Here is a 72,089-nt window from a genome sequence, read left to right as displayed (position 1 = left end):
ATGGCTTTAAACTTCATGTACCATACAATTTCACGATCCTGAAAAGTAGTCTCCAATTGCATTCTTTCTGTTCCATCATCTGCGATTTATTTAACATTCCAAAAAACTTCACATACAAACTAACTTTGCTCTGGATCCTTGGTTTAAGTGTTATGAAATAATGGAAATTGCAATGTAAAATTGATGTCTACCATATTTGGCCTCCTAGTGTCTACCTGTTCAAATTTCATAGTCTTTTTCATAGATAGAATAACCTAAATGATGTTTCCCACAACTTCTCCTACACTTGTACCTATACTTTTTTCTCCCCCTTCGACTTCCCTTATGCCTTTACTTGCAACTTTGTCACCTCCTCGAGCTTTTGTCTCTCCCTCACTACTACTACCATCACTGTCCAAGTGGTCGTGATTTCCTAATACTAAAAATTGAGAAATTTAAACAAACAAATAAGAACTTACCTTTTGCTTGGAAGGTTCATGTGGGGTCATTGTTTCGATCTAGGGGATTGTTGTTTATTAGATGATGGGGTGCAATAGATCCTCTACATTGAGCTATCCTTACTCTCCCTCTATTCCTTCCCTTCCAATACTCAAATGTCACACTTCCCCTTCTTCTTCTCCATCACAACATGCTTCGATTTTATTATAAATGGAGGACCCTCTTCATGGAACTACACTACACTCCCAATGTGATCACTTGTCCTTTACACCCGTGTCTACTCTCTCTTCTTATATGTCTTCACAGTGACCTGAAAGTCCCTCAATCTATATGCTCTAATTATGTGTGACATGTCTCCTTGTTGACCTTCCATCAGAGATTTGTTTTTGTCACAATCCTCTTCCTTGTTTCTAGACCACGAGCATACCTAGTCCCACTGCATAGGAAACCCACTACATTACTCATCTCGCTACTTTCGGTGATGAAAAGAAATCCTCCTCTATTATGGAACTAGCCATCCTAGTGGAACTTCTCCACCTTTTTCGAGATCTCTTCTCCCTCTTCAATTCAACCTTGAGCACTGAATCAACTACATCCCCCAACACTTGTATTTTTCTTGGAATCCATCCCTTATTTTCCTTTAAGTTCTTAGCTCGCGTACCATGCACTTCTCTACATATTTCCACTCCTTGCACCCTTTGTCCTTCTCTCTGTGTCAATCCATCCATGGATCAACCCCTTGGTTTTCCATGTTGTACAAGACTCTAGCCACTCATGATATGAGAGTATGACAACATTATTCCCTTATCACACAATGGTATTTTAATCCATGTTGAAAACACTCTTAGATATTTTCCTCACAGCTCCCTGAAGAAATTGTCCTCAATTGCACTGAAAGATAGTGTGGATTCTACTATAACTTTATATACCCCTCTAATACACTAAATAACTACAAATCAACTACTCTAGAAACAAAATTACTTACAGTGTTCACTCTGTGCAATAGCTCGAGCGTTCAGCGATAAAACTCTAGTTTGGGTCTTAGTCCTCACCACTCTACTTGGAATTATTCCACTTCCACAATATGATAAGGAACTCTATAATGAATATCTCATGAAACTCATAACCCAAATATATCTACAACCAAATTTTTGGAGAAATGTGTCGACCTTTGGTCTACACTATTGTGAACTCGTATCTTTTCTGGTCAAACAATTTTTCAATCTCCTCTTAGATTGGCCTCCACATACCATTTTCTACTACAATCCTTCAAGTCTTGGCAACAAAACTATTTGTTGAAACTTGGTAGGGGAAATGATCCAGGTTTCAAGTTTTTTCCAATAAAACCCCCATGGATATCGATATTATCAATGTCTGGAAGTAGACGAGGTCTCACCTTAGGTATGAAATGGGTTTGCAGAACCTATGTAGGTTATGTAGGGAGACATGGCTATAGGAGGTGGTTCTAGTTCACAAAGTCTCAATCAAGGAAAATTTTAGGGGTTAATATTCATAGGTGGGCTAATTTTCCATGATTTTTCCCAAAAAAGATACGACAATTTCCATTCTTTTCTAAATAATTCACCCAAATTTTATATTACACCATTATTTTACCTTAAAATTGCCAAAATATTATATTGGCTAATATAAAATCATTGGAAATCTAAATATTTCTACAAAAGTATAACCAGAAAATTTACAATTCGCATATTAGGGACTAGTAAGATTCACCAAGGTTTCTAAACTTTAAGATAAAATTCCATCCTTAAATTTTCCGTGGTCCCAATCCCATCTATCACAGTTGCTATCTCCCATAGACAATCCTGTTATCCAGATAGATAACCAAGGAAAATTTTATGGGCTAATATTCGCAATTAGGCTAATTTTGCATGCTTTTTCCAAAAAAATGATTCGTTAATTTCCATTTCTTTCTAAAAATCATTCGCCGAAATTTTATGGTATAAAATTGTTTTGCCTTAAAAATCTACAAAAATTTAAATAGAGACTATATAAAATTATTATAAATTTGAATACTTTTACAAAAATATTGCCAAACATTTTGCAAATTGCATATTGTGTACTAGTAATATTCACCAAGGTTTCTAAACTTTAAAATAAATTTCCATCCTTAAAATTTTCCCTATAGGTAACCCCATAATTACTACACAGATAATAGTGTTCATGGGTTATACATATAGTATTAGGTTTCACTTAATACACAATTATATGGAAAGCTCATTCTTAGATAGTCCCCCATGGAATATGCATTATATTACTTTGACAAGAGAACATAAAACAAAGCTCACTCTTTACATACTAGCATGATTATCTATACAGTAAATACAATAATTACACCAACAAAAACCATAACTTAAAGAAAATCTGAATCCCATCCATTCATTATCAGAACACAACATTATACATCAAAAACATATATTTGAGGGAAAAGCTCCTATTGAGTTATTATATTCATATTAATTAATAATAGGGATTTATACATAAATAAATTAGTCCAATAACAAAACTCAGAAATCAGAAATTTAGTTTATAACTCTAGCCAACACCATAACATTCAGATCCATATAATGTTTACAGAAGACATCATATACGAGCTCCACCATATCTTCTTCATTAGACCCAAAATATACAAAAAAGAGCAAAGCATGCTAGAACATAGTGCTTAAACATAACAAAACAAAAACTTAATAGAAAATCAGGAACTAGAACTATTGATCAAAAGAAATTATCCTTTTTATAACATAGTTTCACCAAAATTTGGCTTGGGGAATATACTTCCAACTCAACTTGCCAGTTCATCTAGTTTTTTTGTCCTCACTTGTGCCAACTTCGACTATCTGCTACTCCATACCTTGTTGAATATTCCACCTTAATAGTACCTATTTAACCACCTTGCATCATTGGCATATACTTTATCATCTAAATAATAAAATAGTTACCTTGTAGTATTTGTCGCATCTCTCTATCGAGTATAAATCTGTCGAGCCTATGCGTGATATTTCAAGACTCTATCTATCGATCCTCTTTGTGGTTTTCAACTTGTAGTACCCATTCCCTTCCTGTGTAGTTCTTCCACATTCAGTCAAAATTTCAAAAAAAAAAAAACAAATCCACTTATTTCTTCATTGCCCCCTTATTCATTCAATTCCCCAACAATAGGCATAGGTGCTCTTTAGGATACCATGTAGTATTTTTTCAGACAAAGACACTAGATTTCTTAGTGCATTTTGGAGTAAATTGTGACAGAATATGGACACAAAGATGAAGAGGTATACATCATTCTATCCACAAATAAATTCAAAAACAAAAGTAGTAAACAGGGATTTGGTGCAACTTTTGAGGGGTTACAATCACAATCATATGAATAATTGGGATGGAAATTTAGTATATACAAAACACTCTTATAATATTAAAATACCACTTCTACTAGTAAGTCCCCATTTGAAACTTCTTTTGGATATTTTCCATCTTCACCTTTGGATATTTCATATGGACAACAAGGAGTGAGGAGGATCACAAAAGGGATTATTTAAGGGAAGAGAAAGTTGTTAATAGGACCATGAAGATCCATCTGCAAGTACAAGCGACACTAAATAAGTCGCAAGAAAATCACAAGTCTAGGCATGATCAACATAAAATGGAGAAGTTATTCAAAGTGGTAGACAAGGTATAGTTATAGTTGAATGTTGGGATGGGGTCCCTTGGGTCAGTTTTGGGGTTAAAATAAGCCAAGTTTTGATGTATTTTTGTAAATAATGTAAAGTCTCCATGATTTGTGGATCCAAAGCGTGCATATGATTAGGAGTCAAAGGGGTTTTAGCCCATTTTTTATGTAAAGTTTGATTCGGTTTTGAGACCCACCCATGGTCCGTGGGGCATGGGATTGTATGCCAAAGGCTATAAATAGGTGTGCCTTAGAGAGTCCAAGGCATGTTATGTTAGATCATGGGTGTAAGGGGTCAATAAAAGAGAAGTGATAGCACAAAAAAGTGGGTCAAATAGGAGAGAAAGGCTCTACAATTGAGTGTGTAGAGGCCTAGCTACAGTTCGCAGCTGAGTGCGCAGGGTAGTTTTGAGTCTGTAAAGCTAAATTGAAGATAAATAAAGGAAGTTACTGAAGAAATCCTATGTATATATGTTTATATCTGTTTACTTTTGTTTATGATGTATGTTGTGGATGAATAATACGTTTATGAAATATTGATCTAATGATGCACAATTCTCTTGAATAAGTCTTAATAAATGTACACAATGAATGTTAAGTACTTTTGTGAAGACTATGATGAATTTTGTTATGTTTACTAAATAACTTAAGTATATCAATGTGAACACTAATTTAAGATTATTCTCTAATTTGCGTAAGTGGCTAAATCAACTGTTAAGTTTCCATAAAGGATGATCGTAGACCTTCGCAAAGTTCTATAGGTTGTTTCAGTAGAGTAGCAGTACTGACCCCTAAGGGATTATCGATCAGCGCGAAGGCATATCTGAGGCACTAAAAGACATCACACTCATCTTTGGATGCAAAAACTTGGTTCTTGCATCCCCCCATACTGCTTCAGGTGAGACTGAAGCCTGCACTAAGTGGGTTGTTGCCAAAAGGTCCAGTCGTGTAGGGATTTGTGGGTTTGTGCAACTAACTCTGAACCTAAGTCAGCACCCCCTAAGCCAACAAATGGTTCTGTTTTCGGGACTGGTATCTACTTGAAATATATGTGTGATGTCACATCACTGGAATCCGACCAAGAAATAAATTGAAAAGTGATTGGATTAGAAGATTCACGAGTCTGTTGCGCAAGAAAATAGGAATTCGCACTGTTGAAGGAACAATGGTTGAATAGGTACCTATACACAGAGATACATGAGATCTTCTTCTACACTTTTCCCATTGAACTGTATGAGTGGTTAGCCAAATTGACAGCCAGCCAAGGAAGGTGGAAGCTTGATAATCCTATAGTGTGGACTCCTGAATTAGTGCGACGATTAGAAGCCTCTGAAAATCAGATCACGTGGGTTGTTGATCATTGGATCGATCAGATTTTGGGAGGATTTGTTATAGAATTCATAGTTGATACCTCAGTCAACTACAGCGAAGTGGAGAAGAGATTTTTCAATGGAATGCAAGGTAAGTATTTATGATCTTTGAATACTTGGATTAAAATGCTCTTGTGTGAAAAACAGGTTATGCCATTGCCTTGATTTTTGGAGCTACACAAAGTGGAATACTCTTTAGAAATCATGAAGGATCAGGACCGAAGTATAGTCCATTGATTGGACCTCCTTTGAGTGACGACGAAGGAGCAGAATAAACTCCACCACGAAGCACTGTTCAGCTGATAACACAAGGTTTTCCGCAAACACATCAGCCGTCCACATCGCCTCCACCTCCACCTCCACTGCATACACCTTCACCCACACCTCCACCACCACGACCACCATTCAACATGTTGAACACAGTGAAGCTGCCGATTTTTAAGGGAATAGGGAGTGAAGATAAGGAGTAGTTATGGTTTTTTACGAATGTTGTGTGGACAACGTAGCAGATTACTGATGACAATATAAAGAAGGCACAATTGGTTACCACTCTGCAGGATCGCGCGCTGACTTGGTATATTAAGTATTGTTCTGATAATCCTCTGGCATCGCTAGCAGATACTAAGGTTGCTTTAAACAAAGAGTTTAGTAAGCCTAAGTCTGACTCATAGTCAGTAGTTGGATTTAAGGAAATCATGATGAGGGTTGATGAGACGCCTTGGGAATTAGATCAAAGGTTGAAATGTGTGATTCGAGAAGCTAACATGCAGCTCACAGATGGTCAGCATCGCGAGTGGTTTATAGCTTCACTTCTGCCCCACCTGAGGATTTCTCTGTCGCAACAGAAGATAGGAACATAGGCAGAAGCCTTGGAAATCATGATGAGGTTGCATGCAACGCCCATTCAGGATGCGACCTTGGGGGTACAATAGATTCACTCTCAATTACAGAGCCTCTGCTTAGAATTGCAAAGCTTGAAGAAAGACAAGGAGACTAAACCAGAGGTGCATGCAGAAGTCTGTTGTCTAAAGTTTAAGAGTCAGGGACATGATAAAGACCATTGTCTCGTATTCGTAAATTACATTAAAAGAGGGGGGACAATTCCCTTAAGGCCAAAATCTCTGGTAGGACCAAGCGTGGGGGCTGCACCATGGTGCATTGTTTGTCAGGTTGTTGGACAACATGCGACTGATAATTTCCATTTGCTTCAAAATTTCATCCCAACACAACACACCGAAGCAATTGTTCTGTACCTTTTTGCAAATCAGTGGGCCACGATGAGTGCCACTATCGCAACTATGAGTTGATGATGGAAAAAACACCTACATACCAAATGCAAGCAGAAAATCAGCCTCCAGAGTAGGGAGCTGGAGGAGCGCGCAGAGGATATCCGGGATGAGGTCGAGGCCGAGGAGGAGGAGGGCCTAGTAGAGGCCGGGGGCAGGTTATCTGTTACAACTGTAGAACATGAGGGCACTATGTGCAAGAGTGTCAGAATTAGGCACACACGTCATGTCAATACTGCAGCCAGTTTGACCACACTATAGAAGAATGCCTGATGCTGATAGCTATGATGTAGTAGAAGAAGGTGCAGCCTCAGCAACCCACATAGAACTTACAAATGATGAGAGATGATCCCCGTGAGGAAGATCGAGCGTATATATAGTGCTGAGAAGAGGAATAATGACTGTCGATGATAAAGGGAAACAACCTAAAAAGGATGGATGTGTCTGCAAGGCCCCAGAAAAGGAAGCTGGTTTTGACTTGGAGCATGCTAAGGAAACATTCATGGAGGCCAAGAAAGACTTCACTGAGGCATCCACCTCAGGAAGTCAAGACAAGGTACAAGAAACCAACTTGCCTACAGAGGTTGATCCCTCTGTGCTTACTAAGTTTTTTGATTCCTGCATAAAACTATTGTGAGATAACAAAGATGTGGAAGTCCTGTAGGATTTAATACATAAATGTGCTAGCAAAGAGAAGGTCCCTGATGGACACCACGTAGTCAAAAGAATTGGTAAACATAAGGCACGAACAAGGCCGGAGATGAGGCTCACCGTGCAAATAGGTGAATATGAGATGGACCGGGTCATCTTAGATCTGGGATCTGATGCAGACGTTTTGCCAAAACAAACATGGGAAAGAATTAGGAGACTTGCACTGCAGTGGTCTCCGATTCAACTCAGAATGGCAAACCAGTAGAAGATCATCCTTATGGGACGATTATATGGAGTCATAGTTGATATAGAAGGTGCGAGTGTAATGGCCAACTTTGAAGTGATAGAAATTGTTAATGATAGTAATCCATACCTTGTGCTCCTAGGAATTGACTAGGCCATTGATATGAATGGGGTCATCAATTTGAAGAAGCTGACAATGTCATTTGAAAGGAACTCGCTTCAGGTTGTAGTGTCGTTGGACTCTACAGAAGGAGCATGCTATACTAAACCAGTCCGTGATTATGAGGAGAGTGATGATGAATTGGACGAGATCTATAAAATAACTGTGTGAGTTGAGGATTGGGTCAATATAATAGAAGATGGATAGATTGCATGGGACCAGGAGAGTTCTTTCACCTCTGATTCAGACGAAGAGTTGGAACATTGGCAGAATCATTTTCATGAAGTATCTACACTATGTTGCAATATGGTGATGAAATCGTTGTGTTGTGTTTCATCGGTGGAAAGGAACTTACCTTATTATGATGTTTTAATTGACATGGATAATGTTTTTGATGCATTTGAGTGTGAAGTCCCTAAGGATCACCACTTCCAAGCATTATATTTGGCACTGCACACTACGCCCACACAATGGTGGGGTACGCACAAGGATAGATTTGATGGATGGAGGATTACAAAAGAATGATGAGGTTACGGTTTGGGCATCCTAACACTAGATTGATTGAGAAATATAGTGGGAAGGATGATTCATGTGATCACCTAGAAAAATGGACTAAATCATGGGGGACAGAACCGCAGCTGGAGTGGGTACACATATTCTGCCATACTTTGGACACGGTCCCCATGAATTGGTATTTGGAAACTGAGCTCCGTCATGGCACCATGGAGTGGAATATTTTTAGGGAAGGGTTCTTATTGACCTTCAGTTTTGAAGATGGCTTTTCTAGTACTGATGAAGCCCTACAAGAGATTAAGGCAGTTATCTTCAAAACGTCGCAAGAACTTATGGATTGAATCCAACCAGACTGGAGTACCTAGTTGTGCCATGTGATGGAATGCTATAATGTGACTACTGAAGAGGAGGATGATGATCCAAGCAACATTAACATTCCAGAGGCTGAAGGGCATCACAAAGCTGAGGTCCTGTCGATAGACAACCTGGACATCACTGCATCGTTGAAGAAAAAACAAGTAAACAATGGTACTGCAACAGAACCGAAGTTTGCAAAGATTGGAGATTATTTGGATTACGCTACTGTGGATAAAGTTGTTGAGCTACTTCATGAATATCATGATCTAACCTACCAAGTTTTCAGATTTGAAGGGCATAATTAGCAATTTGGGCATTATGAAAATTACTGTGAAGCTAGACGCGAAGCCTATTAAGCAGAGGTCGTATCACCTTAATCCTAAATACAAGGAAAAGGTTTTCCAGGAGTTAGATAATATGATGGAGGAAAGCATCATAGAACCTATGGAGGAGTCTGATTAGGTGAGCCTAATGGTGGTTCAGGAGAAGAAGCAGAAGGGTGAGATAAGGATTTGCATACATTTGCGGAATCTTAATGATGCATGTGTCCATGATCCATTCCCGACACCATTTACAGATGAAGTTCTGGACAATGTTGGAGGATAGGAGGACTACTCATTTACTAACGGGTTTTCTGGGTATCATCAGATCAAGATCACGCCAAAGGATAGGAGAAAAATGACCTTCGCGATTGAATGGAGTTGTTTTCAATACACTGTGATGTTGTTTGGGCTCAAGAATGTGCCTATGATATTTTCTCGCGTAGTCATTGCTGAGTTTACGGAGTTCATTCATAAGTTCCTTGAAGTATACTTTGATGATTGGATGGTGTTTGGATTAGCAAAGCACCATGTAGCAAATCTGGCCTGATGCTAGATACGTGTCACAGATACTAGATCGCACTAAATTTGAATAAATGTATCTTTTGTGTTCCCTTTGGAATCTTGTTGGCTCACATGGTGTGCAAACAAGGGTTGATGGTGGACCCTACAAAGATTGTAGTGATAATGAATCTAGAGGCCCTGAGAAATGTTAAGCAGTTGCATGCGACACTGGGACACACGGGATATTACAGAAAGTTTATCAAAGCATATGCTCAAATTACGCACCCATGGAGAAGTTGCTAAAGAAGGATGCAACATTCTGTTGGGATGAAGAATGTCAGCAGAACTTAGATGTCTTGAAAGAAAATATGGTCACCGTGCCAATCTTAGTATTCCTGGATTGGAAGAAGGAATTTCATCTACACATGGATGCCTCTTGCATTGTGTTGGGTGCAGTGTTAATGCAAGACGGTGAAGGAGAAATGGACCATCCTATATTCTTCACGAGTAGGAAATTATCTAAGGCCGAGAAGAATTACTCAATGAATGAGCGCGAAGGATTGGCCATGGTGTACGTGTTGGAGAAGTTCAGGCACTACCTATTAGGAGTTCATTTCAAAATGTACACAAATCATTCTACCTTGAAATACCTGGTCAATAAACCTATGCTGGGGGGGAGATTTGTAGATGGTTACTACTATTCCAGGAATACGACTTTAACATAATTGTAAAACCAGGAAGGTTAAATGAAAGGCCTAAACATCTGTCACGGCTCGAAACAAGAGAGGAGCCTAATAATTTGGAGGAAGGGTTGCCAGATGCGCAGCTCTTCATGATGCGTGTAGCAGATAATCATTTTTCATATATTATCCACTTTTTTACTATGGGGATGGCACCAGAAGGATATACAAGTCAGAAAAAGAAGGAACTAGTAGTGCGCGTAGCATAATTATTAGTTATTGCGGGACATCTGTATAACAAGGGTGAAGATGAAATATTGTGAAGATATGTGCCAGATTTTGAGAGAAATAGCATTCTCGTTGAAGCTCATGGAGGGGCTGCAGGAGGAAATTATGTAGGAAAGGAAACTACGCAGAATATTTTGTGCGCAGGTCTATGGTGACCAATGCTACACAAGGATTCCAAGGCATATTGTAAAGAACACAATTCATATCAGTGAATAGGTAGATCATCGCGAAGAAATGAATTTCCATTACAACCTCATGTATCATTGCAACCATTTGGAAAATGGGTGATTGATTTTGTTGGGCCAATTCAACCCCCAGGAAAGAAAATTGGGGCGCACTATATCATCACCGTGATAGAGTATCTTATCGATGGGTAGAAGCACAACCAGTTAAGGATTGTACAGGGGCTATAGCAGCAAATTTTTTGTTTGAATGTGTCTTAACTAGATTTGGTTGCTCGAAATTATTGATGAGCGATAGAGGTATGCATTTTCTGAACGAAACGATCAGAGCTTTGACTTGAGAATTCCAGGTCTACCATCAAAAGAGTACACTATCTCACCCACAGGCCATTGGAACTGTTGAAGCCATCAACAAGATTTTGGAGAACGCACTGACGAAGATCTGCAATGCGTAGTGAAATGACTGGGATGTGTGCGTACCTGTAGTATTATGGGCTTATAGGACTACCTGAAAGAAGCTAACAGGACAAACGTCATTCAGATTGGTCTATGGTGTAGAAGTTGTAATGTCGATGGAGTATATTGTGCCCAATCTGTGCATAGTAGCTCTCATAGGTATGGTAGATCTCGAAGCTGATGGAGCTTGAAGAGGACCAATTCTTGGCAGGATTCCATCAGCAAGTACAGAAGGAACGTGAAAAAGCATGACATGATCGCCACATCAAACTTCACATGTTCAAGGTAAATGATATTGTCTTGTTATATGATAGTAAATTCACTAAGTTTCTAGGGAAATTTCAGATGCATTGACTAGGGCCATATATTATCAAAGAAATTATAGATGTAGGTGAAATTCATCTCGCGAAGATGAATGGAGAGCCTTTTCCAGGAAGAGTGAATGGGAGTTGATTAAAGTTGTAGAAAGGGGATCCTGCACAATGACTATATGGCAGTAGGACAGTCTTAGTGCTCCAGGAAGTTGCAAGGGAGCGCAAGACTATAAACTACATTGCCAGGTCTAAAGGACTACGTAGCAGGCGCGCTATGTGGAAAAGAGTGAAGATGCAATCGAGGGAGTTGCACACAAGAAGTTGTGCCATGGAGGGAGGTATCACATAGCATAGTAGAAAAGTGATTGTTTGAGTCATTGTTCATGACTTGACAGCCAGAAGACGGTTAAGAGGAGGGGTTGGCGACATTTAAGGAAAAAAATATTTTAATATCTGCCGCCAAAACAACATTAATTGTCAAAATTTGGGGGGAATGGTCGGATTTGAATTCAAAACCCCCTATAAATTCTGCATGTTGGCCCAACAAAGAACACTTTTCACCCTTAGAGTTGTTGTTGAAATTTTTTGTCTGTCGCTCATGAGCTGAGCATTTTTGGAGGAATTCTTCGCACACACAAACATTTCTCATGAAGCCTGTGATTTGTTTATGGAGAGGATGACTGCCACCAACCCCACTAAAGCCTTGAGTTCGGAAGCAGCTGTATCGGACGCTCCAAGACCTAAAATACCCGTGTTGAAGCTATGCCTGCAGTGCCCATGGCGCCAAGGTCACCAAGGCCAAAACAACCCATGGCGAAAGAAAAACAACCTACAACAAAGGAAAAGTAGAAAAATCTGGTGCAGGTATACGCTTCCCAAGGAAGCATACTGCGACACCAACACAGAAGAAATATAGGTAGCTAGCGAAAGGTAAGAAAAAGGTTGTAGACCTAGAGGTGGAAGAAGGCCAGGGAATGGAAGATATTAATGCTGAAGGCATGGAAGTTATAAAAAAGCTACCCGGGTATATCCCTCTGAGAAGGGGAAAGGCGAAGATCACAAAGGACCCAGACTCGGAGAAATTCACCATTTCCATGCCCCTGCTACTTGAACAGGATCCTTGTGAAGGTTTGCAACTCACACAAATCCCACTATTTAAGATGGAGGATTGGGACCTCATGAATCACGCTAAGTTCCCACACTTAGCAACGGACAAATACATGAAGTGAGTTTATTATGAGGAAATAGTTGTTATGGTGCTGGAAACGAAGGAATGGGTTTGTGGTGCCGAGCAACCAGAATTGATCAATTTTCTATGGGTGCCACATTACCACCGCACCCCCATTAACACAATTTGTATATGCCAGCTGCTTACATTGGTGCACGATGGGTGCCTATGGCTAGGAGGGCTTATACCCATCATAGATATGCTCATTCACATGATTACGCACCTTCCATATGAAGGTCTGAACCCAGCCAAGGAGTTTGTTAGAAAGACGGGGCAGAAGGAGCTTACAGAAAGAATGAAGAAAGATTACGAACTCGTAAAGAAGTCGTGCGGGTACTCAATTTTATCTATCTCAAACCCCACAGTTCAATTGGCCATGTAGATATTAGCAGAAAAGGTGATGAGGAAATTCCACACAGATGAAGTTCTGATGCCCGTAGTGTCCCTAGCTACATAATTCACAAAGGGTGTGTAGTTTAATTAGTTCAGATACCTATGCCAGGAGTTCCTCGTGAACTGCCGAGAGGTGTAGGATGGGACCAAGTCGTTTCACTACGCTTGGTTATTACTTTCCATTGTTCTTGTCACGTGGGAATTGCCAGAGGACAGTCGATTTCCTCTATTTGAGGAAGGATTATCGAAGGATCATAGCGCTAGTTGAGTGACTCGAGGGCGAGTCACGATCTTTGTTTTCGGGGCCTGTTCAAATGGGGTCCCCTAGGTCAGTTTTGGGGTTAAAATAACCCAAGTTTTGATATATTTTTTGTAAATAATGTAAAGTCTCCACGATTTGTGGATCCAAAGTGTGCAGATTATTAGGAGTCAAAGGGGTTTTATCCCCTTGTTTATGTAATTTTTGAGTTAGTTTTGAGACCCACCCATGGTCCATGGACCATGGGATTGTATGTAAAAGGATATAAATAGGTGTGTCATAGAGAGTCTAAGGCATTTTATGTTAGATCATGGATGTAAGGGGTCAATAGAAGAGCAGTGGGTTATATAGGAGAGAAAGGCTCTACAGTTGAGTGCGGAGAGGCCTAGGTAGAGTCTACAGCTAAGTGTGCCGACCCCTATAGCTAAGTGTGCCTGGTAGTTTTGAGTCTATAAAGCTAAATTGAAGATAAATAAAGGAAGTTACCGAAGAAATCCTGTGTATATATGTTTATCTATGTTTACTTTTGTTTACAATATATGTTGTGGATGAATAATGCATCTATGAAATGTTGATCTAATGATGCACAATTCTCTTGAATAAGTCTTAATAAATGTATGCAATGCATGTTAAGTACTTTCGCAAAGACTGGGATGAATTCTATTATGTTTACTAAATAACTTAAGTAGATCTACACAAACACTAATTTAGGATTGTATTCTAATGCGCGTAAGTGGATAAATCAACTATTAAGGGTCCACAAAGGCTGATCGTAGACCTTCGCGAAGGTCTGTAGGCTGTTTCAGTAGAGTTGCAGTACTAAGCCCTAAGGGCTTATCGATCTACATGAAGGCAGATCCGAGGCATTAAAAGACATCACACTCATCTTTGGATTTAGAAACTTGGTTCTTCTATCCCCCCATACTACTTCAAGTGAGACTGCAGCCTGAGTTACGTGGGTTGTTGCCAAAAGGGCCAATAATGTAGGAATTTTTTGGTTGGCGCAACTAACTCTGAACCTTGGTTAGGACCGCTTAAGCCAACATTGAACAAAGAGAGTCTACAATGTCCTAGTAAGAGAATCAAGGCTCTATGAGATGATCATTTTGATATACTAGAAAAGGTGGGAGATAATTCCTATATACTCAACCTACCCCTTACATGCACATTTATTCAGTGGTGAATGTGGAAAATATAAAATTGTATGAGCCATCCATGCTAGACTAGGAATAGGAGTGGTTCTTACCTTCCATAGAGGACATAGTTCGAAATGCTCAAAAAGAGTTAATAGAGGCTACAATTTTGTAGAAGGGGTCTAGAACTGCAATACAGTGGTAGCATGGCCTTTGGTAGATTGGGTTGAAAGGATAACTTCAAAGCAATACTAAATGGTGCTCCAGGGAGAAGGTGGAGGAAAATTCTCTTAACTCATTAAGTAAAATCATTTTGTGATCAAAATCCTCCTAAAATGGGGAGGAATGATTGCAATTGGATCACTATATTATTTTTCATCCATATCGATGATTTTAGAGTGGAAATTTTGAAGGAATCAACTTAAAGGATTAGTTTTAGCGGCAATATCCAATGTGGAGAATTGGAAGAGGAACCTTGTAAGCATAATTTTATGCATTACATGATGTTTTTTTGGGGTAAAACTTTGCAACATAATATCCATGCCCTATAATGTTCTACACTCAAAAATCATTCCAATGATGCAATAATCACATCAACCAAAGTTTGAATGCAAAAGTTATGTTTCCCAGAAGTTGACCTATCATGTTTGACCACCATGATTCAAGATGATGCCACGTCGACCCCAATTACTCATGGAAAGAGGGCCATAGATGTGGGAAATATGAAGACTACTCTAGAAGGGTCAATATGTAACTCATATTGGGGGTTGAATGGGTCAAATCTAACCCCTAGTTGGCTATTAGACTTTGTTATAATTAGGACACTAGGAAGAAAAGGGGTTCCATTCTATTTTATTATATTTTGTTCCATAGTAAAGAAAAGTAGTCGAGTGTGGATAAAAAGGGAGAAAAATAGAGGATATTTGTGTTTTGTAGCATCCCACAAGCCATAGGTCTTGTGAAACTCCATAGGGGGTGCCTCCTACTTTGTAATTTCATCATTTCCTTTCCAAATAAAAGAGAAGAGGAAACTCACCTTCCAACTAGGTTTTCTCCCAAAAAGGCCTCCCAGAGAATATCTTGGTGTTCAATATGGTTTTTGAGTTATTATATATACTTATCAACTATTGTCTACATATCATCTATTACATGCACAAGTAGAAAAGTAGTTGCTAGTGAGGGAGAATAGGTCTAACTCAAAGGGGATTCAAATGCAATGAGAGAGAAGCGGTCCTTTTAGAAGGGGATTAAGATGTAGTGAGGGTGAAGGGGATACATAACTTGGATCACATTTTTAATCATGGTTCATTTCCCTATGCACAATTTGATTTGTTATTATGGGAATTTTTAGGTCTAAAATAATAAAATAATAGTTAAAGCAATAAAACAAGAGTCATGAATTTTTAAAGAAAAAAAAATGAGACTACTTTTTTATTGTATTTTTGGCTTATCTCATTATAGGTTTACTCAATTCAACTGTAGACACTTGTTGGATGTAGAATTGAATTCCACACCACACAAGTTCCCACTCTACATACTTTTGAGTAGACCCTATTAAAAAACGCATCAAGAAATTCTCAATTTGATTTTACCTTGATTAAATTGAGAAATTTTGAATTTCCACATCATCAGAAAACTTGGATGATGTCAAATTGTGTGACATGGATTATGTCACCCGATTTACTATGTAAATTCGATTTGGAGTTAGAGTTTAGTTCAGCGTGTGTGACTGCTAATTTGTAGCGATCAAGTTCAGTTATCTCAAGTAGTTTTTAGTTAAACTAGTTCCAACTTTTGGAGGAACTAGTGGAAGGTCAATTAAGTAGTGGGACTTCATTCAAACTCAATGATCATCCATTTAACTGATTAATCAAACAAAAATATCTAGTACATGAAAATAATCTGAGTTACCCAGTTGAGGTGGAGATTCCAAGGCAATCTAACATCAGTGTAGACTAGTCTTGAGTATACAGGTGTTGCATGTAGTCAAATGATTATCCTACAAAATTGTGTAATAAAATTTGAGGAATTTCCTAAATAATAGGGGCCTAATCCCTCAAGGAAATATGATCTCAAGCAAAGGAAAAATTTGACTATGTCTGGGTCAAGGGATCTCCCCGATGTGAACTCCCAAGTAGACCTCACACTATTTGGTGTAGGACTCCCATTTGTTATAAAGGTCTAGTTGTCGAATCCTCAAATATTTTCCTTGGATCTAACCATCAGCAAGAGAGAGGGATGCAATGATGTCTTCGAAAAAAATAAGATGTGTCTAGTGAGTGTTCAGTTGTAAATGTGTCAAGGTTCTTCTACTACGAAGAGGGGAGAAAGGTGAGCCTCTAAGTGAGAGGTAGTAATACCACCCAAGAAGAGACACACATGAACTGGAAGGATTCGTCTAACATCTAGCGGAATAGTACACAAAGGATGCAACGATCGTTACAACCAACAAATGAAGAAAGACTTGCCTAATATCCTACGGAATAGTCCACAAGGATGGGAAAACAATAACAACCATTACAACACATTCTCAATATGATAAATACTAAAGCAACTATAATAATTCAACCATCTTAAACATGAAATACAAACAACCATGGAATAGTCTTACAAACATTCAATAATCTATGCATGAAGAATGTGTTGGTCTTGAAGGCTTTTGTTATTAAGTAGAAGTTCTAAGACACATGTCTACAATGTACATCACTAGCTCTAGTAGTGGAGCATTGGAGCCACTACTTACTCCTCAAAAAACTAGCTTATCTCTCTAATGCCTTGCGGGAGGAGCCAAGGTGAAAATTCCTTTGCTTAGACAATGAGGGAGTATATATAACCAAGGGTGACTCTTTGACTACCCTTATGAATGTTTGAATTTCTATTACTTTTCAACTTACATGACTCTTTAAATTCCATGTGTGTCCTTTGGACTTCCACTTTACAATACATTTTGAATACAATATACATGATCCACAATAGTGATGTGTCATATGACCACTCATGAGATGACACTGCTGACATGGACTGCTCGATGATGTGGAAATGTCAAGCCATTGCTGCTGTTAAGTTCTGGATGTCTTCTTGAAGATGTTTTTCTTTTCACCTCCACATGGCATGGTGATGAGGAATCTTCAATGATCTCTAGTCTTGAATAGTGGTTGCAAAATAGTGTCCCTTCACTTTCTCTTGTTTGAGAAACTTGTAATTTAACCCGCTAGAGAGTCTTTGAGCATGATTCCCTCCTTCTTCACCTTCTTCATCATCTTTCCATGACATGATAGGGCACATATTACTAGAATTCACTCATGACGAAATGACATCAATCTGAAAATCCCCTAGTCTAAGATGATGCATTATGATCCACCAACTGAGCTTGGAACAAGTGACACGCTAGGAAGAGGGACTTAGTGGCTACGCAGTTGTGTAGTTCAGGCAGGAAATGGGAGTCCCTAAGTTTTAAGACTGCACAGTGTGTAGTTCATGTTGGGCTGAGGCACAAAATTGTGCAGTTTATGAAGCCAGTGGGATAGGCTGAAGGGATGGGCACTAGGAGAACTCACTATGTAATTTTGGGAGTCAAGGAAGGATGGGAAATTACACGGCTATGCATTCAAGGGCCTATGGGATGAGCTTGATTCTTAAGGTTGTGAAGTGCACAGTGTAAGCAGGGTTGGGGACATGATTTTGCAATTGTGGAGGTAAAGGTCAGGGCTTCGACACAAAAACTACATAGTGTAGCAGTCCTGGGAGGCAAGAACTACGCATTTTTCATTGTCAAACACCCAGTTCATAGCTATATGGATGATATTGCACAGTGTGCAGCTCATGAGAGGCCTAATGAAGTTAGGTTGTTCGGTAGGGAAGTTTTTCTGAAAATGGCTAAGTATGGGATCAGTGAGATCGGTGTGATTAGTGATAAACCTTGACTAGAATCACACACTTATAATATTTTTATGACATGACAACATAGATAATCCAAACGCATGAAAATAAATTTTCCCTCAATGCGACATCTTTACAATAAGTTACGACAAGTGTGACAATTAAGATAGACTTTGGGACAATCGTGACGACACTTGTGTCACAATGCTTAGAACCTTGTGAATGAGTGTGACAGATGTTTACATAGCTATAAAAATTCATACACACAAATATATACCCTTGAAACCATTAGAATAGGCTTGTACACATTGTGCGACAACCAATCATGCAAAAAGACGATAGTTTACCCAACATCCAAAAGGGAACAAAATACTTCAAGAAATCTCATGAAATAAGCTTCATTGTTTGCGACAACAAGGCCCAAGACCCAGGAATACTCTGAAATTGAGTGTAAGCCGAAACTTTTAAGGGTGTTGTAGTAGCTACAACACTTGGCGACACACTGGTTGAATTCCAGCTTCTCTATCTCAATTAGCTTCTTATGTGTAGGGCCTTGGTTCTTCACGGAGTATTGATTCATCGTGCATATTACTTTGGTCTTCCCACTTACCCCATGAATATAAATGGTCCCATTTATGCCTTCTTGGTTGAACACGACATAAAATTCAGTGATATCACAATGTTTCGAGTCGGGTAGGGTAGTGTAGCTCGCGAGCTTATGATTTTCAAAGTATAATTTTTCATCTTTGGTGTTTATCCATTGCGAACAAGCCTGGATAGTACCCCAGTGGAGTCACATAGGAAGAAAAACATTGCTCCATTACCAGTGAGCCTGGACAGTACCCCAACAGAGTTGCTTATTTCACCTCTCTACGTAGGGATCCTTTCTATGCATCGACACTTATTTATTTTTGGTTGGAAGAGGGATCCCAGTTTATTGAGAGAAAAATATGTTCTCGCTTCAAAGAAGCATATAGAGACCTCTGACTTAGGTATTCTCATTTAGATTTTCCCATTCTCCACTTCTATTGATTAGACAATACCTTTTCTGAATCATGTGCTCTCAACACCTGAGTAGTACTCCATTCTGGTGCTTCCTGAAAAGCACCCCATCCACCAATTGGTAGGATAATGCTTTAAGTCTACGTGTCCTCTTCTATCATGCAAAAAAGTGGGAGGGTATGGTGCCTTGCTCAAAGTATTATCACACATTAGCATACCAAGAGATTGTGCTAGTAGTGGGGGAGGCTTTCTCAACATTATACATATCAATTTATTTTTCGCATCTTGAAATATCTTCTTCTTCTTCCTTTGCATTCACTTCTTTTGTTGCTAGTCAAAAAATACCATGGCCCTTGATTATGTGTATTGGCTTGATCTCTAGATCATATTCTTGTAAACTAGCCATCCAAATCACTCTCCTTTCACTCAACTCTTGTTGAACGAGTAGTGATCTGACTGTTGTTGGGTGCGAATAAAGATAATGCAATGATTTTTCAATAGATAGGGTCGAAAGTGCTTTCTCACCTTGTATATCACATAAGCTTGTTTATCCATGGTAGGGTAGTTAATTTTGGGTCCTTGCAAACTTGCACTTAGTAAAGAAATAGTTCGCTTGTTGTTCAGATCATCCTTTTGGGTGAGCACAATGGCGAGAGAGGTTTCAGAAGCAAAGGTGTAGAGAAAAAAATATTTATTGAAGTCTGGGTTGTACAATGTGGGTGATTATGTGATAACCTATTTAATATAGAAAAACACATCCTTTTCCCTTTTATCCCATTTATAAATTACATCCTTCTTCACCATCTCCTGTATCGGCTTAATAATATGAGCATAGTCGGAGATGAACGTGTAGAGGAAATTGATTTTCCATAAGAAGAATTGCATGGCCTTCATGTTCACTGGGAAGGGAATCTGTGTGACTTCTTTGAACCTTTTTAGGTCTAACTTAATCCCAGTTTTGGTGATAATGTGGCCCAAGATATTACCCTCGGAGACCACAAAGATAATTTTTCTTGGGATTTAAAGATATCTCGTACTTGCGTCATCATTTGAAAAAATTATTTAAGTGGCGTATGTGGTCTGACCTCTGTTTGGAAAATATTGTTACACCATCAAGATAGACCACTACACTCTATCCAATCAGCTCGTGGAATGTGATGTCCATAGGGTGTTGAAATTTTTCACCAAACATTGACTAACCCAAACGAAATTTGCCTAAATGCGAACATTCCCCACTTTGTGCAGAAGGTGGTTTTAATTCTGTCAGGATCTGAAACCATAACCTAGTTGTATCCTGAGTAACCATCTAGCAAATAAAAAATTTATGACCCCGAAACTATTTGTAGTATTTGTTCCATGGATGACACAATGTAGTTGTCTTTGTCTGAGGCGCGATTGAGATTTTGGAAATCGACACACAAGCAGATTTCCCCAGACTTCTTTCTTAATGGGACCAAATTTGACACCCAAGTTGAGTGTCACACTCTGTATATGATCCAGGCATCCAACAGTTTCCTTAACTCTTTCTGAATAAGAGGCTCAAGCGTTGGATGTACTTTTCTCATTTTTTGTTGGAATGGCTTGGCCCCTTCTTTTATTGGTATCACATGTTGGATGATTCACGTGTCATAAGTTTTAATCTCATCATATGTCCATGCAAACACATATTGGTACTGCTTGAATAGGTGGATAAAGGCTTGTCACTCTTGTGGTGTACATCAAGTACCAAGATCGACATAGTTAAGATCCTTCTCTATTCCCAAATTAATTTTCTCATGCGACAACGTGGAACTATGGATTTTAGCATTAACAAGTTCCCAGAAGCGATTATCCAGGTCATACAACTTCTCCAATGATACCACACCCTTTGGGAATACATTTCCTTTACTTTCACTGGTTGCATCCTGCAATGCCTTCTCGTGCTCGTCCTCATCGATCGCTGCATCTTTAAACACATCAACGTTCGCCATGAAGCACAATATTTGTTGGTCATCATCAAAAACACATAAATTAGTGATATTATTAGGGACATATGGCTTATAAAGAATTTCAATGGAAAAACCATCCCTCAATAGTGACAACCTAGTAGCAACATTTGTTAATGCATCCGTAATTGTGTTACACATTCTTGGGACAAAAATGATATTAAAAGCTTGGAAATGTGAAATTAGACACCATACCTCTTGTTGATGGCTTTTAATATGAGGTGTGGCACAATGTATGGTATTGTGTACCTATCGCACAACAATTTTTGAGTCACCTACTTCTTTTAGGATCACAACATTGAGGTCGATGGCTCTTTGCAAACCTAAGATAAGTGCTTCATATTCTGTAACGTTGTTCTTTCACTCAAACTCCAAGTGGCTAGAGATCAAATGTTTTCACTATAGCAGGTATATTAAAATGAAAATAGCTCTAGAGCCCTCCTGTGTTTTGGAAGCATCAAAGTACAAAGTCCACATATCATATGTACAAGGATTGAGAATTACACTAGTACTATTATTACTATTACTAACTGTACAAATGTCATTTTCACCAATTGGACTAGGAAGGAGCTCCAACTGTGTATCTGGTGGGACTAGGGATGGTTGTGCAAGATAGCACCCTAGTTGGGTTTCCAGGAAGCAATTGCCGAAGATAAGTTCTACGAAAGCCACAGGTTCATTTTGTCCATTCAAGGGAGTGATAGTATGTTTCATGTATCTCTCTAAATTCACTAGGATATGATTATTTCTACCTTATACGAAAGCCATAAATGTGACCAGTCTGTAGCAAAGTACCCTTGTAGCTTGTTGTACAATGACTGCTCAACAACACTCCATACGCTTCTAGAATGTCCACAATCACTATGTTAATACATTGGTGGACTCGCTCTTCGGATGATAAACCGATAATCACATCTCTGAGTTCACCAACTGCGTGGAAATGAGTTTTGACTAGTCGAATAATTTGTGTATCTGTTTTGTCCCATTTTGTGTTGATTTTCTTGGCAACAAATAATGGCATTACGTTCATTGACACACCAGAATCAACCAAGAAATTGTGTACATTGAAATTGAAGATTTCAAAAATTAATAGAAAAAGGGGGCAAAGTGTATTTGCATCCATTGTTAAATCATTAAGTACATATTCAAGGGAACCAATAGATGTACCATATCCCTTATCTAAATAAGCATCATTACCTATGGTAGACTTCCCAAGTGCGTGTAAGAGGATGTCCCGCTGGCTCGTGATCTTTGTTAGTTCAAACATTGAAATGTTCGCATGAAACTTCTTCATGTCGTCAACTATGTTGTAATATATAGCGGGAAGGATTTCCGAAGTGTATGGGGATGTAACTTGTTTTTTGACTTCCATAATGTTGGTCTTATTCACTACTTCAAGAAGCACCTTTCATTGAAGCTAGGTTACCAGACTTTCTCTGAGTGCTCTGTGTCGATCTAATGGGTGGATTGATCTTTCTTAACATATTTATTTGATTTTATTCTTCATCAACTATGGTGCAGTCACCGACCATAGGCTTCTCAAATTGTACCAGTTGGTCTGCTTTTGGGCCAGACCATCACTTAGAGGTTGTTTGTCGGCAATACTTTTTTGGGTTGTGAGTACATAATTGAGCATGTTTACTGCATGACCCACACTCAGAGTCTCTTCGATTGCAACAACTTCTGGATTTTCTTCTCCAGGCTTGGTCTACTCCTCAGCCATTACAGAATCAATAAGATGCGTAACACGAATTTTGATGGCCTGATTCCACCATGGGAATGTTTTCTCGGAATGATATTCTTAATGATACGAACATTATTGGTGTGTGCCCATGTTTTCAATATTCAATTACAATGTTGGAGCTTTATGTAGACATAGTGGGTTGGTTGTTTCTATTACCATAATTTGCAGTCCTTCTAAATAGGTTGAAACTAGGACCCTTGCTTCTCACGTGGTCTTGCTTGACCTTTGTTTCAGTTCTGCCAACTCATTTGATAGAATATTGACAGTATGGGTCAAGCTCTCAAGATCAATAGTTTATTTCTCCTTGGCCTTACTTATAGAGGCCTGAGACCATTTACGCATGTACTTGGAGTCTTTCGCTGGTTCATCATCTAAAATGACTCTAATAACATGCAAGTTATTTTCAACCATGATTGCCTCTTCATAATTTTTGGTCAATATTTGTTTCACAGTTCTCTTTACAAACTGTGCAATGTTGGTCGACAAGGAAAAAGTGTAATAATTGATGGTGATGGAGTCATGAGGTTTACTGTTTGCTGAGAACTTCTTTAGAATGCGTTAAACCTATGATTAAAATCTTTCACTTTTTCCTTTTTCTCCATCATGGTACTACCCAACTCTTTTAATAACATGTTGAGGGTCTTGTCATCAACAAATTTCTCAAGGAAAATTTTCTTAAACCCCCTCCATTTTTGGATGGAATTCAGAGGAAGAATATGATACCACACAACTTCTCTACCATCTAAGGTACACAAAAATAGTCTACATGCAACATCATCATAGCATACCTCATTTGTTTGCAGATGTAGATAGAAGTTGTCTAGATGATCCTTTGCCTTTATTGATTTGTCAAGGTCATAATTTGTTAGGATCTCTTTCAGATGCCTTGGCATCTTGTGTAAAACACCCGGTAGTGCAAGTGGGCTCTAAGACATCCAATCTAGATCTTGGTCTGCCATGTCCTCTTCATTTTATTCCCCTTCTTCTTCAAAATATGATTGGTCTTCTTCTTCTTCTCCACCTGACCCACGAAAAGTATCACCTAAGAGCATTGCGTTGTCACCATCACCATCATTGAAGGTTGTAGAAATTCTCACTGTAGATTAAACTGATTATGCAACGTACTAAAGAAAAATACTTAATCTACTTCTACAATCAAACTTGTGGAAGCTTAATCGATTTCGAGAAAGATCAAACAGAACACATATAACAAAGAAGAAGATTCAATCACACATGAAACGCAGAAGAATACTCTGGGGAAAGCCTCAGCTAAAAACCTCGCTATCTGTATTATCTTACAAGGTGGAAATACATCAAGATTACACAAAGCTTTAGCTTCCACTGCTAACCAGCTCTCAGTACAATCCTCCTGGATGCTCACAAACAAACAAGGCTTATCACAAATATTCTCCTCTGCCCTGCAAGCCTCCTATTTCCTTGCGCAATTTCTCCTAGGTGCTCCAGCTGTCACAAAGTGTAACACTGATCACTCACACTGATCTCACACCCTGTAAAAATGCACAATCCTCAAGGAACCTTGTTCCTTCTGCATGGATTAGTTTCCTTTATAGGAAAATTCCTCCAACTGATAGTACAATGTCCCTATCTTTAATCTCAACTGGGTCTTTGTCTGAACTGACATGCATGAGTTATTTATGAGAGAATATTCAGTTATCTGGAGAACACTAGTTGCATGCATGCATCCATTAACTAACTGAACTCACAATTAGTTCCTTCAACTATTTGGAACTAATTTAACTGGACTTAACTCAATTAACTAAGCTAACTAATTACAACTCAAATAAATCTCATCCTTATCTCCTTAATTAAGGGATAACTTCCTCAATCAAAGGGATAATTGTTGCATGTCTTCACAAAGACTTCATGTTTGAATTTCAGCAACTAATTAACTCAAGATGAATTAATTAATTATTTTTGAAGCAACCGGTGAGACCAATTTCGAATTTTAATTCTCAATTTTAATTCAAGGACAAATCAAAATTGGAATATATCTTGAAATGCTATCTATAGTAATGCTATTTTTAGAATTTCTTGTTGTTGTTTTCAAGACTCCCTCTCAACAAGAAAGGAATTCAACTCGATCCTGATCTTGAACCTTTGGAATGTTTTGCATGCAACACTTCTCTCAAGTGTTGTTGCTCCAGCAACTCCAAAAACAAAAAAAAACATCCAAACAAAATCAGAATGATGCCTTTGTCATCAAAGTCTCTGACTGTTATTGCCTCTGTCGACTGAAAAATCTGCACCTCTATGCTCTTCAATATCTGATTGCTCTAGCCTCTATCACTTTGATCTCTGACCGCATCAATCACATTGATTCCTCCTGCTGCATCTATGTTGATGCTGGTCTTATCTCCTAGCACTGCATCTCATCTCATCATGTTACATCTTGTTACCCAATGCTGCACTGCATCCGCACTGCACCTCATCTCATCATGTTGCATCTTGCTGCACTGCAACTCAGTTACTGAGAAGTAAGTAACTGATCTCCCAACTGACCTCCCTGTTGGGCTAGAAACACCCACTGATGCTAAAGCTCCCTCTACCGCTTCATCCGCATCTGTCTCTACCCACTCAGCCAGTCCTACTACTCCTCGTCGGGGATCACGTAGCAAGGTCTAATCAAAGAGGCTAGGTACCTCAAGGATCCTGCCCCTATTTCAGCCTTCATGGGACTATCACTTCACATCTCCCGACCTCACACCTGGAGGTATAGCTGCATGTGATTCCTCTACTAACTTGGCTCGAAATTTCCCCATATTGGAGATTTCTACATGAATGGATGCCTCCACTCGGCCTCCACTCGGCCTCCTCTCAACATCTCCAATTGTGGCTCCTCCACAATTGTTTGAGACTTCTTCTGGGGCTGTGTGTTGAGAGGTAATGTACTCTCCCTCTCAACCACCAAGTATCTAACATTGGCCTTGCTCCTCAAGGCTTTGCATGAATCTTGAACCTCAAGAGCATACAGGTTCTGTAGCCTTGAACCGATCTTTTTCACCTGTCTCGTGGTGATGTGTCTAAGGAAAACCTTTCCCTTACTGAAGACAACATCGTAGCCTTTTTCCTCCAACATCACGATCGATACCAAGTTCTTCTTTAGTCCAGGCACATACTTCACATCTGTCAAGGTGATAGAAGCTCCATGCTCCCTTTGAAAAGCAACCGTGCCCACTCCTGAAACACTATACCTTTCATCGTCACCCATCTCTATGAGTATCTTGAGGTCTTTCTCCTCCAAGGTACTGAATAAACTTTTATCGTCGGTCATGTGGAATGAAGCTCCACTGTCAATAAACCAACCACAACCCATCATCAATGAAATCATGCATGCGATGAGGGTGAAGTCCATCTCGAAATGAGAGGCCAATGCCTCATCTTTAGATCCTTCCGAGGATCCCTTCTTGGACTTCTTCGATGGGCAATTAGTCGCATAATGACTCATCTCATGAAAATTAAAGCATCTCACTTTAGATTTGTCACCCTTCTTCCCTCCATGAGAAGAACTCAATTTGGGATGAGAATCCTTCTCCTTCCCTTTCATTGCCTTATTCACTAAGGCCAGATTTCCTTCATCCTCCTTGGATGAAGAACCATCTCGTGTGCTCCGCTTGATCTCCTCCTGCATGAGATCCAACCACAGTCGTTCCCAATCCGACAGTTTCTCTCTTCCATTCACTAAGTCCTGGTAGCTATACCAGCTCTTAGGAAGACCAAGGAGAGAAAGACTCACCATATCATCATCGACTATCATTATTCCTACACTTCCAAGCTCATCTCTACAGGTGGTGAGCTTGTTCAGATATGTAGAAATAGTGTCGCCCTTTTCACACTTGATTTTCGAAGCTTGTCCTTGAGCACCAGCTTCCTCTGGTCACTATTATTCTGATATAGGTCCTTCAATGTCTTCCACATTGAAAACAGAGTCTCCTTCCATGGAGACTCGAGAAAATATGGTCTCGAACTCCCTCCAGAAGAATCCTCCTCGCTCTCGACACACACTTCTTCAATTCCGCCAATTCTTAGGCATTAGTTGTTGCTGGCTTGGGGACTTCTTGATCAATGAAATCCTTCAAACCATTGTACTCTAATACCACTTCCATGTGATCCTTCCATGCTATGTAATTCAAGCTACCATCCAGGGCATACTCGAGTCTCAAGCCATTGAATGCCATTGGTGAACTTTGAGATGTGATAAGAAATCAATTTTTTACCTGCAATCAAGAACTTCAAACTTCGAACTTCTCCCTTCTTTATATATTATTCTCTGCTTTGATCACCTTTCCTCTGATACCATGTAGAAATTCTCACTGTATATTAAACTGATTATGCAATGTACCAAAGAAAAATACTTAATCTACTTATACAATCAAACTTGTGGAAGCTTAATCGATTTTGAGCAAGATCAAATAGAACGCATATAAAAAAGAAGAAGATTCAACCACACATGAAACACAGAAGAATACTTTGGGGAAAGCCTCAGCTAAAAACCCCGCTATCTATATTATCATACAAGGTGGAAATACATCAAGGTTACACAAAGCTTTAGCTCCCACTGCTAACCAGCTCTTAGTACAATCCTCCTGGATGCTCACAGGCAAACAAGGCTTCTCACAAACCTTCTCCTCTGCCCTCCAAGCCTCCTATTTCCTTGCACAGTTTCTCCTAGGTGCTCCAGCTGTCACCAAGTGTAACATTGATCACTCACATTGATCTCACACCCTGTAAAACTACACAATCCTCAAGGAACCTTGTTCCTTCTGCATGGGTGAGTTTCCTTTATAGGAAAATTCCTCCAATTGATATTACAATATCCCTGCCTTTAATCTCAATTGGGTCTTTGTCTGAACTGACATGCATGAGTTATTTATGAGAGAATATTCAGTTATCTGGAGAACACTAGTTGCATGCATGCATGCATTAACTAACTGAACTCACAATTAGTTCCTTCAACTGTTTGGAACTAATTTAACTAGACTTAACTCAGTTAATTGAGCTAACTAATTACAACTCAAATACAACTCATGTTTATCTCCTTAATTAAGGGATAACTTCCTCAATCAAAGGGATAACTGTTGCATGTCTTCACAAAGACTTCATGTTTGAATTTCACCAACTAATTAACTCAAGATGAGCTAACTAATTTTTTTTCAAGCAGCTAGTGAGACTAAATTCGAATTTTAATTCAAGGACAAACTAAAATTGGAATATTTCCTAAAATGTTATCTATAGAAATGCTATTTTTAGCATTTCTTGTTGCTATTTTCAACAAAGGTTGAATGCTTTTCTGGTTTTTCTATGTTTTCTTTAGAGTCTGCTAACTCTTCAAGGGTGGCAAGAACCAACTCTTCAACTGTTGAAACCATTATCCCAATAGGGTTGGTTTGGTTCTTCTTCAGAAAATATGGAAGAGTTTCTATTCGAGGTATCTATCCAATAGATCTCGTAAACTTTCAAGTGATGGGGTGGATGACCCGGATCTATTTGTATGTGAGTTCGTAAGGTTGTGCAGACTTAGGCTGAGAAGAATTACCAGCTTCAGGAATGTGCACGGGGGAGTTTTTAGGAATTCCATTGCCTTGACTAGAGGAAGTAAGATTGGGGTTGGTGGGGTTTTCAGCCATAAAATTTTGGTTTCCATCCTTCTAGCACCAGAAATGTTCACGATTTTGGACCCGCCAACATTCAGTGGATCACCCTGATGTGAAGTCCTAATTAGACCTCACATCGTTTGGTGAAGGAATCCCATCTGGTATAAAGGCTCGGTTTCCGAATCCTCAAATATTTGCCTTGGCTCTAACTGTTATCAAGAGAAAGGGATGCAATGATGTCTTCGAAAAACAAGAAGGTGTGCATGGTGAGTATACAGTTGTAAATGTGTCAAGGTTCTTCTACTATGGAGAGGGGAGAAAGGTGAGCCTATAAATGAGAGGTAGTAATACCACCCAAGAAGAGACACACATGAACTTGAAGGATCCATCTAACATCAAGTAGAATAGTTCACAGAGGATGCGACAATCATTACAACCAACAAATGAAGAAAGATATGTCTAATATCCTACAGAATAATCCACAAGGATGGGACAAAAATAACAACCATTACAACACATTCTCAATAATATAAGTACTAAAACAAATGAAATAACTCAACTATCTTAGGCACATGTGAAAGAAAACATGAAATACAAACATCTACAGAATAGCCTTACAAACATTCATAATCCATCCATGAAGAATGTGTTGGCCTTGAAGACTTGTGTTATTAAGTAAAAAATCTAAGACACATGTTTACAATGTACATCACTAGATCTAGTAGTGGAGCATTGGAGCCACCTTTTTCTCCTCAAAGAACTAGCTTATCTCTCTAATGTCTTGTGGGAGGAGCCAAGGTGAAAAGTATTTTGCTCATACAATAAGGGATTATATATGACCAAGGGTGACTCTTTGAGTACCCTCATGGTTGTTTGACTTCTTATGACTTTTCAACTTACATGACTCTTTATATTCCATGTGTTTCCCTTGGACTTCCACTTTATAATACATTTTGAATACAATATACATGATCCACAATAGTGATGTGGCATATGACCACTCATGACATGACATGAAATGACACTGCTGACATGGAATGCTTGATGATGTGGCAATGTCAAGCCATTTTTGCTGCTAAGTGTTGGATTTCTTCTTGAAGATTCTTTTCTTTTCACCTCCGCATGGCTTGGTGATGAGGAATCTTCAATGATCTCAAGTCTTGAAGAGTGATCGAAAACTAGTGTCCCTTCGCTTTCTCTCAATCGAGCAACTTGTAAGTTCAGATGCAAGAGATTCTTTGAGAATTATTCCCCACTTATTCTCCTTCTCCATCATCTTTCCATGACATTATAGGGTACATGTTCCTACAATTCACTCATGATGAGATGACATCAATCCAAAAACTCCCTAGTCTAAGATGATGCATTCTGATCCACCAATTGAGACTTGAACAAGTAACAAGATGGGAAGAGGGACTCAGTGACTGTGAAGTTGTGTAGTTCAAGAAGTCAAAAGGAAGCCCTAAGCCTTGAGATTGTGTAGTGTGCAGCTCAGGTTGGGCTAAGGTACAAGACGGTGCAGTTTCCTGAGCCAGTGGGATAGGCTAAAGGGATGGACACTAGGAGAACTCACTGCGCAGTTGTTGGAGTCAAGGATGGCTAGGCTACTGCACAACTACATAGCTCAAGGGATCAGTGGATGAGATTGAGGTTTGAGGTTTCAAAGTACACTATTTAAGTTGGCATCTGGACATGATTGTGCAATTCTGGAGGTCAAGGTCAGGGATTGGGCACAAAAATTGCATAGTGTAGCAGTCCTAGGAGACAGGAACTATGCATTGTGCAGTGCCAAGCAGAAAGGTCATGGATAGAGGGCTAAGACTATGTAGTGCACAACTCGGGAGAGGACTGATCTAGGTTTTTCAGTTAGGAAGTTTTTCCAAAAATGGCTAAGTGTGGGATCGGTTTGATTGATGTGAGCAGTGATGAACTTTGACTAGGATCACACACTTAGAATATTTTAACGACATCGCAACATAGATCATCTGAACATATGAAAAAAAAATTCCCTCCGTGTGACAACTTTACGAAAAAGTTATGACAAGTGTGACACTTAAGATAGATTTTGGGACGACCGTGATGACACTTGTGCTACATTTCTCAGAACTTTGTGAATGTGTGCAACAAATGTTTAAACAGTTAGAAAAACTCATATACACAAAGATAGACCCTTGAAACCATTAAAATAGGCTTTTACACATTATGTGATAGCTAGTCAGTTTGCCCAACATACAAAAGGGAACAAAATACTCCAAGAAATCTCATGAAATAAGCTTCGGTGTTCATGACAATAATGTACAAGACCAAGGAAGGTTCTAAAATTGAGTGTAAGCCAAAATTTTGGAGGGATTTGTAGCAGCTACAAAAGGCCTTTAGTGAGCAGAGAGATAGGTTAGACACTTGCACTGTGTGCTCAGTTGAGCAAAGAAATTGTAATACATCTCTATTCATTTTATTAATGCAAGCAAGCATTAGGGTTTTTAGTATATTGCATTTCCCATATAAAAATACTTGTTGCATGTTTGTTACTTCTTCTTGCATGTCTGATATTTTTGTTCTAGATTGTGAATTACTTTCTACAAAGCAAAAGAGTAGGTTTGTGTCTTGTGATTTTGATTAAAACTTCATGATCAGTTGCAAATCTACAACCTAATTTCTATATGGTATGAGAGTCATATTCACATTAGAGTAGGAAAATTGAAGTTGTTTCTCAAAGGTTCGAATTTGAAGATCAATGTAGTGGGATTTCTTCAGAGCTGAGAATATGGACTTCAATGGACTAAGGGTAGAGTATGCCTTGGAAGGCACCTCAAATTTTGTTACATGGAAGGAATGCATGGAAGCAGTATTGGATGACAATGGATTGATTGAATATGTCAAGACAGATATTCTAAGACCACCAGCAACTAATGTCCAGGACCTTGAACAATGGAAGAAAGATGTAGCCAAGGTGAAGAGAATAATCTTGGATGGAGTACGGGATCATATTTTCTCGAAATCTCCATAGAAATAAACTTTGTTCACATTTTGAAAGCATTGAAAAAATTGTTCGAGAATAATAATGACCACAGGAAGTTGGCGCTCAAAGGATAAACTTTGAAGTATCATGATGTAGAAGAATGAAACTATACCATAGTATCTAAGTAGGTTGACACAATGTCGTGATGAACTAGGCAGGGTTGGTGTTACTGTCCTAGAAGATGACTTGGTATGCCTAGCCCTTCTGGGCCTTCCAAAGAGCTGGCATAAATATCAAGATTTGGTGAATGAGAGGGAGAAACTATTGAATTGGGAGCACTTATGGTCTGATTTGGTACAGGAGGAAATAAGGTGGAATACCAGAGATGGGAATTCATCCAAGGGAGAGAATGAAGAAAAAATTTCATTGGCTATAAATACAAAGAATGGAAAAGGGAGTAAATCCCAACCCAAACTAGAATCCTTTCAAGGGGGAAAGAAGAAATATTTTTCAAAAATTAAATGCTTCCATTGTCATGAATTCAAGTACTATGCCATGAAGTGTCCACACAATAATACAAGCAATAAGACCTCAAGAGGTGCAACAAGTGAAGATTTGGCTTCATAGTTCAAGCTTGACTTTACCCTCATTGCATGCATGGCTAGAATAGTGATGGGGAGCCCATGGTACTTAGACTTAGGTGCAATGTTCCACATGATGGGGTGTAGAGACTTTTCAGTTACCTGGAGGAGAAAGATTTGTATATGAACATCGAGATGGGGGATGACAGAAGGTATAACGCAATCAGGATTGGTACAGACACCTTTGAGAGGGAGTTAGGGCCCCCCCTCAAGCTCAAGGATGTAACGTTCATTCAGAGCCTAAAGAAAAATCTCATGTATGTTGCCGTTTTGGAAGACCATGGTTATGATGTGATATTCATCAAAGGAAAGCCATTCCTGAGACACAAAACCACGAGACAGGTGAAGAAAATTGGGGTTCATGTGAAGAACCTGTACAAGCTAGATGTGGAGGATGTTAAAAAATTATATATTACAGAGCAATGGAACACATAAAAAATACTATAGAAATATAAACATAAAAAACACATAAAACAAGAGAGACATAGATATATTTGGTTCACCCAATTTGGGCTACGTCCATGGAGAAACAACCAGTCCTTCTCTTTTATATTATCTAGTAAATTGAAGAGATACAACCTACAACAGATCCATTATAATTCCCTCTTCTCTCTCGCTCAATCTCCTCTCTCTTTCTCACTTAGAATACAGATCTACATAGACGCAATACAATTCCCTCATCTATAGTGAGGGGTTGCCTTCTAGGGCAAAAAACCCTAAATTAAACATAACTTCTACCGTCAGATCTCCGCTTAATGAACAACCCAGATTGACTACGAAATTACAACATTTTACAAGGAAATTTTACATCTATTTTTAGCTTCGGGGAAGCTGCCCCCGATCCCCCGCTAGGAGGGGGGCTCCCAAAGATTGCAACTGCCCCCCCCGACCCCCCTTGTAGCGCAAATATTACGGGCAACGTTGCCGCCACATTACAAACTGGGGTCTAATGCGGTGATACCCCTGAATAAAGAAGATAATCAAACTCCACACCCAACAGAGGATTGTGTTGAATTGAGCACAAAGGTGGAGAAGGTGCAAATCCACGATGTTGGTGAAAATTGGCATAGAATACTTGGTCATTTGCATCATGTCATTTTAAAATATCATGTAGCAAATAACCACACGACTCCTCAAAGGAGAACTTGAGTGGTAGGATGTATGTAAAGGATGTACTTTGGGGAAGTGCACAAAATCCAAATTCCATGATCGAGACATCAAAGCACATGGAGTTCTAGAAAGGATCCACTATGATGTTTGTGGACCTTTCTATGTGTCGAATGAATTTAAAAAATTATATGCAAAAGAAGGAATTCGACAAGAGTTGACAACACCCCAAAACACACAACAGAATGGGGTGGCTGAGAGAAAGAACCGTAGCATTATGGGAGCATCTAGGGAAATGTTGCATGATCAAGGCCTACCTTTGCATTTGTGGGCTGACACACGCAACAAAACAGTCTATTTGCAGAACTAGATTCCGCATCGAATTCTAGGCATGATTACACCAGAGGATGCTTTCTCAGGGAGAAAGTCAGATATGTGGCACTTCAATATTTTTGGAGCCTTTGTTTACTGCCATGTCTCCAAAGAATCAAGGAAGAAGATAGAGTTGGAAACATAATTGAGGGTATTTGTGGGTTACACAAAAACTCCCCACAACTACCATATGTGCTTTTCATCCCCCATAACGAAATTTGTGTGAAAGGATGTAAAATTTGATGAAGATAAAGCGATGTAGTGCTCTCTTGAGAGGGAGCTTCAAATACCACTAGAAGAGGAGATTTTAGCTCCAAAGGAGGAGCCTCAGGAAGTTGTGAAGTAGCCAAAAATTGAGGAACAGAGATTGGAGGAAATCACTCAAGTAGAACCATCTAGAGAAGGCACGAAAAGGGCTAGGGAAGCTGAGAGGCTTGTGTAGGATGCGAGGGACAATGTGAGTGCTCATTCAAATCAGCGTAGGTAGAGAAGGTCACCAGATCAGTACACTGGCTACATGGCTCTAATGAATGAGCTTGTAGAGACTGAGCCATCCTATTTTGAGGATGCAATAGAGAAACATGTATGGGTTGATGAAATGGTGGAGGAATACGAATCCATTATAAAGAATAGTGTTTGGGAAGTGGTCCCAATTTCAACATACAAATCAGTTGTGGGTTCCAGATTGATCTTCAAGTTAAAGAATGCAGCAAATGGAAGCATAGAAAAGTACAAGACCAAATTTGTGGCCATGGGGTACTCTCAAGTTGAATGGATTGACTATGAGGAGATCTTTACTCTTGTAGAAAGCTACTCATGAATTAGATCAATTATTGCTCTTGCTTTCATAGATGGGATGGAATATCCACCAGATGGATGTTAAAACAACATTCCTTAATGGAGTTATTGAGGAGGAGGTGTATATCGAGCACCAAGAAGACTTCGAGACTTTTGATCTGGTGTCTCATGTATGCAGACTCAAGCAAGTATTGTATTGTCTCAAGAAATAATCACGTGCTTAGTACACCAGGATCGATAACTATCTCACCAGTTTGGGCTTCACTAAAAGTGAAACGGATGCAAACCTCTATTATATATCTTTGTAGAAGGTAAATTGTTGATTATTGTCTTATATGTTGATTATTTTATTTTTACTGGTGATTAGCAGCTGATCAGATCTTGCAAGGAGGACCTTGTAAGAGAGTTTGAAATGAAGGTCATGGGTCTCATGCACTACTTCCTCAGATTGGAAGTATGGCAAGGCAATGGAAAAAATTTTGTCTCTCAGAGCAAGTATGCCAACGAGATACTTCAAAGGTTCTGCGTGGACAATTGTAAATCCATGAAGACACTTCTAGCGACCAACTGGAGGAAAGAGGATGCCACTTTAGGTGAGGAAGTGGATGCTATTGTTTACCGGAAGTTGGTGGGTTCACTAATGTATCTTGTGAACACATGACCAAAAATGTGTTATGTAGTCAAATAGCTGAGCCAAGCTATGGTTAGGCCAACCAAATTATTTTGGAGGGGAGCTAATCATGTTCACCGGTACCTCAGAGGCACTACCTAGTTTGGACTACTGTACAGAAGGATAGAGGGAGTGAAGCTATGTGGCTTCATAGACGCAGATTGGATGGGAAGTCCATTAGACTGAAAGAGTACATCAGGTGGAATTTTTAGTGTTCGATCTGCAACGGTTTCTTGGTACAACAGGAAGAAAAGATTTGTGGCACTTAGCTTGGTAGATATAGAATACATGGTTGCCAGTCAAGTAGCATGTGAGGTGATTTGGATGAGAAAGATACTTGTTGGATTGTTTGGTCAGATGATGGATCCAAATGTGATCTATTGCGATAATCAGATTTACGTCAATCTCTATGAGTATTTTTTTCATGATCGATCCAAGCATATAGATATCTGGTATCACCAATTACAAGACTCTGTGCAGAGGCAGATAAATTTGTTGCAATACACTTTGACAAAGGCCTTGTCAAGAGGGAAGTTCGAGTTCCACAGGTGCAGGATAGGGGTGGTTGATAATCCCTTTCTTATTGAGAGGGAGTGTTGAAAAATACAACAAGAAATTCTCAATTTGATTTTACCTTGATTAAATTGAGAAAATTTGAATTTCCAGATCAACAGATAAATTGGATGATGTTATAACATGGCTTGTGTCACCCAGTTTACTCAATAAATTTAAGTTGGAGGAGTTAGAGTTCAGTTCAACATGGGTGATTGCTAATTTGTAGCAATCAAGGTCAGTTATCTCAAGTTTTTTTCAGTTAAACTAGTTCCAGCCTTTGGAGGAACTAGTCGAAGGTCAGTTAAGTAGTGGGACTTCATTCAAACTCAATGATCAATCTGCCCAAAATAGCTAGTGCATGCAGAGAATTCAAGTTACCCAGTTGAGGTGGAGATTCCCAGGCAATGTAACATCAATTGTAGACTAGTCTTGAGTGTATAATTGTTGCATGGAATCAGATGATAAACCTAAGGAATTGTGCAATTTAATTTGAGGAATTTCCTAAATAACAGGGGCCTAATTCCTCAAGGAACAATGCAAGGAAATAGGAGCTCAAGCAGAGGCAAATTTTGACTAAGTCTGGATCAAAGGCCTTCAATGAGCAAAGAGATAGGTTATGCACTTGCAGGATGTGCTCAATTGAGAAAATAAATTGTAATACATCTTTATTCATTTGATTAATGCAAGAAGGCATTGGGGTTTTTAGCAGATTTCTTTCCCTGGATAAAAATACTTGTTGCATCTGAGTTATTTCTTCTTGCATGTATGATATTTTTGTTTTATATTGTGAATTACTTTCCATAGAGTAGTAGAGTAGATTTGTGTCTTGTGATTTTGATTAATACTTCACAAGTAGTTGCAAATCTATAGCCTAATTTCTACAAACCCACATTGAATATATTTGAAAATACATGGAAAAAGTGTGTTGAAACACACTTTATTAACATAATTTTTCCACATATTTTCCTTTTTTTTATGTGGGTCTACTCAGAAGTATGTAGGGTGGGTACTCATTGGATGTGGAATTTAATATTGCATCCAACGAGTGTCTACACTTGACATTTGAGAACGCCTATAAGGAGAAAAACTAAAAATACAATTAAAAAAATTAGTTTTCTTCCTTTCCCTCTAAAATATTTACCCCTGGGATGACATCATCATCTTGAATCCTATTTGTTATTTTAAATTCATCTTTATTAGTCTAGTTTTTGTTTTGAGGCCCATATTTTACCTCAAAATTCCCCTAATGAAGGTGTACCATCATAATATCTCCAACAATGTTCCGTGGAGATGATGGACAAGCTCAACGATAGGCACAAGATGCTAGGGATATAAAATCTTGTAGTTCCACATGTAAGAAGTAGTCATACAGAAAGAACTAGGCAGTGTAATTGAGGAACTTTGTGTGGAGGTCTCTCTAGGTGATACCTTGATAGATATCCCAACACCAGAAAGCTTGACCATGTCAAAGAGACCATTATCCAGTTGCATGTTCAAACCCTCAAGCTGCAACAAAAGTTGAATGTTTAACCCACATTGACCTAGTTGGATCTTAGTTCGAAGATAGCCAAAGTTGATATGTTATTCAATTAAGCCAAGACATGTGCGGTAAGTTTTGTCAATGTGGTAAATCAAATATTTGCACTGCAAACTTATTTTGACACTATTCCTAAGATCACCACACTAAAACAATATGCTTGATCATTGAAGTTTTAGCTCAAGGATAAGCGGAAGCCCCTTATAGGCCTCATCCTAGTTGAATGAAAGAACATCATGATCATGATATTTTCCCTAAGACACGAACACACATATGCCCAAGAAGAATAGAAGATGCTCTCTAAGGTTATCCTTAATGTTTGAGAACGAGTCAAGAACCATTATGTTGCACTCATAAATACCAAGGCCACTACCTCCAGAGTGATCAAGTTACGTGATAATCTCAAGCCTACCTAAGAAACTATGAACGTGGAAGCAATTGGTAAATTCTACCAAGATCTCTAGTAGTTGCAAGTCTCATTCAAGCAGCTAAACTCTAGGTTCCAAACATTTGTGCACGCCCTCAAATAGTGTAAACTATCAAATGGGAACTGTAACAAGTACCCATTTTTTTGAGGTAGCGAAAAATCATCTGATTTTGAAAAATGTTGATTCATAATACACTTTTTTTGGAGCATATTTTTGACACTTCTAATTTTCTTATGTATCAAGTATGAACTTTTTTTTTTAGATGTTAGTGATTTTCATACTGACTTTGAAAATGTTGATGCAACATCAACCCCCCTTTTTTAGAGGGCTTATTTTTGACACTTTAAATTTTCTTATGTATCTAATATGAACATTTTTTTTAAATGTTAATGATTTTCATGTTGATTTTGAAAAGCATAAAATTTTTTAGGCATATTTTTTACACTTTAAATTTTCTTATGTATCAAGTATAATTTATTTTTTAAATGTTAGTGATTTTCATGTTGATTTTGAAAAGTGTTGATGCAACATCAACCCCTTTTTTTAGAAGGCTTATTTTTGACACTTTAAATTTTTTAGTGTATTAAGTGCAAATCTTTTTTTTCAAATGTTGGTGATGTTCATGCAGATTTTGAAAAGGATCAACATTTGTTTTTTTAAGGCATATTTTTGACACTTTAAATTTTCCTATGTCTTATGTATGCACATTTTTTTAAATATTGATTATTTATCCAATTTTTAAGTTATTGTATTCCCCTTCTTCTTTTTCGTCCTAAGATGTTTGTTTTTTAAGGGTTTTCCTAACTTGTGTTTTTTGTTTTTCTTTATAATACTTGTTATAATGAAAATTTTAATTTATTTTGCAAAGTTTAAAAAAAAATAATAACATTAATATTTTGAGGTTAGGATTTTTTATATATTTTTACATCGTGTATTAATACTTCAAAACACAAAAAATAGTTGTCACTAAAAAATAACAATTTTAATCACTCAACAAAGAATACACATTTTGCATATAGATATAAATAAATAAAATAAGTATTGCATGACCTTTTCGCTAAAAATTACATGTTAAATAAATAAAAAAAAAAAAAATTATGAAAAAATTATACAAAAAAGTTGAAAAAATAGCAAATTTTATGAAATTTTTATGAATTTTATATCCAAAAATTATGACATTTGAAGTTTTTTTCCAAAAAAATGATTCAGATAAAATTTTAAGTAAAAATAAAAAAACAAAAAAGTTTAAAAAATAAAATATACAATTAAAAATAAATAAATATCAAGGACACTATTAGACAGGATTGTGATGTCGTCCTTAGAAAGGCTAAGCCTCCTCGGAAGAACCTCAGTAATGAGGAATTCAGTGCCCTTAAAACCTTAAACTAGAACAAAGATATCGTCATTCTGAACGCTGACAAAGGAGGAGCTACGGTCATCCTTAACAAGGATGATTACCGCAAGAAGATGTTAGATCATCTTTACAATAGTGGCAGTTATAAAAAGCTACCCAAGAACCCTCTTAAGAAAATTTCTAAGACAGTGGCTCTTGCCATCAAATTCAGTAGCTCTGTGAATTCCCTATGCCATAAACTCATTGAAAGTAGTCCCATTATTCCTAGGATCTATGGGTGGCCTAAGATTCACAAAGAAGGGGCCCCCCTGAGGCCTATTGTCAACACTATTGGTGGTCTGACCTACCTTCTTGCTAAGTTCCTGGCCCTTAAGCTTAAGCCCCTAGTTGGCCGTACAGAGTCCTTCATGAAAGACTCTGCATCCTTCATTAATGAGCTTAAGGACATTATGCTTGACCCTGAAGACATCCTCGTCAGCTTTGATGTGGTCTCCCTTTACACTTGTATCCCTATAAAGGAGGCCTTGGAAGTGATCTATCGCCTAACAGATCCTGATACCGCTCAACTGGTTGAGATTTGTCTCACTTCCACTTTTTTCTGTTTCGAGGGTGAGTTCTTTGAACAGACCTGTGGTGTTGCCATGGGCTCACCCCTTTCCCCTATTGTTGCGAATATTTTTATGGAAGATTTTGAAGCCAAATCTTTAGCCTCAGCCCGTCTCCTACCCAAGCTTTGGAAAAGGTATGTTGATGACACTAATGTCATCTGGTCCCATGGCCAAGAGGAGTTGGATCTCTTCTTCAATCACCTCAATTGTCAATCCTATGCCATTAAGTTCACCATGGAAAAAGAAGTCAATGGTTGCCTCCCCTTCTTGGATATTCTTATTTCTAATAATAAGGGCGGTTCCCTCTCCCACTCAGTGTTCCGAAAGAAAATGCATATTGAGCAATATCTTCATGTCGATTCCCATCATTTCCCTGCTCAAAAATTTGGGGTTCTTAACACCCTCGCTACTCGAGCCCTTAGGATTTCAGATAATAAGAGCTTAAATAAAGAAAAATCCCATCTCCTTAATGTCTTTGTGGAGAATGGCTATAGTAGGCGCCTAGGTCAGAAGGCTTTCCTTAAAGCCTCTAAAAATTCGGCTATTAAAAAAGAACCTAAAGAACGCCTACTTGGTGTCCATCTTCCCTATGTCCAGGGGACCACGGACAAGATTGCTCAGATCCTTAAGAAGTATAATATTCCCTCAACCTTTAGGCCCCTCAACACCATTCGTAAATCCCTCCGATCGGTGAAAGATCCCATTGACCCTAAGGACATGAAGGGTGTCTACTTGATCCCCTGTTCTTGTGGGATCCCCTATATCAGGGAAACCGGGTGCTCCATCCATCAAAGGTTAAATGAACATGCAGCTGACCTAAGACATGGGAGAACCAAGTCTTCAGCGTTAGCAGAGCATGTGGAAAAGACCAAACATCATGTTTGTATTGAGGAGGCCAAGGTTATTACCAAGGTTGTGCGATTCCATCACCGTAAATTCAGGGAAGCAATTGAAATTGAAAAAAGGCCTAACAATCTCAATAGAGATGATGGCTGGAAGATCAGTCGTTGCTGGATCCCTACCCTTTCTTCTTAGTCTTGGCAAGGTTTCCCCTTATTTTCGTGGTTCCTTCTCCTTAGAGCTGTCTTGTCCTTCCTCCTAGGGTTTCTTCTTTTATTTATGTTTTTTGCTTATTGTCCTGTTCTTGTCCCTCTTGTAAAAAAAAAAAAATTGAAGCTCGTTCTAATTTTTATTACTTTTTCCTTATCAAAAATTTTATTAATATTATTAATCCTATTTGTTTCTAAGTTTCTACCTTTACCATATAATTAAAATAGAAATTGACATATAAATAAAAATTAATTTTAACCAACACTCATAATTATTTTATTCCATTAATTCACAATTATCAATAACCCTTCACTTATCCCTTAGGATTTTAGATATAATTAAATAAATAAATAAATAATTTTATTATTTTAATCTACAAAAACCCCCTTTTACTCCTCCTTAGCGATTCAATTGATTAGATAAATTAGTATTAGGTAATTTAATATATAATTAAAATAAAATAGTATAACATTCTGTAAAAAGAAAAACCCTTTACTTTTCCCTAGTGGTTATATAAATTATAAATGAATTAAATTTATTTATTAACCTATGAAAAATATATTAATAAAATAAAATATAATAACTTATATATTACAATTAGTTAATTATTCTATTACCTTTGACTTATTAATTTTTTTAATTTTAATCTAGCCGTTTTAGCTAGCCGTTGATGATCAACCTAGTCAACCTAGCCGTTTGGATGATCTGCTCTCCCTATATATTGGCAGCCATGATCTGACTTCTCAACTTGTCCTGACGATGAACCACACTAGTTGGTTCGAAACGCGTCGACAAAGGTTTTCTTTATGTGATTTACGCCGAAACTCTTCTTAATAAATACATTAAAACAATTGTTTGAAAAAAAATGGAAAAGAAAAACATTTAAAAAATTAAAAATTAAAAAAAAAAACGTTTAAATAAAATTATAATTAAAAAAAAAATTACACAGACCCCACCCAAGCCCCCTTAGGCCCCCTGGTTAGGCCTATCCATTTTGGGGAATTGACTATGTGCACCCAAGGGGGCAGAGGGGTTGCGAGTCAGCCCCGCCCATCCTGGCGAGTGACCCATCAGGCACCTTGGGCGGATCAACAGATTCTCGAAATTGTCTACCTTGGCCAACGACCCCTTGGACCCCCTGTGTAACGCCCTGCGGTTTCGTGCACGGGCGCGCGCGTTCCTCCCGTCGCAAAGTTAAACCAAGGCAAGGATGTGCGAACGTTCGAACAAGCGAAGGCGCAGTCATATTATGCACGCGGGTATGGGAGAGCGTTCACACATATATAAGGGCGAGTTGGCAGCTCGCCCCACACTTGGAGCCGACCAAAGACATGATCAAACATGGGCGAGCCGACGGTGAAAGATGTTTGGAGTCATGGCGGTTGGGCGATGGTGTTAAAAAATTGAGAGGTCGGCCGGTTGGGCAGTCGACACACATGGGAGCGTATAAATACGAAGAGGCATGCGCTCATTTGGACAGCAATCAACATCACACAAGTCTTCATCGCAAAGAGGAGTGCGCACTTAGATAGCCGTAGCGGACACATAGGTGATGCGCCCGCCTGTCGGGAAAAGGCACACAGAGGTTGGGTGAAGGCGCGGTTGCGGTAGGTTGAGGGCACAGGTGACTGCCCGCCCGGTGATCGTTCAGGACGGGGGTGCGGGTGAACCACCTAAGCGTGGGTTAATACTTCGATTGTGGTTCGTATGGGTGTGCTCGGGCATGCCCACCCGTTCGGGCAAAGTTGTATTGTTGTATTTTGGGTGAAGGTTGCGGTGAGCGTGTCGTGCGCTCTTGCACGGGCAACGCCCAACCTTGTGTATAAAACGTCGGTGGAGCATTCGCTCCCGGTCATTGTAATATTTCACATATATAATAAAAAGAGTACTTCTTGCATATTATTGGGTTATTATTATTGTTCTTGTATTATTAATGGATTATGCACATTAATAATGTTAATTCATGATTATTATGAATTGTCGAAGGCGTAGTTCGTAAAGTTAATTAACGATGGATAAAGTTATTAACTTAGGCGGTGCAGCACCCGGCCAATTTAAGGAAAAAAGAATTGGGGGCGTGACACCCTGGCTGGGTGTTGATTCTGGAAATCGACCAGGCATGCCCAAGGGCCCGAGGGGCCACTGACCATGGCCTGTGTATTTTTATTATTATTTTTTTTAATTTTAATATATTTAAATGTTGTATTTTTTAATTTTTTTAAAAGTTTAATGTTTTTTGTTAATTTTTTAATGTTTTATTTACTATTTTTTATTGATTTTTTATTTTAATTATTTTGATTTCTTATTTATTTATTTATTTTAAGTTTTTATGGTTAATTTTATTAAAGTTTTTTTAAATTTAATTTTTTTTATTGTTTTATTTATTTTTTTGATGTTTAAAAAAAAATATTATTATCATTTTTAGTTATCTGATTTATTTTTATTTATATTTGATTTTTTCTTTATTTTTATATTTGATTTTTTTTTTCCTTCTGGGTAATTTTTTTAATTATATTTTTTATTTACTAATTAACTTTTCTATGTTATTATTATTATTCTTTTTTAGTTTTAATTTTTTTTGAATGTTTTAACTTTTTACATGTTTTGTATTTTCCATTTTTATATTTTATATATATTTTTTATTATTTTGTTTTTTTTTCTACAACATCTATGTCGATCCTTGACTAGCAACCTGACCCTATTATGTGTCAATTTAATAGTCGATTTTAAAGTTTCGTTATAATGGATTAAATCCGCCCCCACAATGTGTCAATTTTATAGTTGATTTTTAAGTTTTCATTTTAATGGGTCGAGTTTGCCTACACTACGTGTCAATCTGATGGTTTACTTTTAAATTTTTGTTGCAATGTGACAAGTTGTCTTCGACTATGATTTTTTTTATTATTACAGTGGAATCGGCAACAGGGGCAGCCTCGCGACTCGCGTTACACAGGGTCGATTCTGACTGCTACCTCTATAACCACTGGGAGCTACGCCCGCCCCTCTATACAGCTCCAGGGTAAGTCCGAGGGATTTGAGCTCGTGACCTTCGGTACGGAGCCCACCTTTCTAATGAACTTCACCGCATTGTGATTACCAACTCACCTACCCCTTGGGGGCTTTTAGACTAAGATTTTAAAATAGCTATACTTTTAGCATTTAAAAAAGAAATCACTTCGGTCTAATGACTCTTTCATTTAGGTGTTCATTTTTAAAGCTTTTTTAAACATATCATTTTTCCATAATACGATGGTTGAAATATGTTGAAAACTTAAGGTTTTTTGTAGTCATAATCTTTGGTTTTAATTCCATGGTTGAAAATTTGTCAAAATTTTAAGGTTTTTTTGAATTGTGATATTTTATCTTTAATGCTATGGTTGAAAACAATTATAAGTATTTTATCTTTAACACCATGACTAAAAATTGTTGGAATTTTAAGGATTTTCAGAGATGTGATATTTTATCTTTAATGCCATGCCTGAAAAATCGTTGGAATTTTAAGGTTTTTCGGAGTTATGATATTTTATCCTTAACGTCATTGCAAAAAAATGTTGAAAATTTACCCGAAAAAAAAATAAAAATAACAAATATAATAATAATAATAAATAAATAAATTATTCCAATATCAACCCTTCTGTTTTTATGGTGTTTTTTGCACAAAAAAATGTCTTTTATTGGCTTTTACTTCCATTATTAAAAGATGTTGACAATTTATCCCCCCACCCCCCCAAAAAAAATGTTATGCCAACATCAACACTTTTTGTTTTCAAAGTGTTTTTTGCACAAAAAATTTGGCTTTTATTGGCTTCTACTACCATTTTTTAAAAATGTTGAAAATTTACCTCAAAAAAAAAAATGTTATTCCAGCATTAATACTTTTCATTTTCAAGCTAATTTTCATGTTTTTTGGCTAGAGTTCTTGTTTTGAGTTTATATTTACCATTTGATAGTTTACATTGTTCTCATTACTACGGTTCCATTAATCACATAGGTGGTGTCATATGCATAGCCTCCAACTCAAGGGTAAGCTAGATATTAGTGTTGGGGGCTTGTTGCTACTAGGGTGGGGCTGATTTTTTACGAATTTGAAGATATGCACAAAGGGACATTATGCCAACCAAAGGGGCAGTATACCAAGCAAAGGCGTGTTGCACCAAGTAAAGGGATGATGCGGCAAGTAAATAGACAAGGTGGCAAGCGATGGGGAGACACTACACAAAGACACAACACACAAGCATTGTGTAGAAGAGACGAGGATAATGCGTAATGTCCAAGGATTGATGACTTGTAACTAACTCTAGTTATATTTTTTAGTATCCAATTGGAAGTTAGCGCGGTGCTATGTGGAACACACTATCAAAGGTTGTAAGAAGAAAGAGAAATTAGTGATTTTTGGAGTTTTTTTGAGCTTTTTAAATCTCTTTAGTTTCATCTTTTGAGTCTATCCCATTGAGCCTTAGTTTTAATAGGATGCCTAAGGTGATTGTATGTCATGTAAAGATCTTATTTCCAAGAGGAATTAGTGGAATGAATGTGCAAATTCATCCTCTATGAGTCTTCCATCTTGTGTCTAATGCACTCTTTAGCTTGTGAATGTAATAGTGAATGGATCTTTAGACAAATGTTTGATGCTTGTAGGTTAGATTGCTTCCACTTAAGCATGTAATTCTAATTTGAATGTTCCCGCAATTCCTACAAGCATCTTGGATGAGACCTTCTCTTATCTTTGGGCATTCAAAACGTTGATGCTTATTAAGTATTTGTTAGCTAAATTAATAGAGGCCTAGGTCCAAAAGCCTACACCAAGAGAGAGAAATTTTGAGGTTGAAATAAGAGTGCCCTTCTAATTGTAAATGTCTCATCCTAACACATACAAAGACTATATATCTCTCGTATATGGGAAAATATAGTAATTCCACATACTTGTGGTACTCAAGTATAACCACACACATTTTACCTATATTTCTTCATGAGATTTTCCCATTGAAGTTTTACTTCATGTTCATGTACCAACCATGATAAACCTCTATACATTAGAACTTGCTCAATCTCATCCAAACTAAGGACAAGCATGAAAAAATATTTTCCGTACATGTATTTGGTGGATCTATTCCAAACTAGGAATGAAAACTTTTTGTTAATGTCTCAAGGCTCTCACAATTTTTTTTTTACCATTTTTTACCATTTAAACACAACCATATGTGGATCTAAATTCAAGACATCTAAAATAAACTTCCAAATGTTGAATCCAATTATCTTCATGCTTCCACTAAATACTAGGATCATGTGTTTTCTCTCCTAACTAGGATTTTAGGATAACATGGGTGTCATCTAATTTAGGGTTTTTTCCTTGTGTATTTTCATATTGTGGCTAAATCATAAATTTCATTTGCAAACTAGATATCCTTCCAGATCAATGTTAATTTGATTGCATCTAGCATCATTGACCTTATATCGACCTCTTGTGTTCACCATTAATCGTCCTTGTTGGCGACCTTTTCAATTAGTCAGAAGAACTTGCACCTCCACTAATATACATCATTCATGACATCAATAATTTCTTTTCAATTTCCAAGCAAAAGGGGATGCACAGGCTCAGCAAGGTTTCATATCCTATATGCAAAATTACATTGAACCACTAGAGATCCACACACTAGAACAAAAGGAAAATGAGGCCCTTACAGAAAATGGAACGAGGAGTACAAAGAGACCCCATGTTTATGAAAGATCAGACTCAAACAAGGAATCCCTTTCAAAGATTACAGGTTGCAAGCTAGCAATGGTCAGTTGGTCCAAATACAAGGGGATAGAAGAAAATGTAGAAAAGGAAATGCAAGAAAGATAAGTTAAGTGATTATTATCACACTTAACTTCAGTGTTTCATAATGTATTTGTCTTCTTCTTCTTCCAAATTTTCTTATGTTCTAAAGCCGAGAGGTGTAATTTTCATAATGCTTTTTAGCATATGCAAATTGTAATTTTGTTGCATTGTTTCGTGATGAAGAAAATTATAGTGTTTTTCTTCATATATATAAAAAGAAAAAAAAAAAGATTATTTTCAATTAAATTTACATATTTAATTTTTTCAAGAATAAATTGACTTAAAATTAATTACCAATTTAAGCTAACTAATACATTAAATGAAGAAAATTACAAATGTTTTTACGTAGAAAAAAGAAAAAGAAAAAAGAAAGTTTATTTTCAATTAAATTTACATATTTAATTTTTTCAAAAATAAATTGACTTAGAATTAATTACCAATTTAAGCTAATTATATTTTACTAAATTAATACTAATACATTGAATGATTAAATGTTTTTGGCCCATAAAACATTAATATTAAATTTAACAACAACAAAAAACCAAGAGTCTATGTCGTAATGTGCATCACTAATGACAATCATGATTTGGTTTCCCACTTGGTGCCTAAGAGGTGGGTTTTCATTAGATGGCTAGTGCTAAAATGTATTACACTAATGACAATAGCGTTTTGGATTTCATTGGGAGCTTAAGAACAATAGCATTTTGGATTTCATTGGGAGCTTAAGACATGGGCTTTCATTAGATCTCATTATTCTCAAAGATAATTCGGTTTCTATTTAGATTTTGAAAATTAAATTCATTTACAAATTAGAACATAATTTACCAAAAATAAATTTACCTATGAATTTCATATTTCATATTTCATATACTTGCTGTAATAATGATTATATATTGATGTTTTCTTATAATTTATATGAAAAACTATAACATAAAATCAGAAGATTTACTTTAGCGCTCATATTAATAAAATATAATAAATACGAAATAAAAATTCACTTTATTAACTTAAAAAATACATATACACAAATCCTTTGTATTAAATTATTAAATTATATTTAATTTATAAAAGTATCCAACCAGTAAACCTATCCTATTTACACAATTTGCACTGAATTTTTTGCTATTACAACTTCAATGTCTCTCAAATTGCGATTGCCTTAAGCTTCTCAGAAATGGGCTTAACTTCTGATACAAAATGTTGGTTCATACATTGCAATTGCCTTATGCTTCTTAAAAGTTATGGTTAACTGTGATATGAAAAATTTTATTACTATTTTACTATTTTGAGCTATGTTTATTACCTGGGTTAGGATTAAAAAACTTAATGTAGTTTGAAAGGCAAAAGGATTTAATCTAAGACAAAATCTATTTCATTTGCAAAGAGTTTTATGATAGTAAATTCTAAAATCGAAAGAGATATTGTTGCAGGTACATTTAGTAACACCCAACAAAATCATTCAAAATAGCAAGATCCATCAAATTACAGGATTTCATCTGTAAACAGTGGATGTACATTTTTAGTAACGGGGGTTGAAAACTTAGAGGACCTCTCATTTCCCATTATTCAGTATTCTTGAAGCCACTGAGTTGCATCTATGAAGCTTAAATCCAAATATGGTTGGACTTCTGTGGTTGTTAGTTTCTGAGACCATTTCACTCGGTCCTTATTGTTTGCACCTGGACCGTAGCACTGATATTCCCCATAGACAACGCTCCTTTTCAACACAAAAAAGCCATTACAGTTATACCTTGGAAAGAAGGGAAGCACAATTAAATCATTTCACAAAATGTGAGAATATTACTAATATCTGTGCTTGTTGGGCTGGCATACTGCCCAACCTAGACCATTTTTTAAAATAAAATTATGAATTAAGGAACTTATTGAATTAAGGCTTATTGATCCATATCAAATTTTTGAAGATTTTTTTGGGAAAATCACATAGAGAAACTTTTGTCGACGCGTTTCGAACCAACCAGTGTTCAACTTGTCCTGACGATGAACCACACTGGTTGGTTTGAAATGCGTCGACAAAAATTTCTCTATGTGATTTTCACCGAAGAATCTTCAAAAATTAAAGAACTTCTTATATCCAAAAAAACAACTGATAATAATGTTCGAGTGTGGAAGTGGAGATTAAAACCTACCCATGCCTCTCAACCAAACCCCAATCATCCCATCCTTGCGGGACGATGATGTTGGCCATGTAAGTGTAAGCGAAGATAACGCGAGAATAAGCACCCCATGCTCGCCCTAAGAAAACTTGTCCTGTCCCAGTGATTTTGCAAGCAATGAAAACAAAACCACCTTGGTCATCTGGGCTGGCTCGGTTTTGTGCAGTTATGGATCCTGACAAATATCTACTATCAGCCTTGGCATACAGTTCACATCCCTGAATACAGGTAACAAATTTTCAATTTTAATCAGTAAACTATCACAAATCCATCTAAACCCAATTCAGGTTTGACATATTCCATATAAAGAGAGGCTGCTGTTTTTTATACTCAACTACATCATTCAATCTAAGGCTGTTTTTTAATTTCACAGACTTTCTAAAAGAAGAAAATACTGTTTGACTATTTCTTTTCTCAATAGTATCTCAAAAAAGCAAGTCTGTAAGATTGGGATAGAGCATTAAATTTGGTGGGAGTTCATGATAATAAGTTTGGGCCGAATTCATGTGGTTAGTTCAAGTGGTTAAATGCTATGAATTACAAGTATGAGGTTACCGGTCAAGTACTTGGGCTGGTTGTCTCTGTGGCAATTATTAGACCTCCTTCGATGTCCTTGTTGAGTTAGGTTGCCAAATTGCAATATGCAAAATACCATCCTCATTCTAAAAATTAGGCAAAGGCTCAGAAGATTTCCCCAGAATATGCAACCTATTGGAAAAAAAATAAGCATGGGTTTGTTTTTTAGCATATCTTTTACAAGCTTTGGGTTCAAGTCCCTGGGCCCCTGGGCTCGCTGCCTCTGTGGCAATTAGTGGACCTCACTGGATGTCCCTGTTGATTTAAGTTACCAAAACTGCAACCAGCCTGTTTACCCCAGATACAATCCTCATTCTGAAAATGAGGGAAAGTGACGAAAAGATTTCCCCTCAATGGGTTTTTTCGGTTCATCTTTAAAACTCTGGGTAAGAATTGAAATAGTAAATGTCCCGAGAGTTTTGATCTGGGAAAAATTAGAGGGTTTCCATAAGAGAAGGACACAAAATATACCTTATATGTGGACTGCCCATGGCCAAAGATGAAATCAATGGAGCCTTCAATGTAACAATTCCTGAAGTAATGTCTCCCTTGGTAATCAAAGAGGGTGTCCTGCGCTCCTTTAAACCCACATTGATAGAAGGCAGCCATGTCTCCTGCCAGCAGAGCAGCCACTGCCTGTTTGCCATTGGCTCCGGGCGGTGCTGGAGGGGCATTATTCTGTAAATGTCAACAAAACAGAACAGATCAGAACATTGAAAAGCCCAGACGCGGACTAAACCACATCATCATACAAACAGCTTTCAGATTTAACACATTGGGCATTAGCTGTAATTACCCAAAATCCTACACCCTTGGCAGTGAAATTGGGGGCAAAGGATGAGAAAGCGGCACTGTCAGCAGTACTCCCATCTGCATCAGCAGCTAAGTCCCACATTATGATAGAGGACTCTCTTCCACTTCCCTGAAACATGATGTTTGGTTTGTTGTAGGGTATTACTACCTTCTCTCTGTCAACATTCAAGAAATGTATGGTTAAAGACCCTTTCTAAATTTGAAAGGCCTCCATCAAACAATAGAGTAAAATGTAGCATGTATATCTGTACTCGGGATACTCTGTAGGTAAAATATAATGTAACATGTATATCTGTACTCGGGATACTCTGTAGGTAAAATATAACAATTTTATCTGTATTAAGGACACCTTTTAGGATCTCTGGAATAGAGTAAAAATTCACAATAAAATTTGTTCAAATTTCTTGCCATTTATACCTCAAGACTGTCTCTGCTACTCCACAAGTTACAATAATATTGGTCAACAAATTTTTTGCCATTTACCTTGGCACTATCTCTACTGCTCAACTTTTGAAGATATGAAATACTCTTAACATAACTATCTATATAAATTATTATAATGTTTGTTATATAAACCTTTTACATTTTATATACCTGTAAACTCCTTCATTGATTTGAATATAAATCCACTCCGGATTATCGACAGGAACAGCATCCACTGCAGCCTGCACTGTCTGAAAGTTCCCATGGCCCGAACTATCAACCACCATGTAATGGGACACAGGTATCTTCGAATCCAACTGCCACATTCTGCCATCAGATCTGCGTCTCTGTCTTGAACCTGTCCTGTGTACCCAATTTTCAAAATCGCTTTGATGAAAACCACCTAACCCCATCACAGTTATCTGGGAATTCAGGCTGCATTGTAATAGATAGACCAATGCAGTCACAGAAAGGCATGAGCAGAAGAAGAACTGCATTTCAATATGTGAATAGCAGAGAACTTCAGCAACAGGAAGGAATGGAATGAAATGGACCAAACAGAAAAATGGCAGGAGGCAGAGCTACAAAGCCTTTTTCTTGCTCAAGTATAGAAACAGTTAGAAGATTCTTGTTCAAGTATAGAATTAGTTAGAAGAGGATAGTGGAAAAGAGCACAACGAAACATGAGCAGGTTAGTTACTCGTTATGATTTCTCGTAATTTGAAGCTGGGCAGTTGAAGTAGAATACAAATAAACAATGCGAAGAAGTATCTCATCAAATCCAAATGCAATGCCGAGGAGAAATGCAGGGGATATGGCCCGGTAATCATTCTTACCCATAAAATTTATTTAATGTATATAAATAAACAATCTGTTTGGCCCAAACAACAAAACTCAGGCACATGCCCGCTGGTGATAATTCAGAATAGCTTGGCGTGGAAAAACAGACCAGATGATTTCAGTCAGCCTCAAACGACGCGCGTGCCAAGCTGAGTTTCTTGCGAGTAAATATATTTGAGCTCAGAGTTCCCTTGCTGGCAACTGTTTCAGCTTTGGATTCCTTTGGTAACGTATTTGGTAAACTAACCATTACTTCTCGACATGGTGGTTAGTCTTTGTTTAATGTCGGAAGCCAAAATAAGTTTTCCGACACTATTAAAATATTATATTAAAGTGTTTAAAAAAGTAAGTTTATCCGTTGTAATTTTTTCAAAGGATTTGGTTAATATTTGTTAGGGTTAAAAATATAAATATATTTATATTCGATCTTGATTTCAAAATGTTTATTAAAATTTGTTTAAATTTTTAACTCTTTAAAATTATACTGATTTAGGAAGTATGTTTTTTTTGCACAAGGTAAAAATGGTAAAGTAAATTAAGTGATTTTTTATTTCCTTTTTTAATACTGATGCCTATCCCTATCATCATTATTTACTTAATATATTTTTATTTCTTTAAATTTATAATATTTTTTTCTCATTTTAATATTAAAATTTTTATTATTATTATTATTATTATAAATACAATTATATAAATAAAAGGTTGGTAAATATCCAAAAAATTATAAAAATTAACTACATTATAATTTGATTTAAAATTATATTAATTATTAAGAATTAATATACAAATTAAACATATATATATTTTTAACTTTTTCTTAATATGTAACAAGATTCTTAACTACAAAGAAAAAAATACATAAATACTTTAAAAATAACTATCATCATTTGATTTGTGAATACTACTAATAATATTCTAAAATATTTTAAAAAACTATATCTTTATTATCTACCTAATAATTATTAATAATTAAATTAAAATTATATAAATCATTTTCCAAATTTAATATAACAATCACCACTATTTAAAATTACATTAAATTATCTAATAAATAATCACACCATATTATTTATAAATAAGAGTAGAGTAATAAAAACTTAACCAAAAAACACTTTTATCAATATATGCCTTCTCATTAAGGCATTCCTCTAATTTATTAATGAAGATGTGGGATACATTATTCACCTACATGGTCCTTTGGTAAACTCTAAAAGGATCACGAATAATGCAAAGTTGGTTTAATTGTCACATGGAACCTAATCAAAACAACATTGAAATTTTCACTAATGTTATTGCAAAAAAAAATTATGGGATGTTCCTAATATGCTAAAATTTTATGATAACCTACTCTATCCCCTTACAAAGCATTTATTATTAGATTAGACATATACTTCACATGTTTCTAACCATTAAGATATACATAGTTTTAAATGATTGACCATACAAAATTAGCAATTGTTCTAGAAAGTGTAAAGAGAGACAGATAGAGTATTAAATCGAAAGAATTATATTTTGGTTTAAAATAATAAATATTCTAATAAATTTATTTTTTTTAATGATTTACATTCATATACATCTAGAACCAACCTAGTATCCATATCAAATAAATATTATGAAAACAATTTATAATTAAAATTCTTATCAATTAAATGAAATACAATTTTCAACAAAATTTTCATTAAAAAAAATCAAATTTGTGGTATTTCCAGCTCTGACAACTAGCTTCATCTTTTGAGCAAATCATAACATGATTCATTGGAACAAAGTATGCTTTTAAGGTTGGTGGTTAAATTGCTTAAGTAGTTGAAGTTGGATTTTGCTTTCACGGTTTCATATTCCATTTACTAAATTTAATTGGACTTTACTAAACTTGATTTCTTGTAAGAGGAATGTAGAACATATTGCCAATTATCATTGTCACAATCAGTAGTAAGATCAAATGATTGCATTTAACTAACTATATATATATATATATATATATATATATATATATATATATATATATATATATATATATATATATATATATATAGTCTATATATATATATAGTCATATTATTGATTTTATTTTTTTAAATGAAATAAAAACGACAACATTTCATTGTAAGTGCATGTTGTTTGACTCATACATTACTTTCTCTCTTCATTTTTTTCCATGTCATTCTCAATATCCTAACTTGGGAAGCCTCATTAATAGTATTGAGGATGATTGTGTTTGCCAAAATTAATTAAGTACATGGTTCATTGAGGTGTAGCAATGAATATATTCTGAATATGAATGAAGTGGTTGTTGTGGATATTCATCTAGTTGGTTCAACAGAGATAGAACATAATTCTTGAGCCATTAAACATTAGAAATCAATTACATGCAATCTCTATTGCCAATGCATTGAATACATGTGGTACCTCAATGTTGTTAACTTCTGAGTATATCTCTTTTTGGAGGGGAAACCAAACTTGGCTGCCAATTTCAATCATGTGAGAAACATAGTGTTTATCATGACACTCATTGTGTTTTTTCTAGGTTCAAGAGATGATCTCCTCAACTTATTGATGAACTCTTTATTCCACAACTTTAACACAAAAGTATGAGAAAAAGCTATTGTGCAAACCAAAGTCTAGTTACAAACTTTTGGATTCGGTGCGGAGGTAGAATGTTGTCTCTTGGACTGTTATGATCGTAGCATGTGTGCGCCATGGGATTCGTAAGGAAGCCATGAAAGCTTTCTATGAAATGCAGAGAACATGTATTCAACTGAATAAGTTCACTTTCACAAGATTTCTTCCTGCCTGTGCCAACATAGTGGGGATGAAACATGGCAGGGAAGTCAATGAAGTTGTAATTAAAAGTGGGCTTCAGTCAAATGTGTTTGTTGGGAGTGCCCTAGTGGATATGTATGTTAAAGGTGGGAGTATTGAGGATGCACTCAAAGTATTTGACAAAATGCATGAACAAAATGTGGTCTCTTGGAATGCCATGATGAATGGGTATGTACAACCATGACTTGTTGATAAGGCATTTGAGCTCTTTGAAAAGATGCCCAAGAGGAGTGTTGTGTCATGGACTACGATGGTGGCTGGCTATGTCTAGAATGGTTTCATTGACAATGTGATGAAACTTTTTCAGGAAATGTTGAAATGTATGTGTGTCATGGACATCGATGATTGCAGGATATATGTAGAGGGGGAACCTTTATGAAGCCCTAGAAATTGTTTGAGAAAATGTTGGAATGAGATGTTATTTCATGGACTGTAGTGATTCTTGGTTTGCACAAAATGGGTATGTTAATGAGGCCTTCAATCCCTTTAAGAAAACGCCTCAGAAGGATGTGTTCCCATGTAATGCGATGATTGCAACGTTTGCGCAGAATGGTTGTTTCGAAGAGGCCCTAAAGCTATTTCAAGATATGCATAGGATAAGCGTCAAGCTAGACTCTGACACATTCGCAAGTGTTCTCTCATCCCGTGCAAGCTTGGCATCCTTGGGTTGTGGGAAACATATCCATGGAGGCATAATTAAAAGTGGATTTGAGCATAATATATTTGTGGAAAGTGCACTTGTAGACATGTATGCCAAATGTGGGGTTATAAATAATGCGTGTAAAGTGTTTGATGAAATGCCTGCCAGGATGTGGTCTCATGGAATGCAATGATTGTGGGATATGCCATACAGGGTGTGGGAAGGAGGCTTTGTGTCTTTTTGAACAAATGAAGCACTATGGCTTGAAGCCAAACCATGTGTCCCTTGTTGGCATTATGTCTACATGTGTCATGCAGGCCTAGTTGACAATGCTTGGCAATACTTTCATAGCATGAACATGAAAACTAAAAAAGTTAAGGTAGAGTTCTATATTTACAAATCGTTTGAAGACTAATTCCATACGCATTGGCAGACAATGAGATCGGTAAGGGGAAAAAAAGGTGTCGTGGTGATTAATGGGTTCATCAAATGGAAAAAAATATTGGAATGGTGAGCAATGAGATTGCTAAATTAAGTGGAATATCCGGTGTGGACAGGGATCAATGAATGAGAAAAACAAAATATATCGAACAAGAAAACATATGTTGAACAATGAAATGTCAGAGTGTTTAGGCAACCCCAAAGTCTTTAAAAAAACCTTATTAGATGATTAAAAACATATTGAGAGGTAATCGTCAAATCCCTAAAAAAAAAAAACAAAACATTAAATTATGAGTATATGATTTGTGAATTTTAATATATTTACAAATTAATAATAATGCAAATTTTGAAGATAAACGTTTCAATTCAGCAATGAGTAGTGGGACCCATGAGGTGAAAAATATAAAAAGATATGTTGAGGTGAGTAGTGGGATTTCTAAATGAAAAAAATGTGTTAAACCGTGAACAAAAGAATTGCTCAATTACGTAGAAACTATAATCGTTCTTGATAGGGATCAGTGAATGACAAAAAGGACAAAAACCACATTGAATAAGAAAATATGTGGTGAGTGGTAAAATCACATATGCTTCTATCCGATGTTGACTGGAAGGATACTAAACACAACAAAAATTTGGGCAACCCCAACCCCAAAGTATGAATAAAACAAATTAAACGTAAAAATGGTGAGTTGTGAAATCGTTAAACGAAAAAAATAAAACAAAAATCAATTTGAGTGGAGTTGCGGTTGACTATATTACCTCTTGATGGGGAGGTGATCAAGAATTAAATGCACATGTATCAAGAGTGATTGGAACCCTCAAGTCTAAAACCATTGTTTTTGTTGGACACATGAAACGCACTACGTGAGAGTTAATAATATCACACCTATTTCATTCTCCCAACATCAACCTCGCGAATGCGAAGGCGAATTTGCTTTCCCAACATCGTGTCTCAAACTTCGTCAAAGCATTCATCGCATCACCTCTTCAGCAAGAACACCACCAGCGCTATTCTATTTTTGATAAATCTCCTAGTCAAACCAGCAGCCCCAACAAAGTGTAATTAAATTCAGTGAACCTACATAACTTAACTAATTTTAGCGGTAGATAGATGTCATGGGCACAACGAAAAGGTGAGGTGAATTGATTCAAAAGGAAGGCATATCGGCCTAATAATGTAAAGGATGTTATATCTTAGACTAAAATAAAGTTATCAATTTAATGAGAATTGTAATCTCAAAACGAGAACTCTAGTCGAAAAAATCCCTTTCTTTTGCAAAGAAAAAACATGAGAACGCACTCTGAAAATGAAAAGTGTTGATGTTATATCAACATTTTATTTTATTTTATTATTTTTAATTTGAGTTAAAAATCCTTTTTTTTTAACAATGTCATTAAAAACTAAAATTTGTGTGCAATAAACATGAAAAAACACCCAGAAATCGAAAATTTTTGATATTGCATCAACACTTTTTTTTGGTTTAAAATTCCAACATTTTTAGCAATTTGATTAAAAAAAGCATGACTTTGAAAAGCATTATAATTCAAACAATTTTCGATGATAGAATTAAATATAAAATACTATGAATCGAAAAAACCTAAAAATTCTAGCAATTTTCAACCATAACGTTAAAGATAAATATCATAACTCCAAAAAAGCTTAATATTTTGATGTTTTTCAACTATGACATTAACGATAAAATATTATGACTTTGAAAAACCTCAAATTTTCAACATTTTTCAGCGATGGAATTAAAACCAAATATCATGACTAAAAAAACCCTTAAAAATGAATACATAAATCAAAGAGTTGTTATACCAAGAGTAATTTTTTTTAATGCAAAAAATATAGCTCTTTTAAAATTTTAGCCTAAGACAACTTGACATATTGCACCAAAAATTTAAAATCAACCATCAAATTGACACATAGTGGGGGAAAAGTTGACCTATTGCAATGAAAACTTAAAAATCAACAATGAAATTGAAACACAATAGGGGTGGAATCGATCCATGAAAGAAAAATAAATAAAAACAACTATCAAATTGATGCATAGTGGGATTTGGTTACTAATTGATCATTGACAGGACCCTTGCAACCAAATAAAAAAGGTAATAAATAAATAAAAAAAATTAAAATTAAAACAAAAACAAAAAATAAGAAATAATATATATAAAAAATTAAAAATTAAAAATAAAACAAAAAATTAAAAATAAGAAATATATATATATATATATATATATATATATATATATATAAGAAAAAGAAAGAAAAAATAATAATAATTATTAAAAAAAAACCGAAAGAAAAAATTGAAGCATAAAAAATATAAATATAAAACAAAAATAACTCATTAAAGAGGAATTCAAACATAGAAAAAAAATTGAAAAAGAAACAACAAAAAAATCATCTCTCATATGTTTTGTCAAACGCTTTACATGTAAATATTTCTTCAAATACTTCGTATAAAACCAAGTAGTCCTTTTCAAGTAGACATTTTGTCAAAGATTTTGATGAAATCAAATAAGAAACATTTATTTGATTCCACTTGTAAGATACTAGCTAAAATGTATCACTCAATCATGCATCTCTTGATTTATGTCTGTGAGGTATTCTATCAAATAGTTTGTATGAAAACTAAATAAAACATATTTAACACATTTCTTCAAATGATTTGCATGTAAATAGGCATAGATCAACTACATTAGTACTATCATACAACAATGATAACGTAAAACAATACTATCCCCATCCACAAAATAACATTTTCATTGGGGCATTTCATCAAACAATTTGTATGCAATGAATCATTAAACAATTTAGGCATTTCTTCAAATACTTTTCATGCAAACTAATATAGCAACTTCCATAGGGAATATCTCCAAAGTTATAATAGTCCAAGTTTTGGAAACTGAACCAGGTAGTCAGTAGGAGTTCCCCTCATGATGGTCCAAGTTTCAGCCTCTAGAACCTCCCAAATGAAAATATATAGTAGAATTTCCAACATGACCTATTTGATGCATGATTTTAGGAGCATATAGAAAGTTTGGCTTCATCTTATCATATCTCCTAAATTATCATTACCCAATATATAAATATTGGATCCAATGATCAACGAGATTTTCCCTCACTAAGGTTTAAGTTTCAACTTCTTGAACCTCACAAAAGAAAAGTTATAGCAGAAATTCCAACATGACATATTTAACGCATGATTTTAGGAGCATCAAGGAAGCTCGACTTCTTCTAATCATATCTCCTAAAATATCACAACCCGCGATTTGGAAGTTGGACTAGATGATCAATAAAATTTCCCTTCACCATGGTCTAAGTTTAAGCTTCTAGAACCTCCCAAAAGAAAAGTCATAACATAAATGCCAACATGACATGCTTAAAAATGCATTTAGGAAGCCCAACTTCCTCAACCACTGTTGTTACAAAATTTAATATATTTTAAAACCTACAGCTAAATAGTATAACAACTACAACCATGATAAATTTGCTAAATGGTAAATGCATGCACATATAAACATTCTGAAAAGACAAATTAAATAACCATGCATGCCATTGAACCATCTATGCTAGAAATATTGTTAACACAAAAATAAATATTTATCTATTGGAGGAAGAAAAAATACTGAAAACTAAAGTAGGGTGAGCCATGTTCTACACTTCCATAGGCTTAGTTGTGTTGCAATTTTTCTTATAGCTGGCCACCCCTATGCCTGATCTTTATGTTGCAAGAGAAAAAATAAAATAATGGATTTAGCACATTGTTTTTAGACTAGGTTTAACACAAAAAGTGAAGGCCGCTCTCCTTCATACAGGAAAACCCACTCTCTGTCACATAGGTTGTTACTCGGAACCCTTAACCAGTCACAAAGTCTAAACCTCTCTAGGTTCCACCATCATTTCTCTTTCCAAATCAAATTTTTGAATGAGAGAATATGAGAGAAAAGCTACGGAGAAAATAAGGAAAAAAACCATTCATGGTTTCTCCTTCTTATTTTTATATTCACACATTGACCCTTCATCTTCCCAATCTTTTTCTATAATCTTGTTAGGAATACCAACCATCACATCAAGGGAAAATAATATTTATTCAAGCAAGGCTAGGATTTCTCCCACCCCACCTTGCATTTTTTCCTCCCTAGTCAATTTTTCCCATTCCCAAATGTTGGAGTTGTAACTAGTTTCGGTCTTCATAAATATATTTTATCATTGATGTATTTATTTTAGCATGTTCTTCATGCAAAAGAAAAAAGTATTTGTATCATGTCTCATTTGGACATTTAAAAGGAAGAAAGAAAATTGATTTTTAAAAAGGCATATTTTAGTGTCTCTAAGTTGACCAAGTTGGCCCTTCAGAAGACGAGTCAGTCTACCCAAAGGACGTGTCCTTTCGCATGAAAAAAACTATATATTAACATCTACACTCCATCACTTGACAAGCAATTCAGATTTCACCTGTGGAAGAAAAATTCATACATTTGAGGCAAAAATTTCTTTGTGGTATATAAACTATTTGAGGCACCAATCTTCTATGGTATGAAAGTTATTTGAGGCACCAGTCACTCCGTGATACAAACATGTGACAGTCTCTCTGTGATATGAACCTGTGACAGTCTCTTTGTGATATGAACATCTGATGGTCTCTCTGATGCGAACCTATGATATTCTCTTAGTGATACAAGCCTATGACAGTGTCGTTGTGATGTAATATTGCGATAGATATTTCCATGATGTGAAGTATCCCTATGTGAGCCTATGATAGATGTAATGGTTTGAGGCAAAAGGAGAATTATGGCTTGTGACAGAACGTGAACATGGAAGAGTTTGGAGGGATGACTTGGTACTTGGTCACTGGTTAGTTTGACTTGGATTTCTCTTGTTGATGTGAGATTCTATAAGGAAAGGATTGATGGATTTTCCCTTTGTGGGTTTTTCCCTAGCCTCTGGCCTAACTTCTAGTGTTTATTATCTCTTGTACACTCTAATATCTATTTGTATGGATAAATTATTAATGTGTAATTGCTTAATGACTTAAAATAAATGAAGTAAATATTGATATCACTCACAAGTAATTATCGTGATTGAAATTCTAGTTTGGAAATTAATTTCCAACATGGTATCAGAGCTTACTATTAAATATGAGTCTCCTCAAATGGACGAATCTTCTAAGTCTTAGTTATAGTTTCAATACTTGATGTATAAGCTGGAAAAACCTTAGAAGATCGTAAAATGATTGAAGAATTAGAAGGTCAAAAGACTATTCAAGATACAATTTTATTCTTCGTCTCATTTGTGTTGAAGATAGGCTGTGTGACCTCAAACCTTGAAATAGGCTAAACTTTGTCTACTATATTTTTCATATTTTAAGTATGAAGTCCTAGCATAGCTCAGAGATCTGAATCATATTTTAGAGGTCAATTTTATCCTTAGAAAAATTCCTAGGCCGAAAACTTCAAATAATCTCTATCTAAGTCAAAGAAGGTCAAAATCTGAAAGGAGTTGCAGAGACTGTCAATTAAGCCAAAGATAAAATCTCAAAACTATTATAGTGGCAAAAAATATTCACATTGAACCTTAGTTTGAGGACTGGAAAATATCAATCTTCTATATGTTAAAGCCCTTACCATCATGTCTTGGATCAATGTTCCAATAGAGGTGTTTTATCCATGAACGAAGATTCTTAAAGAAAATAAAGGCCTCACAAAAGGAAACTTTAAGCCATGTAGAGAGATTTATTATTGATATGATGACTCCTCTCCTTGTTATGTCTTTGATAAAGTTCAAATAAATATGTTAATAGTGTCAAGAAAAATCACATTTTGTTTTGTGAAGTAGGATATAAAATCTTCATAGGAAAGAAAATGCAAGAGATTAGCAAAATATTATAACAAATATGAGGTTGTCACTTAAAATGATATATGTATGATCATTTTACTCTTATATCTCAAACAGTTCTGGAGCCAATATCAAGTATAAGTCTAAGTTGTAATATGACTTTTGAAGCTATGATTATATTAGTATATCGTGCCCTTTTAAGTAAACCAATGACATGGAATCGTTCTCTTGCAACCACATGGTACAAAATCCTAGATCTATTATGACATATCTCCAATGGTATCCAAAAGAGTATCATAACTTGAAGGGTTGTTTTGAATGTCATTTTGTTCTTGTTGTTCAAAATATGTTTTACATTTAATGGTTGTCTAGAAATAAACTCCCTTTGAAATTTGTATTGTTAATCAAGATCTAATATCAAAAGGTGTGAAGGTATTATGGATAATCTACAGGGTTTGTTGAAGAATTTGTGAGCTGAGTTCTTCTTTGTGATTGAAGAAGGGAAATAAGTCACTCACAAAGACTTGGAATGATATATACATGTGAAAGCCTTTGTAACTTTTAAGTTTTGAGGACTGACTTGCAAATAGTATGCAAGGTTGAGTATCATATATCTAGGGTTTGAACAAGAAAAAATTCTAGGGTATATGAATAAAAACCCTAGGATTGGACATTTCCACTAAAGGTAGAAAAATATAGAAATGGATAACGTCATTATGATATGAATGAATCTGATTGAAAATGGATACAAGGAGTTCAAAGGTATAGAGGGAGTTTTCATTCTTCTCCAATGATAAGTGTCTTATATCTCTCATTCGTGGTTATTACTGATATTGTTATTATTAGATAGTCTCTTTTCTTTAAATTCTTTGATTATAAATTATTCTTCCATGGCCTCCTAATGAGGATTTTAGGTACACAATGAAGGCTACAAAATCCTTGACAATAGATGGAGGATCAAACAAAATTTGTAAGAAAGAGACTCTCTGTGATGAGAGATATTATAATAAAGAAAATCTAGATAAAATGGGAGAAAAATTCCCTTGATTAATGACAAAGAATGATTGGTTGGGAAGAAGTACTAAGCAAATAATTACGTCAAGAAGAAGTCCATGAAGGTACGTCTTTTCAAGTACACTTCTATTGAAGGTTTATTGTATTCATGATTTCTTCTATCACATCTGATAGATGAAGACATCGTCTTCCTTAATGAAAGAATAAGTGTACATAAAAGCTACCTCAATCTTGGGAGGTTTATGAAGAAGTCCTATGCTTGTGAAGTAAAGCTCCTCAGAGATTGATGGATCAAGGAACCCTTGTCTCTGGCTTTCGAATTTGAGGATCTTGACTTGGTAGCTAATAGCATAAGTGACAAATCATGATTTCCAATTAGGCTAATTGATGATGAATCAAGTGAAGGAAGTATATCAATTTATAATTGAGCCAAGGAATATAGCTCAACATGATGAAGTACCAACATGGTATAATTGATCATGGCATAGTCAAAGAAGCACAACTGTAGGGCAAGGAATGTTGAAAACATATTGATTTTGTATATCGCTTCTAATTAGGCTCTGATCTTGTGGATGAGAAGGAACTAAGACATCTTTTGCACTCGATGGACAAGATGTAAAGCATCTTGGCTCCGAAAAATGTTTGATGGACTCTTTGATGACGTGTTAGACTTGACCATGATACTTTATAAATATGATCATAGAACTTGGTTTTTGAAAGGTTGAAGCGCATTATGATTCAAGAGTATGATGGAGATAAGCTACAAAAAAATCTCCACAATTAAACAGGTAGCTAATGTAAGGGAAGTATGAGTACTTCTAAGACAAGCTTGGGCTTAAGGATTTCTCAACCCAGGTTGAGAGGGAGTGAGGTTGGACACATAGTTCTCCTTATGTCATGTACTTTGACAAGGAATGAGAGTCGTAAGTAAAATACATGGACAAGGATAAGGAGAGTGATGGATTTTATAAGCATATCGGACATACATTCTTGAGTCATGTATTGTGGCAGATTAGGATTGATACCCTAAGTCAAGTACATGGACTTGGATAAAGAATGGTCCGGTGGAATGACATTTCCTTGAGAAAAATGGTCTTGTGGAGGACATACTCTAGTAATCCTAGGTGGAGTATGTGCCTTAGAGAGGCATTTTGGTTTCCTATTGAATGCCTCCCAACATTGTGCTTTGATCTAGTGGAGAGATAGAGCTTACTTGTCAAGGTCTTGGTAATATGACAGTGTTGGTTATGATGTTGATGCTTATCAATCTGGATCCTTTCTTATAGAAGTCTTCAACTTGAGAATATTCCGATGAGTCATTATGAATAACTCCCTAGTTAATAGGGAGTGTTGGAATTGTAACTAGGTTCAGTCTTCATAAATATGTTTTATTAGCAATGTACATATTTTAGCATGTTCTTCATGCCAAAAGAAAAAAAGGTTGTATCATGTCCCATTTGGACATTTAAAATAAGAAAGAAAATTGATTTTTAAAAAGGAATATTTTAGTGTCTCCAAGTTAACCAAGTTGGTCCTCCAAAAGACAAGTCATCTTGCCCAACGGATATGTCCCTTCACATGAATGAACAACTATATATTGGAATCTACACTCCATCACTTGACAATCAATTCAGACTTCACTTGTGTAAGAGAATTCAAACATCCTAGGAAAAACTACTCTATGGTATACAAATTGTTTGAGCCATTAATATTCTATGGTATGCAAGCTATTTAAGGAACGAATCTCTCTATGATACAAACTTGTGGCAATCTCTCTGTGATACGAACCTGTGACAATATCTCTATGATAAAAACCTATGACAGTTTCTCTATGATACGAACTATGACACTCTCTTTGTGATACAGACTATGACAATCTCTCTGTGATACGAATTGTGATAGTCTCTCTATGATGCAAGCCTACGATAGATCTTTTGTGATGTGATGTCTCTCTATGCGAGCTTGTGACAAATGTAATGGTTTGAGGAAAAAGAAGATTTATGGCTTGTGACATAACAAGAACATGGAAGAGTTTGGAGGGCTGACTTGGTACTTGGATCATGGTTAGTTTGATTTGGATTAATGTTGTTGATGAAATATTATATAAGGAAAGGAATGGTGGGTTTTCCCCTTGTGGGTTTTTCCCTGGCCTCTAGCCTAATTTCTAGTGTTTCTTGTCTCTTATGCACTCTAATCTCTATTTGTATGGCTAGCTAATGTGTAATTTCTTGATGACTTAAATTAAATGAATTAAATGCTAGGATTAGTCACAAGTAATTATCATGATCTGAAATTCCAATTTGCAAACTAATTTCCAACACCCAAGCCATCACGATCTGTTGGCTGATCCCTTCCTTCATCTCTAGAATTTTTTCTTAACAAAATAGAATAGTACATCATAAAATAAAGTTTAGTGCACAATAAAAATCATGGTAACCTAATATTAAAAGTATTTAATTACCTTAAAAATTTTAGGGAAATTAAAAGGGGGTGTCACAATCCTCTCCCCATTAAAGGAACATCATACTTGGTGTTCCAATATCTAAAAATTCATTCAATGCAGAAGAAGTGATATGCCACTTTCATATAAGCAACAATATTTAAGTCCTCAGTTTCCACTTTTAGCAATGCCATTAATTTATCATAGTCTAGTTACATCTAGACTTCCTGACATTCCATCATATTCCTAGGTGGTTGTTTGTTTCTTTATAATACTTCCATTGGGAACAAGTTCAACTCATTGTTTTCTTGAACACACCCAATGCATTGATGATCGCAATGAGTATGTACATGAATTTTTTAAAACCAAATCATTAAAGTCCCCCATTCCTTGTAGTCACACACTTTCCAAGTTTAGGCATCCCCTTCTCTGCCTCCATAGTCTCTCAAGTGATCCATTCCTTGGCAAGAATTTTTTGCATAGGAAGAGTCTCGAGACTTATGGAATCTTAAAACCAAGGAAACGATATTTCTTTCTCTAAATAGAACAACACATTTGTCATAACATAACTAACGGTTATCAATGCATGTTATAGGGTTCTAGTGTCACTATAACGGCCTTGTCCCTAGGATTTTTAGCTTCACAACCATAATCTATCCTTTCTAGATAGATCATCATCTCACTTATATCACAAGAATACAATTTCCATGCGATTAATCATAATAGTTTAAATCAAATATTATTCCTTTGTCTTTTCTTTTCCAAACTTGCTTTATTTGGAATTATATTTTGTAAATATGATATTCTTCTCATGATGTTTGCCTCTTGCATATGGTAGTACTCAACCTTCAATATCATAACTAAGTCCATTTCAATTGCAATTTGTACTTTCAATCAACCAAATAGTGGCAAGTGTTCATACATCAAATATTTCCATTGCAAAATTTATAGCATCTCCTTAAGTGATCTCATAATTATTATATGCATAACAATTCAGTCACTTTCAATTGATTTAAAAATAAACTAAAATGAAGCTATCATTGCACTATTTATTTGCATCACAATCATTCTAAGTATTGCATAATGCATTCAAAAATTTATTCCAACAACCAAAGGATAAAAAATGAATGATATATATCTCTAAATTCATAAGTGATTAGCTTCCACTTTCCTTTGCAGAATGAGAGATTCATGCCACTCATTCCACTACTCAAAAATTCCTCAAAATGATTAATAATTATTTCTTTTCATGACATTCAATCATGCAATTGATTGTTTCATACAAGCATGCATGCACTAATGTAACAAGCATATGTGCTATAATGATTCATAATATGAGTGTCATGACCAAATCATGCCATAGTAACTCATAGATGCATCACAAAGATTCTAGAAATCTTTACACATTGAAGGCTTCTTGCCTTTGTCATAATCCATTAGGTATTAATGACAAACTTGCTTTCATATGTCAATAATTCCATACAATTTTCACATTAACTAGGAAAAACCAATCCTTCAATCACATGTACCAAAAAATCAACATTATATGATAGAATCACTTTTATCAAGCTTATAAACTATTGGGATAATACTCATGGACTCAGGAACACAATTACAATCTCTACGTTTGCTTCATATATCCCACTTTTTCATGCATTTTCTCAATGCATTACTAAACTAATTTTATCTCATGAGTGTATTATCCATTAATTTAATCTGTGTTCAACATGGAAACTCAATGCATGTACACGTCATTAATATTTTACTAAACCATTTTGTGTTAACAATTTTTTTCCTTAATCACACCCCTTCTTGGGCATTCATGCAATACATGCATTAATTTGAAAGCAAAAGATATCAAATTCAGTTGAAAGGAATTCTTACCCAATTCCTTTACCTTTTTACCTTTGCTTGCTACTCACCCTACTTACTTGGATACCATCACATGCATTCTTAGCTAAGATATTTTCAAGGAATTTAGTTGGCTTCTTTGAATATTTGATTTTTCAACTTTCAACAACCCCAAAAATAATCTCAACCTCACATATTAATCATAGCTTTATCATTTCATCTTCTTACACACAAGTTTCAATGAATACTTTTAAAGGGTATTTGCACTATGTATCCAACGTACACATTCAAACAATGTAATCAATCATGCACCCAAACATGTGGATATACATCTTGTAATGCATGTGTCACACTTGCACATATTCCATGCTATTCATACACATTTATTTTTAAATTTAATTTTAGCCTCTCTTGTTTTTAATCATTCACATGACAAGTCTCATAAGCATAAGAATAAGCATGATACTTTTTTTCATGTGGTAGTTAACAACGAGAGAATAACATTGCACACTTTCCATATGAGAATTCCATGTGACATGGAATTCATTAGGTAACCTTACTATACCCAAAACATAGCAAGTACCAATTTATTTTCATAAATAAAATATATTGGCCAAACACAATTTTTAGTTAAGGGAAACTCCCTTACTAAGCCATCTTCATAGTATTAACTTCATTATCTATCTAGTTCATATTGACTCATTCAAGCCCTCCTTGATTGATCCTTTATCCACATCTGCCCTCTAATGAAACTCTGCAAGGCAGGCTTCCAAGCTCATTAGGAATTTCATCACATGAATAAATACAGAAATTTTATTAAACAAAGAAATAATTTTCTCAAAGTCGTAGTAGGATCATAACCCAAATTTATTTTTTGTAACAACTATGGGTTCCATCTCCCTTGCACCCCCATGCATATTAGTTGTCTCAACACACATTATATCAGTTCCACTTACTTAGAACATAATCATTCCTTCATGCAATCTCGCAAGCATATACTCATATCATGCACTTAATCAAACATTCAAACAATGCTTTAAGTGTGAATAAAATTAAAGAGTCATAATCAATAATTATTAGAACATTTATCTAGAGAAAACCACTAACTAGAAGCAAAAATCTTATTTTCTCTTATCCATAGGCTCTATTGCTCCTATTTTGGTTAACAATGCATTTTTCTCATGATGGGCCATGACTCCACAAAGACATTGGCTTACCAAGAGCTAAGTATGACACATGACCAATGTTGAATACAAACAAGGTCAAGGTACCAACCCCGATAACCTCCAACCAATAGTCTCACATTTCCCCATCATGACCCAACGTAGTGCACCCCCCTTCTTTGATCATAACATTCCCTTAAGTTGTGTCACTATCCTTCCAAGGTCTCAAACTTGGGTTAGCCAAGGATGTTTCATAGCCCTATGGCTTATAGGAGTTTCATATGTCTTTTGGCTCTAGATACTCTTTAGACCCCACACACAAACACTTCTCCCTACACTCCTCCTTCCATGGCGCTCAAGCCTTCCACAAGGAAACCCAAGGAAAAGTTTACTCACAACACTATTACAACATGCATATCAACAAATATAGGTGCCACTTGGACCATTCTCTCATCAACGCCTTATCTTCCATAGCCTTGATTCCAAAAAAGTACATGCAACGCATTCATTGGCTTCCCAATCATCTTTTCAACATGTTCCTCGTTACATGTTCACTGTTAACCATTTTTAGTCATCAAAATCATGTTATGCCAACAAATCTATCCATGTATTTATGCATGCACATCCATTACTATATGCACCTAACATATCTTCACACATCTAACACATCATTATTTAATACATATTCAATGGACATGCATCTTTGACCTATTTCATGTATTGCATTTTCATCATGCCTATGTTATTATTCATCAATATATGACAACTTCTCAAAACATTAAATAAAAATGTTAAAACTAACAAGAGATAAATTAAGAGATTCTCCCTCATAGTTATGGTTGCAACACTCAACCATAAACTTTTGCAATTTTTTTAGGTTTCTCTAGGGAATCTAGTTAGTATCCTACATGTTTATAATGATTCATCAAACTCTACTCAGTCTTCAAGTAACATCAATGTATTCATATATATAACATAATAATTTCACATAAGTACACATGTATGCATAGGTATTAATGTACAAGTTAAATTATTTCCTATACTAAAGCCCACGTATGTTCAATGTTAAACCTTAGCTTTGATACAACTTTTTATCAAAGTTCCCAATTCATTCATGTGGTGTATCTTTGGCCCTCCAAACCTAGTGTTTGAACCGAAGTTGTGATACTACTTTGTAACATACCTGGTTCCTTAATGCTCGATTAAGGATATAGGGTATAATTTTTTTTTCTTCTTCTTCCCAAGCTTAGCAATTAGCTCTAATACCATTTTCTCACATACCCTTAATAAATTTATCCTAACCAGACTTGCAAATACTTTATTTTCATTTCTCATACATTTTGTCAAACACTTTACATTCAAATTTTTCTTCAAATACTTTGTATATTTCCAATTAAGTAATCTTTTTCTTGTAGAAATTTTGCCAAACATTTCGTATGAAATCAAATGAGAAACATTTATTTGATTCCACTTCTAACATACTAACTGAAATATACCACACAACCATGCAATTTTTTATTTATGTCTTTGACGTATTTTATCAAATAGTTTGTATGTAAAATGTAATAAAACACCTTTAATACATTTCTTCAAATTCTTTGCATGTAAGTAGACATATATCAGTTACAACAATATTATCATACAGTGATATTCATATACAACAATACTATCCATATCCACAAAACAAAATTTTCATTGAGGCATTTCATCAAATAGTTTGTATGCAATGAAACATTAAATCATTTAGGCATTTCTTCAAACAATTTGCACGCAAACTAATATAGCAACTTCATGAGGACATACCTCCTAAATTATAACATTCCAAGTTTTGAAAATTGAACCCGGTGATCAATGGGATTTCCTCTCACTATGGTCCAAGTTTCATTCTCTAGAATATCCTAGATGAAAGTTATCGCAGAAATGCCAACATGGCTTATTTGATGCATACTTTTAGGAGCATCTTGGAAGCTCGACTTCCTCTAATAATATCACCTAAAATATGGAGACCCAAGATTTCAAAGTTGGACTAGATAACCAATAATATTTACCCTCATTATGGTCTAAGTTTCACCTTCTAGAACCTTCTAGAAGAAGATTTATAGAAAAAATTCAACATTACCTGTTTGATGCATGATTTTAGGAGCATCTAGGAAGCTCAACTTCCTCTAATCATATCTCCTAAAATATTGCAACCCAAGATCCAAAAGTTGGACTAGATGATAAATGGTATTTTCATTCATTATGGTCCAAGTTTCAACTTTTGAAACCTTCAAAAAAAGTTATAGCATAAATGCCAACATGACCTATGTAAAGATTCATTTAGGAAGCTCAACTTCCTCAACCGGTGTTATTAGAAAATTTAATACATGTAAAAGGCTACAAGCAAATAGTATAATAACTACAACCATGATAAATTTGTTGAAGGGTAAATTCATGTACATATAAACTTGCTGGAAAGAGCAATTAAATAATAATGCATGCCATTAAACCATCTATGCTAGAAATATCATAAACACATAAATAAATATGTATCTATCGTAGCCAAAAAAATATTGGAAACTAAAGTAGGATGAGCCATGTTCCAACCAACCATAGGCTCAGTTGTGTACATAATATAAATGATGGTAGTTCCCAATATTACAAGTATTTAATTACCTTAAGAATTTTGGTGAAATGAAAAGGGGGTGTCACATGGGCCTACTAACAAACCTCTACTATGATGTGCTGAACTACAACACATTGTTCATCTATAATCATCATGGGATTCAATTAACATCTACCATTTGTAGTGACATACATGTAAAAAATCCTTCTATTGGTGACAACAATTAGGAAGCCATAATGAACACAAGGGTTAAACTAAGCTATGTGAGTTGTTCTTAAGTGGGCCTAGTCTATTGCAAATAATATCACCAATCACATTATAAGAAACATCAACACCACTACGTGTGCTACTATGTGGGTTTTAAAATGGTTAGATACATGATAAAGAAATATCATTATTTATAAAGGTATAAATTCCATACAATACTGACATCTCAATCTAGGTCATAATTGTAGGGAAAATTGTCTTATTTTGTTTCATATGGTGTACCAGATTAGAATGCAAATAGAATGGCCACAAAGTTCCATGCTTATAATTCCTTGAAATTGAGGTTATGGAGATGAAACAATGGTAATTTTTTTTATCATTTGCTTGTAGCACTGAAATACAAAATTTATCACAATCTTAAGCATGGTTGTTGGAACATTTACACCTCAGTTGATACTGGCAAGTACTATAACTCTCCATAAGTAAGTGAAAAGTGAGAAGGGCCACCCATTCACATAACTGATCTATTCTAGGATGTAGAATGACTAGGGTAACCTCCCCTTTCTGGAAATATCATCTATATGCTTGAAGCCTTAATTCGAGACAAAAGCATAGGAACTAGTTTGCGTCATTGATAATAATAATGAAGAGGCTCTTGTATACCTTTGAATTACTCTCTGATTATACCAAGTCATCATGCATGAATGAATGAACACTATTACCGAGTGTGTTGTCTTTCTTATCTCATTTGAATAAAAGAGATAAGGTCCTTCTACATAATGCATTTCCCTTACTCTCACAGACAAAACAAGAGATTTTTGTTGTTGTTGGGAACTACATTAGTGGTGGGTGTCTTCTTAGGGGTGGCTTGAATTCCTTTCCTCAACTATTCTATGGGAAATTTTGGAATGATGAAAAACCATACTCTTCATTTTGCAGCATTAATGTGAATCCTCTAATTTAAAGAAAGTCTACAAGTGATCTTCATTTTATACTAACTTTAATTCAAGTTACTATTGGGTATGTGTTATATTCTTTGCATGATTAGCTATGTTTATACCATAGCTTTTAATGAGGGTGATAGTCTCTCCATATATCTATCATTGTGGGGAGTCTAGCAGGGGGCAATGACGTGATTATGGAACCCCCCTTAGGGCGGGGGATTTCAAGAATATTCATCATTAGGTCATAATTATGACGTTAGAAGCTATGTTAGGGTTTTTTTCCCTAGAAGGAAACCCTATTTTAATATGGAATTGCATAACAACTATGTAAACATTGAGATATATAGAAAAATTAGTCTAATTTTCCTAGTTTAGGGTTTCTAGGGTAAAATATCTATGCAAATTGTCTGTCTACGCTATTGAGAATATATTTGTAGGAAGTATCTGTGCAGGGTTAAAACTTACATTTTGTATCAGAGCAATTTTTGCTTCAAGGGTATGCCTTTGAGGCTAAGGGGTTTGCCTTAGGCCTGTGGTAAACCGTATTACAATGGTACACTTGAGAAAATGATTGTTATGATTAAAAGGAAATGGCATGGAAATCAAAAGAGATCAGGAAAAGAGGGAAAATTGGTTAAATCAAAGGAAGTATGCTAAGATAATATTACAAATGTTTAATATGCAAAAAAGTAAACCAATAAAGGTCCCTATTCTTGA

The 72,089-nt window shown here is 36.1% G+C and overlaps 1 protein-coding gene across 1 annotated transcript; it reads right to left on the bottom strand.

Moving 5' to 3' along the window:
- Positions 1–47,928: 47,928 nt before the first annotated feature.
- LOC149249373 (putative pectinesterase 15) lies at positions 47,929–51,646 on the bottom strand. The gene is made up of 5 exons (XM_089456224.1): positions 50,737–51,646; positions 50,126–50,297; positions 49,801–50,007; positions 48,727–48,971; positions 47,929–48,296 (listed from the first exon to the last, which is right to left on the bottom strand). The coding sequence occupies exons 1-5, from the start codon at positions 51,060–51,062 to the stop codon at positions 48,146–48,148; spliced, it is 1,101 nt and encodes a 366-aa protein (XP_089312350.1). The 5' UTR covers positions 51,063–51,646; the 3' UTR covers positions 47,929–48,145.
- Between the last annotated feature and the right edge of the window lie 20,443 nt (positions 51,647–72,089).

This window comes from Pinus tabuliformis, chromosome 7 (assembly GCF_031772625.1).
Source record: "Pinus tabuliformis cultivar Carrire ecotype Pingquan chromosome 7, CPIR1, whole genome shotgun sequence".
In the NCBI taxonomy this organism is placed as follows: Eukaryota; Viridiplantae; Streptophyta; class Pinopsida; order Pinales; family Pinaceae; genus Pinus; species Pinus tabuliformis.
Note: the sequence above shows the minus strand (reverse complement) of the source record. Positions and strands in the feature narration are given on the sequence as shown.

What these genes read in the sequence shown, in the direction of transcription:
- LOC149249373 (XM_089456224.1), bottom strand. Translation starts at nt 51,062, where the DNA reads ATGCAGTTCTTCTTCTGCTCATGCCTTTCTGTGACTGCATTGGTCTAT. An exon ending in CCAAGGGTGTAGGATTTTGG is followed by an intron (nt 50,008 to 50,125) that starts GTAATTACAGCT and finishes TGACATTTACAG; the next exon opens with AATAATGCCCCTCCAGCACC. An exon ending in GGTTTGGTTGAGAGGCATGG is followed by an intron (nt 48,297 to 48,726) that starts GTAGGTTTTAAT and finishes TGTGTTGAAAAG; the next exon opens with GAGCGTTGTCTATGGGGAAT.